Source organism: Thermobia domestica, chromosome 3 (genome assembly GCF_964235325.1).
Source record: "Thermobia domestica chromosome 3, izTheDome1.hap1.1, whole genome shotgun sequence".
NCBI classification, from domain to species: domain Eukaryota; kingdom Metazoa; phylum Arthropoda; class Insecta; order Zygentoma; family Lepismatidae; genus Thermobia; species Thermobia domestica.
In genome coordinates this window covers 27,974,415-28,046,503 of record NC_137456.1, presented here as the reverse complement: position 1 = coordinate 28,046,503, position 72,089 = coordinate 27,974,415, and the positions used below count along the sequence as shown (strand labels likewise).

Genomic DNA, 72,089 nt, shown 5'->3' with positions numbered 1-72,089 from the left:
AAGCCTGAAAATTAAGGCAAAGACTTCAAGTTTGCTAGTTTAATAAGTTTGCAAGTTAGTGCGCTTTGATAAAAAAGAATTAAATATTTTACTGTTCTTTATATATATAATACGAAATTTATTCAAAAAGTATTCGACTTTTATTGATTTAAAAATGTGTATTCAGATGCTACAATCTTACATTAAACTTCTTCAAAGTAGTCCCTTGAGACTTTCATACGCTTCTTCCAGTAGCGTACCCAGGAATTTATTTCGGGGGGGGGGGGTCCAAACTAAATATGAAGGTATTTTCTATTAAAATTCCTAAAATTGCCCCTAAAATTAGGCTAAATTTTTTAAAAGTCCAAATTTCGGGTGGGTCCGGACCCCCAGGACCCCCTCCCCCTGCGTACGTCCCTGGCTTCTTCTATTGGTCCTTCCACTGTTAGAAGTAGCGCTAGAATGCCTCTTTTGGAACTGTTGGCGGCTGGTCCGTAGATTCTGTATGATGTCCTCTCGGGACTGAAATCTGCTTCTTTTCAAAGGCATTTTCAGGTTGAGGAAAAGTCAGAAATCACGTGAAGCCACGTCACATCAGAGTTGGGAACCTGACAAATCATAGGTATGCTGTGTTTATCCAGGAATGTATGTATCAAATGTGAAGATTAGGCGGGTGGTAGTGCCCATTGCTTCGTCCACGAAGGCCTGTCGAATCTTGTGGACGGTTTTCACTTGGGACCCTCCAAAATTAAATACAGAAGCGTCGTTCAAGTTTTTCAGTAATTTTGCCAAAAACTAAATTTCGACGCCACTTCAGGCTGAAAAAATGCTCATTAAGATCGCCTAATACAGCATCAAATCACACCTTCCTAACTACATTTGTGTACTCAAAAAAAAGTAGGATATTTTTGGAGGAAACGTATGTTTTTACAGAAAATCTATGCCAGATACAAGCTTAAATCTAATGTAATAAAATCATAATAGACTATATTTAATAGAACACAGTTATGACTTGTTTTATAAGCAATATACAACATTTTAAGGTTGGATTTTTTCTAAATTTCAGGGGATTAGAGGGATTCTCAAGAGAAAGAACATTTTTTTCTGTTTTCATTTCCTTGAGACCTAAGACGTGTTTATCTAGAATTTTAAAACTTTGTATTTTTTTCCTCCTATTTTACCTAATTGCAATGGACTATAATGAATTACAAAAATGGATTTTCAAATACAACTCATACATACTAAAACTATGCTGTATATTAAGAGGCCCCATCACGGCGAAATTAAAATACCTCTAACTTTTCAGTAATTATGTGATATCTTCAAATAGATAAAAGATAAATTTAAAAGTGGAACAAGAACTCGCTAGACAATATTATTTTACATGAGATACTGTTATCACGATTCGCTTGCTTTCGATTTTCAGCCATTTAGAAAATCGGCATTTACTTTCGCGTTTCTAAATTAATGCAAACGGAAAGATACTAGGTGACTCGTGATAATGGTACTTCATGCAAAATAACATCGTCTAGCGCGCTCTTATTTAGGCCTGCCAGACGTCTTGTAAAAAGCCGGACAGTCCCAATTTTGGACCCGAGTGTCCGCGTCCCAGTAAATTTAGTCAAGACAGGCAAATGTCCCTTATTTTAATCCCGTTCCATTTCTCCTCTCAATATTAGCTTATTGAGAACTGAAAAATTAAAAATTTTAACAATAGTTGGGAAGCCTGTTAGTACAAGATGACCAGAACTTTTACTTTCAAAAACGGGACGCATACGAATCGGCGACGGCGGGGTGTGTGACTTCCACATTGCATTTTGGGACTCAGCAGTGTTTTCAATTTACAAAATACACAAGTAAGAATGATAACACAGCGTTTCTAACATAAGTACTACCCAACAATACTTTTAACTACTTCAACACTCAGAATTCTCACTCAATTCCTATTTGAATCACAGAACACTCAATTCTCATTTGAATATTCAGAAGTTCTAGGCACGGCTGAACCTTCCTAATGCGTGTTGGTACGGAAGAGTGTAGAATTAGAATTGACCATTTATATTTTAAATAATAATTACGGGACACCTGGGTCATGTTTGCTTAAAAACGGGACATTTAGAGTTCCGTGTGAGAATCAGAAAAAACGGGACAACGGTTGAAAATAAGGGACTATCTCGGCTAAAACGGGACGTCTCGTCACCTTGTGTTCGTAGCGAATGAACAATAAGTTGTGGCATGTAACACCTTGGAGCAAGTTATCACACCACCTTCTCTGATTTCATAGCGAACAAGCCAATAAACTCGCAGCGCACAGTCGTCCGCCGGCAGTCAACAGGATTTGAAATCTGATAAAGTGCACCAACTAAGCTATTGTTGATAATAGCCTACATTACAAGTGATGTGTTCCTATTTTGTATCAAGGAGAATGTCTAAACTGAAGTGCACGTTTTCTTCCCATTTGAAGGAGAAGTACCCTTTCCTGAAAGCAGCGAAATTGAACTATCAAGTTGACTGATAAAATTTGCCAAGTTAGTTTTGCCATTGCACACAGTGGAAGATAACATAAATTATAAATAATGGGGTAGGGGCGCAGAATTGTGCTTTAGTTTAGGGCTCAGAAATGTATAAATGAGACCCTTACAGTCACACACGACGCAAGGAGAAAAATCAGCTAAGTTTTCAGGAGTTTAAACTGACAAACGCAATTTGGCAACTACAGCCACGTAAATAAATAAATAATAATAAACGCGTGAAGAATATTGAAGGTAGATTGTAATTATAATTATTACTGTTTAAATAAACGAGATTATTTGCACATTGTTTTCCCGTAAAGCATTTTAACAAGACGTCATCTTAAGATTTTAAGGGGACTCTTTTCTAGTTGCATTGTAAAAATCTTCAATCCGTACAGTTCTCCGGGAACAAAGAGAGAAAAGTAGCTGCAGCTGAGGGAACTTTCACTAATCATACTGTTGTTCATTTCCAGAGCTACACTTCATAGGATTGTGTTCGAAAGTTGGGGGGGTTCGAAGGTGTCCCGTTCTCTCATGAAAAAAGTATAGCAGGCTTATCTTATTCCACATTTCAATTATCGTTAATCTATTTGAAGATAGCATATAATTATTGTAAAATTAGTGGTGTTTTAATTTCGCACTAATTAGGCCTCTTAATAATCAAAGTTATTTAAACTGAAGATTAGAGACATTAGAAGAATATTTTCATTACCCTAGTTAACAAATTTAAACTTTTTGTTTGTTACATGAGAAAAATCACCTGATCTTAAAGGAACCTTTTGCGCTGAATTCGAATATGCACTCGGTTTCTCTCCATCACGTACAGTTTTCCCGTAACAGAGGGATTTTCGGGAAATTCCCTCAAAAATTTCCCTTTTTCAGATATTTTATTTCCCTAGCTCCTGTCCCCTTACATATAGTAACATAGAAATTATACCTAACAAGTAAACCTTACGTTTGGGTGAATCGAGTTGCTGAATGAGACGCATATGAGAAAGTAGTGCTAAATGTGGTCAGTATTTCAGTGAAGTTGTAGGTGCGAAGCTCCAGGGGTTTAGGAGATACAGCTACCAGAACATCACATGGAAGTACAGAATAGTCTTCATACAGTTGGAGGTAAAAGCTCTGTAAGACCTCTTGTAACGACAAAAGATGAATAACAAATATATGGGTACATATTAGGATTAGAGGGAAGTCATGTAGTAAGGGTATACCTGACGGTGGCCATCTTGAAATCCGCCATTTTGAATTAAGGTTAAGTTTTCAAAATAGGAATAGGGTCATGTGATACATGATTTAAGTCGCAAATTTAATCGGAAAAACAATGGTGACGTTAATTTTGATTTACACGCAATTGGTAAAAAGTTACAGGGAAATCAAATATTGTTGCAGCGTATGTATTAGTCCTTTACCCCACCTTGTAAATTTTGTGTTAATGATAATAATTAAATAAAAAGCAGGTGGACAAATATTAGGTCTATGGTAAGAGTTGCCTTGATGGCGGCCATGTTCAAATCCGCCAGTTTGAATCAGCCAAAAGCTTTAAACAAAACGCATAACAGTGACACCTTATTAATAGCAAATTTTACCATAAATCCAACGGTATAACCATTTTTTTAAATCATTAACCAGCACAAAAGTAAATGGGAATAGAGTAATGCAATAGATGACTTCGGGCTAGAAGTTAATCAGAAATACAATGGTGGCGTTACAACTTCAGTCGTTTACAATTTACCAGTTCAGTGCTCCTCGTTTTCGCAATATGATTCGATTCGCTTTCAATCAGGCTGGATATTTGAATGAAGAACCTGGACGTTGGATCGCTCCTTACGACTACTGCTTTGACGGAATTGTTAACGACAAATGTGTCAAATGTAACTCGATTGCCTTTGTCTGGTGTGTTCACTGTGAGCAGAGCATTTGTGCAAGTCATGCACTCTTTTCTGAACTACATATTGATTGTACTTATTGAGGACTTTTCTGGAAGAAAGACCCAAGTTCAATTATGACTCAATTCCACTTTGGTTATTTTTTCTTAAATTAGCAACTTGTTTATGCGATAACAAATGTTGGTTACTGATAAAGCAAAAATGGTTATACCGTTGGATTTATGGTAAAATTTGCAATTAATAAGGTGTCACTGTTATGCGTTTTGTTTAAAACTTTTGTCTTATTCAAAATGGCGGATTTGAACATGGCCGCCATCAAGGCAACTCTTACCATAGACCTAATATTTGTCCACCTGCTTTTTATTTAATTATTATCATTAACACAAAATTTACAAGGTGGGGTAAAGAACTAATACATACGCTGCAACAATATTTGATTTCCCTGTAACTTTTTACCAATTGCGTGTAAATCAAAATTAACGTCACCATTGTTTTTCTGATGAAATTTGCGCCTTAAATCATGTATCACGTGACCCTATTTCTATTTTGAAAACTTAACCTTAATTCAAAATGGCGGATTTCAAGATGGCTGCCGTCAGGTATATCCTTACTATATGACTTCCTTCTAGTCCTAATATGTAGCCATATATTTGTTATTCATCTTTTGTCGTTACAAGAGGTCTTACAGAGCTTTTACTTCCAACTGTATGAAGACTATTCTGTACTTCCATGTGATGTTCTGGTAGCTGTATCTCCTAAACCCCTGGAGCTTCGCACCTACAACTTCACTGAAATACTGACCACATTTAGTTCTACTTTCTCATATGTGTCTCAGTCAGCAACTCGATTCACCCAAACGTAAGGTTTACTTGTAAGTATACCTTGATTTATATTTAATAAACCCTAAAAGTTTCGTAAAAATTGCTTTGTTCTTTCTAGAGAAATAAATATATTTGTATGTATACTGTGTGCACTGTTTATTGCACCTGATAGTAATGCTTTCAGATCTCCTGAGTTGGGGTAAAAACGATTTGCTTTATTACTACAAACACAGACATAAAAGTGAATATTTACAATAGTCAACAACACACTTGTATTGCTGGATCAAGGCTCCAGCAGTGGAACTTATTGGATGTAGAAACGAACATATCAGTGTACAGGAAAAGGCATGTTCAATTTTCAAGCTATTTCTCAATGCAAGATAATGTGTGCGTATGTACGGATATAAATGGGTTGATGGCGGAGCTAGGAATTCCTTACGTTCCAGAAGAATGGAGGTTATTTATCGACGCGTTAAAGGTCAGCCTTAAAACTGTCCTTTTACATAATGGAAATAAAAAACCTTCTATGCCACTTGCGCACTCAGTGAAGATTAAGGAATCCTATGACACCATGTCAACTTTGCTAAATCTTATAAATTACAAGGACCATTGTTGGCAAATATGTTGTGATCTCAAGGTAGTTGGTATTTTATTAGGACTGCAGTGCGGTTACACGAAGTACCAATGTTTTTTATGTTTATGGGATAGCCGAGCTGATGACAAACATTATGAAGTGAAGGAATGGGAACCTAGAGTGAATTACGTACCTGGAGAATGCAACGTCAAATACGCTCCTTTGGTAGATCCTAATAAGATATTACTACCGCCACTTCATATCAAGTTAGGACTTAAGAAAAACTTTGTCAAAGCCATGGACACATCTGGTGAAGGTTTCAAGTATTTGCGACATAAGTTCCCTAACCTGAGTGATGCTAAGATTTCAGCGGGAGTGTTTATTGGTCCCCAAATTAGGAAATTAATGCTTGATGATAGCTTTGACAGCAAGTTAAACAGTGCTGAGCTAGCTGCCTGCACAGCATTTAAGTGTGTTGTGCGCAACTTTCTGGGCAATAACAAAGCTGAGAGTTACACAGAAATCGTACAGGACATGATACAGAAATACAAAGAGTTGGGTTGTAGGATGTCTTTAAAAATCCACTTTTTGCACTCCCACCTCAGCTTCTTTCCTGCTAACCTAGGTGCTCTCAGCGACGAACAGGGGGAAAGATTCCACCAAGATATAATGGCAATGGAGAAAAGGTACCAGGGACGATGGGATCCTTCAATGATGGGGGACTATTGTTGGGGTCTTGTTAGAGAATGCAACATTTCTTACAAAAGAAGGAAGTAGTGTACGTTTTTGTAACCCAATGGAAGTTTCATATATTGTGATAGTTTTGATTGTCTTTTCATGACCTTTTGATACATTTGTATTATTGTTTATTGTAAATTGTCACACTTGTAAATTATATTGTATTATATTTTATATATGTGTTTGTGGTAATAAAGCAAAACGTTTTACCTCAACTTAAGAGATCTGAAAGCATTACTATAAGGCGCAATAAACAGTACACACAGTATACATACAAACATATTTATTTCTCTAGAAAGAATAAAGCGATTATTACGAAACTTGGAGGGTTTGTTAAATATGAATCAAAGTATACTTAGGTATAATTTCTATGTTAGTATATGCAAGGGGACAAGATCTTGGGGTGTAAAATAAACGAAAAGGGAAATTTTTGAGGGATTTTCCCGAAAATCCCTCTGTTACGGGAAAATCGTACGTGATGGAGAAAAACCGAGTGCATATTCGAATTCAGCGCAAAAAGTTCCTTTAAGAACAGGTATTTCCTTTTATGTAACAAAACCTACTATTTAAGGTCATTGTTACTTCATAGTTATCTTTAAACAATCAACAAGCGAAGAGTTGCTAAGCATTAGTTTATCTTATTCATGTGGTTAAACGTGGTGTATTAAATGTAAGTCTTACCCCTACTTTTTCTTTCTAGTGGCGCTGAGGCCAAAAATGTTAGTGGGAACAAGCACAAAGACATGTACAAGAGCTTTTAATCAATATGCTAGTTTGTAACTTGGGTGTTAAGATTACTTAGGGGCAACAGAAAGAAGGGAAACAGCGTCCTGGAATAACTCCCACTATGAAAAGGAAACTTCGATGGTTGTTTACCTTAATGGTACCTTCCTCAGGTTTCTTTTCCCCTTTGTAAATTGCAGGTAATGGGCGCTAAAGGTTCATATACAATCACTTGTCATCTTCTAAGGCCAGGCAAATTCCCGAAAGATGCCTGGATAGTTAATAAATGCAAGAAATGTATCTATGAGCTCTGCTCCTTAAACTACGTAGTTACCTTCACATTTTAAAATACTAATATTTATATAATGTAGTTGCACAAAATGTTAAATTATTATTTATTACTAGCGTTAATTACCTGCTTCGCTAGGTTAAAACAAGGAAACATAGTAATATATTTCGTTAGTCAGTCAGTTTTTACTATTATTGAAGCACTCTCTGATATCGGCCATTTTAGATCATTTTTATATACTTTCCCTCCTTCTCCCCCAAGTTGCGGGGTTGTGTTTGTATTTAAACGGCATCTGAAATGTCACTGTTCATCTTAGAGATCCCGAAAGAAATGGATTCGGCACTAATATCGGTCATTTTCGATCATTTTTATGTATCTCCCTTCCCCTAACCCAAGTTGCTGGGCTGAATTTGGATTTAAACGGTGCATGGGGTCCTGGGTTCGATAACAGCTCACGCCAAGTGAACTTTGTAGTGGACAAAACACTGTGTTCGTGGATTTTCTCGGAGTTCTCCCGTTTCCTTCCACTTTCTTCATTTCGCCATTTTATTCATTTATCATCATCACCGTCTCCTTTGTCCTAGTCGACATAACCCTGGGATGTAAAACTTAAAGATTTCATTTCATTTCATTTGGATTTAAACAACATCGGAAGTGTCCCTGTTGATCTCAGTGATCCCAAAAACTATGAGATCGACATTAATATCGTCATTTTCGATCATTCATATATATATATTGCTGTTATTATTAATAAAGTTTGCTGTTATTATTGTTGCTAGTAATACTGTGCATTGTAGAAAGCGAGCAGCAACCCCCCCTACACACCCGGTATCCGGCCATATATATATATATATATATATATATATATATATATATATATATATATATATAGAGAGAGAGAGAGAGAGAGAGAGAGAGAGAGAGAGAGAGAGAGAGAGAGAGAGAGAGAGATAAATACATAAATAAATTATATCTCCACTAGTCTAGTGTGTACCTTAGCGCCCGTGCACAATGTTTCGGTTACATCCCCAATAGGGAACACTGAACGTACTACAATAGTTATATCGTTTGTACCTATAGCTTTAAAATGTACTCTAGGCATTATCTAACCTGATGTTTAGATACAATAAATATTTAAAGAAACACTTGCATCATTCATTGACTGTAAACTTATTCTTTTTTATAATTTCTTAAAAAGTGAAAAGAAAAACGTTCATCTGCACTCTGATCTTTTGGCACTGTACGCTTTTAAATCATTTTAAAGCTATATCCGTGTGTTAGCTACAGTATACAGTGCTGGAAATTGGTATAAAGGCAGGCGGACATTTGATAATAGAAGGAGGCAAGAATGCCGAGGATGGATAAAGATGATATATTTACAAAGTAACATTGTAGACTGTACAAAATCAAAAGCATATCGTTTGCTAATATGTTACTGGCACGCATAGTTTACACAAAAAGCGAAATGAGACGATTGTCGAGTGGAAATTGGTATAAAGTAGGGATGGCCAATTCCGGAATTTTTACTTTCCGGAATCCGTAAAGTAAAATCGGAAAATTCCGGAATTCGGAAAAATTCCGGATTTCGGAAAAAATCCGGAATTCGGAAAAATTCCGGATTTCGGAAAAAATCCGGAATTCGGAAAAATTCCGGAATTTAGAAAAAATCCGGATTTCGGAAAAATTCCGGAATTTAGAAAAATTCCGGATTTCGAAAAAAAAAATCCGGAATTCGGAAAAAATCCGGATTTCGGAAAAAATCCGGAATTCGGAAAAATTCCGGAATTCGGAAAAATTCCGGAATTCGGAAAAAATCCAGAATTCGGAAAAAATCCGGATTTCGGAAAAAATCCGGATTTCGGAAAAATTCCGGATTTCGGAAAAAATCCGGAATTCGGAAAAATTCCGGAATTTAGAAAAAATCCGGATTTCGGAAAAATTCCGGAATTTAGAAAAATTCCGGATTTCGGAAAAAATCCGGAATTCGGAAAAATTCCGGATTTCGGAAAAAATCCGGAATTCGGAAAAATTCCGGAATTTAGAAAAAATCCGGATTTCGGAAAAATTCCGGAATTTAGAAAAATGCGAAATGAGACGATTGTCGAGTGGAAATTGGTATAAAGTAGGGATGGCCAATTCCGGAATTTTTACTTTCCGGAATCCGGAAAGTAAAATCGGAAAATTCCGGAATTCGGAAAAATTCCGGATTTCGGAAAAAATCCGGAATTCGGAAAAATTCCGGATTTCGGAAAAAATCCGGAATTCGGAAAAATTCCGGAATTTAGAAAAAATCCGGATTTCGGAAAAATTCCGGAATTTAGAAAAATTCCGGATTTCGGAAAAAATCCGGAATTCGGAAAAAATCCGGATTTCGGAAAAAATCCGGAATTCGGAAAAATTCCGGAATTCGGAAAAATTCCGGAATTCGGAAAAATCCGGAATTCGGAAAAAATCCGGATTTCGGAAAAAATCCGGATTTCCGAAAAATTCCGGAATTCGGAAAAATTATTTTTTCTTTTTGTAATCCTAAGAATTTTGTTCAAACGCAAACGAACAAATTTCCTTTTTGTAATCCTAAGAATGTATGATGCAAATTAAGCTGAAACTTACATCCTAAAGTATACACTACTCAATCTTCCCATGGTTAATGAGATGTAGTCCAAAAGTACGATGTACTTCTAATATTTAATTTTTGTTTTACTGTGATATTGTCCAGAGGTAAGACATATATCACACTGAGATAAACAACTTGACATAATGAAGATGTTATCATACGTAGTTTTCCAGAAAATCGTGAGAAACTAATTTTTGTGAAGTTAAAATATGCGTCTCTTGTTGCCAGTGGGATGCAATTGATAACTTTTATGCTGGAATAGTCTTATTATTATTATTATTATTATTATTATTATTATTATTATTATTATTATTATTATTATTATTATTATTATTATTATTATTATTATTATTATTATCAATCGTTTATGTACTGTAAAAGAAAAATGTGAACCGTTAAGTAGTAGATTTTATCTGTTGTTTTTTGATATCTTCTAACAGTAATAACAAACTGCTTGTAAATACGCAATGATTATCAAGGACAATGGCATATTAATGTAAGGACTACTCTGCAGACTAGCAATAAACAATAACAGATAAACAATAGTTGCAAAAAAAAAAAAAAAAAAAAAGTAACTAACTTGGGCACGTCAGAATGTTCGCGAGAATATAGGGACGCATTGAGACTAGCAAAGAGCGTGCTATTATCATTACTCATAGGGCCGTACGATGGAGGCATTAATGTTAATGGCTCTAATGAGCACTTACTTGCTCTAACGGTTAACCTCATTTTTGAGATGATTCTTAGAAGGGGCGTGTTGGCATGCAGTTAGAAGACCTATATCCATTATTTAAAAAGCACACGTTATCTGTGGAGTACTAACGATTTGCGTCACTATCGAACACTAACGTAGCACTAGCGACGTTTAAAGTCGAAATTGGAGTCTGACATAAGTGGCTTGTCAACTTCACGGACATTATATTTTCCTTGACGAGAGAATTTTGCGCCCAGGAAATTTGCGCCCTACCACAAAAATAGGAAAAAATGCGCTCGCAATATATTTGCACTGGGATGTTTGCGCCCTACCCCAAAAAGAGGGGAAAATGCGCCGGCTATATATTTGCACTGGGATGTTAGCGCCCTACAATTCAACTTATTTTTGTATTGTGTAAAGTAACTTCCACTCACACTTGAACTAGGCTTGCCTATCATCGTCTCAGTGAGTTACTCCATCCGTTATAATATTCCGAACAAATGAAAAAAATACAATTTTAGTTCACTAAAGGGCAATCCATACAAATACAATTTTTCATTATACTACAAAATTTACAAAAAAGTATAAATGACTGATATATAATTATTAATATAATCAAAGAGTATAATTTAATCCACAAAAGGTTGTTTGGCTCTACCCAGATATCTCTGTTCACAATCCTTGCGAGTTGTTTGGCTTTTCAGGACACAAAATATAGAAAAGAAAATGTAAAGTGAATGTAAAATCAGTTCAGTAATATTATCAAGAAAACTATGTACAGTGTGTTTACTTGCTGGAATTCAAACACACAATTGCGTTCAGTTGTTCTTTCAGAAAAAAATGTTCCGGGGGGCACACTTAGTATTCCGGAGGGGGGTCACTGCTGGTACTATTCTATTTATTATTATATTATAGACGTATTATTTTGATCTCCTCCGAGGGGGCACTCTGAGAGCTCTGGGGAGGCCAGTGTTCCCCCAAAATCATCTCTGGAAGAAGCAGTGATTGCTTTGATCCGTTGTGTTCTTTTGGCTTATATTGAAGTTTATTCTCCCCTTATATAGCCACAATGAAAATAAATCACAAATGGCATGGTTGTGGGGGAGGATTGTTTATGCTGTAATGTCAGCCCCTCCGAGCAAATGCGTAAGCTCCAATAGGTTCTTTTATTTCGCAGGGCTCAACTTCCCGGTGGAGGTACATCGCAGGCGCAATTTTCCCTGTTCTTGAGGTAGGGCGCAAATTTCCCAGACGCAAAATTCTCGACACCGTTCGAATGACCTCGGAAAACTATATCATTTTCAATACTGTTTTATATTCTTTTACTCGAGATTTCTTCATAGCTTCTAATTAAAATACTTACTAATATATCCTCATTTTATTGTCCTAACCAATCAATATGGGTATGTTGTCAGTAAAATATTTAGATTGATCGAGCCTCTGGTGTGTAACCACAGTATTTCATATCATCCCCCCATTTAGAAATCTTGGCTAAACGAACCAATATATGTTGCCAATAAAATAGTTTAGAATGATTGAGCCCCTGGTAAATAACCACAGTATTTCGTGACAGACCCCCCCCCCTTCCTATTACCATATTCTAGCTACATGCCTGACTCAGCTAATTCTCTACATTCTTTACCAAGCACACATTTTCTAAAGCGGAAAATGCTCTCTAAATACCTAAGCTCATTATTTTCAGCAGATGCACAAATTGGGTAACATTCTATCTACATGAATGTTATATATATGTCGATTACTGGAAACCGCTTCTCGCTATCTATTACCATATTTACTATATAATGATTAACGTTAAAACCGGAAATGGTTGATTTGTACCGCTTCCGGTTTGAATATTACATTCATCAGGGAACTCGATTCTTAACTATTGACTCTGTACATCATGGCCAAAATTGATTGGTAATCCATCAGATAGTTCTTGAGACTGTTTGCTTCACTGACGGACAGAATGAATATATGGCTATAGAGTTTTGATAAACTAAATTCGTTAATGAGTGATGATGGAACAAATATAAGAAAGGTAGGCCTTCCACCGGGAAAATTTTCGAACACAAAATTAGCCATCGAAAACCCACATGTCCTGGGTTAGAATACCATAGATGAAAACTCTACCACTGAGTCATCAATCACCCGCTTATTAGTTTTATTAATTATTATATTAATATAAATTAGTGAATGCCTGCTTATGTTAATTATTGAACAATTACATTGTACACTTCGTAAAGTCAAAAATTATAAATTTGTATTTACTGTACATACAGTGAGCGCAGAAAGTGTTCGTACACCTATGCTATTGAAACGAGAATGCCTGCGAAAAAGAAACAGAAAATTTAAGAAGTGTATTAACACACACAATGTGAATAATGAAAACTAAGCTTTATGAATGTATCAATAAAGAACCACAAAGACAAGTTTAATGGTCAGAAAGTAAATAAATTCCGTAGAAAGTGTATAGAGTAAACGCAAAAAGTGATCGTACACCTGACGTACGAATACGAAACAAAGATACCACAACTGGGGTTCACTAGTATTCACCTGAGTATACACCTCTGTATAGCATGACGAGTAACAGAATGAGTTTAGTTGTGAATAGAAGTGAAAAAACTGCACGTTGGGCTGTCAAAGTGGGAAGCAACCGAACAGAAACAAATGAGGAGACAAGAAAAGTAATTATTAAATTGCATAAGAAGGGTAAGTCTTTGAGAAAGATAGCAAACCTTGCAGACAGGCCTCGTACAACAGTACAAACAATAATTGCGATGTATAATGTTTCTATCACTGTGCAAAAAAAAAAAAAAACTGGAAGACCAAGACTGTTGAGCGAACAAGATAAACGTTACATTATTAGGGAAAGAAAAAAGGTTCCAAAAAATAGTGCTGTGCAATTGGCAACGGATCTGGAAACACGCGGTGTTAAAGTATCAGCCAGTACAGTGCGGAATATTTGCAAGGTATCATGGTTGGATAGCCAGGAAAATGTTCTGGGTGAACAAGACAAATCGTATAAAGAGACTAAAGTTTGAAAAAGAGTATAAAGATAAGGGATCAGGCTTCTTTCTGGAATAGGGTCATATTTTCGGACGAAAGTAAATTTAACTTTATCGAGTCCAATGGGAGGCGTATTGTATGGCGCAAGGTGAATACAGAGATGAATCCTCAAAATCTCGTCCCTAAAGTAAGACACGGAGGAGGGTCCGTGCTCGTCTGGGGTTGTATGAGTACCTCAGGGGTGGGTCGTCTCCACCTTATCGATGGAGTGATGATCCACAAAGTGTATATTAACATATTAAAGGAAAATCTCCATACTAGTGCGCAGAAGATGGTTCTTGAAAACAATTTATTGTTCAGCAAGACAACGACTCCAAACATACAGCGGAAAATACTCGATTGTGGCTACTCTATAATACCTTGAAACAGCTTCGCACACCTCCCCAATCCCCAGACATGAACCCCATAGAACATCTATGGTCTGTTCTGGAGACAACAATCAGAAGGCACAGCTTCTCTACTCAGGGCCGGCGCTAGCAATTTTGCCGCCTTGGGCGGTGCTTTCACATGCCGCCCCTTTAATCCGCAAACCTTATTTTGACAGATAACGTTCAAGTGTCATTTAAAAACATGTATAAAATGGAAAAGTAAAAAAAAAAAAAAAAAAAAAAAAACTACCTTTCTGGAATGTTCACGTAATATTTAAACGACTCTATACTGACACAATATTCAGTATGCTCGATTTCGCTGTATATCTGTAATATAGAGCAGCGCATACAGAAAATAAAATTTTAAAAATATACTTTAATCATGACTAAGAATTTTAATTTTTAGGCTTATTTTATATCAAAAGGCGTTTTCAACAGAGTATGGAGCAAGAAGATAATACAGTAAATCAGATATTATGGTAAATGTAAGTGATTAGCTTAAGCCTTATAATGTACTAAAACACAATAGACATACATAAATTTAACATATCTTAATTGAAAGAAACTTTTCTTGCTTTGATATGAGCAAATTCCTTTATCACATCACGTAGTCCAATGTTTTAGCCAATTTGTGTTCTATTGATATCGTCGCTAGACCACTCAAGCGTGTTTCAGACATAGAAGAGTGTAGATAGTTTCTAATAAACTTAAGTTTCCAAAAACTTCTTTCTCCACTTGCCACTGTTACAGGCAAGATTAACAAAATTCTACGTGCAATACTAACATTGGGAGCAAAGTCATGTTCCTTAATTATTATTATTATTATTATTATTATTATTATTATTATTTTGTGAACTTTCACAGGCTTAATTATAGTGGATAACACTTTCAGTTTGTCTTTCAAATCACTGGGGTTAATATCTTTCAATTCTTCGTGTGTTAAAATGGTGGTAAGTTTAGTACACTTTTCAGACAAAAAGTTCAGGTGGTAGGCTATATCTTTACGATTACTTATATCGCAAAGAAAATTGAAATATTCGCTGTGATGTTTAAGTTGCTCAAATCTTTCTCTTAAAAGCTAACACAATCACTTCTAGAACTTTGTAATAAAAATCGATCTTGTATCTTGTTTGTGGATGTTTTCAGTAGCTTCATCCTCTGCCTCGTACTGAAACTGTCTCTTTTTTCGACTTCGAGCTTGCACTGTATTACGTATCAGTGGATCACCCGTATCTAATGCTGATGCCAAGTCCATCGTATCAACTAAGTAAGATTTAAACTTTGCATAATTTCTGCTCCTCTCAAAGTACCCAGATATATTTTCAAGAAATCCTACTGCATCCAACACATGAGAATCAATGCTTTAAAGTCATATCAGACAACGAGTGAGTAAAGGAAAGAAAAGTAACTCAGCTGGTTTGCTATACACTGAGCATCGTGGACGACCATTCTATCGGTTCTATTGTCATTACTTATTTGAAGTAAGGCATCATAAACTTCCTATATTTGATAACTGAGTCAGAGCATCAATTCGGCTCTCCCACCTTGTGGTGGATTATGATTTTAAAGTGAGACTACTAATATGTTCCTTTAGTATGGCCTAACGTTGAACTGACGCAGAAAAAAAAGTCATAAACTTTTTTTTAGCTATACAAAAAATGAAACATTTCTCAAGAAATAATACGCTGTACGATTTACTATATTCGGAATGAACAATTTGTAAATTGGTCAAAAACTCGCTATTAGAACCTAAATGTCTCTAGATGCTACCAGGGGCGAATCCAGGGGGGGGGGCGATCGGGCGATCTCCCCCCCCAGAAGAGGAAACTTTTTTATTTTATATATAAATAAAATATATAGTTTATTTTTTGACGCTCTTAAAAGTAGCTCTAAGTAGCAGTATTACAACCCACCGCCCCCCAGAAGTCCGTCCTGGATCCGCCCCTGAATGCTACAGGCTAGAACGGCCTGTCTCAAGTGGGAGTGTACCTTTTGCATACTTTGAGCGGAGCGTTAGAACATTATTGAATAGAAAAAAATATAAAAAGACACCGTGATAATCTTATGCACTCTAGCTCAAAATCCTAGCTACACTGCTGCAAGGGAAATATTGAACGAGATACCTGTGGCTAGTAGTTTGATAATTGAAAACGAGGAGGAATGCTCTGAATTTCCTGAGAGAGTATTTCTTGAATGTGAGTGAAGTAAGTTCAATTACATTCTCAGGTTAACACAATCTTATTTTTCCATGTGAGCCTATTACGAAGCATTATATTTTGATAGTATTCTTTTCTTTTTCAAATTTTGCCGCCCATTAGACTTGCCGCTCTGGGCGGTGGCACGGCTCGACCCTCTCTCGCGCCGGCCCTGTCTCTACTAAAGAAGGCCTAAGAAAAGCTATTCAAGAAGAATGGGACATAATCAGTCCCGAAGCTACAGAACTACGAACTACTACAGGTGAAATCAATGCCACGAAGACTACAGACAATCATTAACGCACAGGGTAATCCCACAAAATATTAAATAACGTAATATACTTTATAAGCACTAATTCAAGCATAAGTGTACGGTGACATTTTGCGTTTACAAAAAAGGAATTCTCTCTTTTCTTCTGAACAAAACAGTGATTGTGTTTGTTTGGCCTTTCTCTTGTATATAGAAAAAAATGTATGAATGTGTAGTCTTAATTCTGGTTATATATATATTTTCCACCTCCCGTTCTCATGCTAGCTGTTTTCAATATAAAGTATGCACGGTGTACGAACACTTTCTGCGCTCACTGTAGGTATGTTGACAATAAGCGAATGTTATTAGAATATTTGTTGAGATTTCTTTTCCTCCACTGCCTTTCGCCTGGTTACAAAGTAGTTTGCAGTGCTTTGGAGTAACTGTAGGTGGGAACGCGATAATGTTTGAGACATACCGGCGACTTTTTTGTGTGTGAAAATAAGACCCTTATAAAACAGTAAATAACTGCAGTAGCAATTGTCTACGTAAGTGATAAAGACATATCCAACTACAAGAAACTAATACAGTATATATATTCATTATTGTGTTTCTCTTTTAACAGCTACTAGCTAGGGATGGCCAATTCCAGAATTTTTACTTTCCGGAATCCGGAAAGTAAAATCGGAAAAATTCCTGATTTCGGAAAAATTCCGGATTTTTTCCGAATGTCGGAATTTTTCCGAAATCCGGATTTTTTCCGAATTCCGGATTTTTTCTGAATTCCGGAATTTTTCCGAAATCCGGAATTTTTCCGAATGTCGGAATTTTTCCGAATTCCGGATTTTTTCCGAATTCCGGAATTTTTCCGAATTCCGGAATTTTTCTGGATTCCGGAATTTTTCCGAATTCCGGATTTTTTCCGAAATCCGGAATTTTTCTGAATTCCGGAATTTTTCCGAAATCCGGAATTTTTCTGGATTCCGGATTTTTTCCGAAATCCGGAATTTTTCCGAAATCCGGAATTTTTCCGAATTCCGGAATTTTTCCGAATTCCGGAATTTTTCCGAAATCCGGATTTTTTCCGAATTCCGGAATTTTTCCGAAATCCGGAATTTTTCCGAATTCCGGAATTTTTCCGAATTCCGGAAAGTAAATTTTCCGATTCCGGAAAACAAAATTTCCGGAATCCGGATTCCGGAAAATTTTGGCCATCCCTAGTATAAAGGCACCCACGGTTACTTGTTGTTTGGCGTTCTCTACACGTTCAGCATTACTCCCGATGCCACTTTGAGAATCAGCTGACATAGTGCGATAAGAGAAGTGCGGGTGCGAACGTCTTTGAGCTGTTGTGTGGGCCATGCCTTGTGGAAAATTGTTGTCGAGTGAGGAACAAGCACGTGTCTGTGCGTACAAGGACATGGGCCTGTCAAATCGGCAAATTGCAAAACAGCTAAATCGTTCAAGTTGCGTAATTGATAATTGCGTTCGATTGGGCTCACAATACGGAAAGAACGGGAAGTATGGTAGAACAAGAAAACTTTCGGAGGCTGCGAAACGATTAATTGTGCGCAAGGCAAGGGACGGAAATATGTCATCTTTCCAAATTGTTGCTGCTTGCAACTTACCTGTCACATCCAGAAGAGTGCGTCAAATTTTGAATCAAGATCCACATCTTATATTCAAAAAACGGAAGTGTAAACCCCCCACCCCCCACCCTTAGTGCGACGCACAAGCAAGCGCGACTCCAGTTTGCGGAAACACATATGTCGTGGACATCCGAATGGAATCACGTTGTGTTTAGTGATGAGAAGAAGTTCAATTTAGATGGTCCGGATGGTTTTCAGTACTATTGGCATGACCTTAGGAAAGAGGAGCAAGTGCAAATGAGCAGAAATTTTGGCGGAGGAAGTGTTATGATTGGGGCAGCGTTTTGTGTTAAAGGTACATCCAACATTGCATGACTCAACACCAAAATGAATTCACCTACGTACATAGAGATGTTAGAAATAGAATTGGTGGATGTATGAGGAGTTAGACGATCAGAACCTGATTTTCCAGCAGGACAACGCTGCTATCCACAGAGTAGCAGCAAACCGACTGTGGTTTGAAGGTAAGGGCATCAAAGTTATGGAGTGGCCAGCGAGAAGCCCGGATCTTAACCCGATAGAAAACCTCTGGGGAATCTTTGCGCGCAATGTTTATCGCAATGATCGGCAATTTGGGACGGTTGCTGAGTTGAAAAACGCGATACAAGAAGAGTGGTCAGCTATTCCACTGCAACAACTAACATATCTCAAACACAATGCCGAAGCGTCGTATTCCAACTCATTCAGAAGAAAGGAGGGTCAATCAAGTACTCAACATCTATTTTCCTTTCTGTACCGTACACTGTATTTTTATTTTTGCCAAAGACAATGGGTGCCTTTATACTAATTTCCATCCGAAAATGGTCTAATTTATATTTTTGTATAAACTACGCGTGCCAGTGACGTATTAGCAAACTCTATGCCTTTGATTTTGTGCAGTCTACAATGTTACTTTGTAAATATATCATCTTTATCCATCCTCGGCATTCTTGCCTTCTTCTATTTTCAAATATCCCTCTGCCTTTATATCAATTTCCAGCACTGTATAGTCTATAAAGTATGTTATACACCCATGTTTCATATTGTGGAGTACAAATGGAAGAGCACAGAAGTGTATGCCTATATTTACCAAATACTTCAACAGTAGTGATATATTATTGACACATTGATCATTGTTCTGCAATACCTTAAAATGAGTAATTTAAAGAACAAACAAATTAACAATTAACATCCATCTCTATTCAGTTCCAACCATATTTCCCCATATATTATCTTTCTAATAGGTATTTGTATGTGTGAAACTCAGGGGGACAATTCCTCTCTGCCCCCCTAAATGACGCCCCTGCATTAAACAAGTTAATTAATAAACCTATAACAGATGAATCACATTTGTAAGGCAGGAAATAAATTTGGGGACGGGCTCCGCATTTCACCCACCCACCCTATCTGCACACATATGCGGAAATAACTAATATTTTGTCTTTAAAATGAATAAAAACAAAAATCTTTACACTTCCTGCATGATGGAATTCATTCATAAAATTAAGCATGCGTTTTGCAATTTCTTACAAAGATGCAACAAGAAAACAAATGGAAAGAAGAAGAAGAAGAAGAAGAAGAAGAAGAAGAAGAAGAAGAAGAAGAAGAAGAAAGTATCTTTACCTTGTGTGTTTTACTACGGAACGTGAGGGTTCATTTAGGAGATATTTTTTAATCAAGGTCTTTGCTTGATAATCTTGCTTCTTTTTTGCTTCTTATTTCATTCTATTCTTCTCAACATTTCTTGTTTTCAAAACGTGTTAATCTTAACTCCATTTCGAAAGACAAAAATTTGAAAGAAAAACAATGTCTGGTCTTTTCATTGGCGGTCTTAGCCTCTTCCTTCTTTTTCTTACTTATAAAACCGACCTACACACACACACAAACATTCGTATACACATATGAGATTGCTTTGTTTACGTGTTTCTTTAAGTGTGCTAATACTTCGAGCTATTTACACTGAATTATAATGACGCTTCAATGTTCGTATATACTACAAAACCAACCGCCCAAGACGTTTTTATCATGGTGTGGTTAAACAACTATTTTGTTGTGAATCAAAAATCTTATATACGGGGTGTCGTCTCGGTTACGCATCTCAATTAAAAAAAAAAGCAAATCTTTGTCTCTCATAAGTTAACCAGCTCGGAACTTCTGAAGGATCGCCAAAAAGGTGTTGCTCGTACTTTCAGCTTTTTTTTGTTAGAGTTTATACATGTATATATATAACTAAATGTGACATCGAAAGCAGATCAGTTCCTTCTAAGGTGATCTAGATACTTTCCAGAATGATGCATGGTATTTTCAAGAATTATGCATTTTCACTTAATATATGGATCATAACGTAAGTTCATTTTCCTTCATAAATAACTATATTTTTTTCTTATAGGAAAACAAAGAAGTCCATTTTTAATATAGAGGAGAACAAGATTTTTTGATAGAATTTGGTTTGTAAACTAATACTATTTCCTGTAATTACTCTTGTCTATGTACACTCATGTCCAAAACGAGAGCTCCTCCGTGGCTAAGCGGTTAGCGTACGCGCCTTTGGCGTGGGAGAACCGGGTTCGATTCCCGGTGGGAGCTCATGTGGTTCGGATTCCACGTTAATCAGTAGGTCCACGTCTCATATAGCCTCGCTGCTGAAAGGGACGCTAAACTAAAATCACCTCACCTCACCTCATGTCCAAAACGATTGTCGCATATATATAACTGTCTTCTTGTAAGAATATAATTTGATAATGATTTTGTAGGGTACTTTCAATACTGATACTATATGTATAATCCGGAAATGTATATTTGTGCTAAATTTCATAGGAAAAGAATTATAAATACGAAAATTAGAATGAGTAAAACAAAATGTTGCTAAATGGACAAGAAAGTTTTATTTTCGTTTTATTGTTCTTATTTACTGCTCTTTTGACATAAAATTTGCCACATACGTGTCTTTGCCGATTATACATATACTAACATTATAAGAAATACCGGGCGAATTCATTATCAAATTATATTCCTACATCAACATATTTGAGCTGAGCGAAGCGAAGCTCTTATACTCGGGTTAGCCGTTTTGTTGTCCGCGAACTCCTCCTAGACCGTTTGGCCGATCTCAACCAAACTTAGCACGCTGATAGAGTATGTCGTGCTGAGTGACAACATAGGTCGAAATCAAAAATCCGATGTACCATCGAGGAATAATGACCGAAAAACGCTTCCTCCTAGACCGTTTGGCCTATCTCAAGAAAACTTAGCACGCTGATAGAGTATGTCGTGTTGAGTAACAACATAGGTCGAAATCAAAAATCCGATGTACCATCGAGGAATAATCACCGAAAAACGCTTGCATAGACTTAACATGGGGAAAAAGTTTTCACGCGATTTTTTTGTCAACAATTAAAAATGGCATTTATTATTGCATAATAGCCAGGAATGATTACGTTGTTTAAGCTCGCTCAGCTCATTTCATTGCAATCGGGTACATCCATTGCATTCCTAGTTATAGATATGCGACAATAATTTTGGACATGAGTGTACATGTTTGTCCGGGAAACAATAAGAACAAAAATTAAACATCTACTTGATGGATTACCACCAATTTTGGCCAACATGTAAAAGGCCAAATTCTTTAATGGACGTGATCTAAATTAGTGTTATTCAACCTTTCGCACACAGTTCGCCATCCAATTGTGTACCCCTGAAGCTGTTTAAAAGAAATTAAATCGAAATGAATTTATTAAACTTAATACACAAGCACTGTTGATTAAAAAGGGGGACTAATAGACACCCAACAAAAGGACAACCAGTGTGCCAATCAAAAGACTATTTACAGGAGAATAAAGTGCACATCCGAAAATATTAACATGGGAAATTTCAAAACATATGGAGGACATCCAGTTCTACTGAGGGACAATTTCTCCAACTATGATCATTCAATAAATATTGGAAATTTGGTTATTTTAGGATTACATTCCAGCAGAAACATCTTCGCGTAACCCCGATTGAATAGCACTGATCTAAATAGTACAGATCAATGATTTCCCGTTTTCTGGTTGATCCCTATAGAGGAGAAGCGCACGCATGGTATGGTCCACCGTGTCCAGACCTTCTCCGTCCAAACTTGGTTACTCGACATACATTTCTATGGTTGCTCTAGGAGAAAAATTATTGATGCCTTAAAGATTTGATCTTATATTACCAGCGCCGCAACTTAGATATTTCTGGGGGGAGGGGCAAGCATTCATACACGTATTTGGGGTCCCAAGAAAAAGTGTTTTTTCTAATTCTTGGGCCACTCTTTCCATCTTTCACTTACTTTTTATGGGCCTCCGGAGCCTGTGGGCCCTCCCGCACGGCAAGGTCTGCCGGGCATGGAACCCGTTTCATACATGACAAATTAATTAAGGGGACAATACTGACAAATCTCAAAGCCATAAGAATAAATGTTATTTCTAGAGTCTCTAACAGTAGACATTTTTTTACTGAAATGTTCCCATGAACACGACTCATTTTCATGTTATTTATCTTTTGTATGCTGTTTTGTTTATGTAATGTAGTGAATCTCTTTGATGCTTCATTTATTATTCCATGTTCGTATCTTATGTGGAGTAAGAAAATTTTGTCTTAAAATGGGCCCCCCTCGAACGGAGGAGAGCTTCCCTGGAGGCGGCAGTTTCCCCATGCCCCCACAAGTTGCGGCCCTGCACACTTAGTTTTCTTATAAAAAAACAACTTAGTTTCCCTATTTTTCTGAAAATGTAGATGGCAGTACTTTAAAAATTACTTATCTCTTTATCGGGTGAAGAATAATATCAGTTCAAAACTGCATAAAAGGAAATAACTACTAGTGGTGGATTTTCCTCCCAAACTTCGGATCCTCTCCAATGCAATTTCTGAGAGCGTGCCTGTCATAGATAGCGAGAAGTGGTTTCCAACAATCGATTAAACATTCCAATAATATATTCAATAATCATCTCCATCCTTAAAAGATAAGAAATAATGTTCTGAGAATAGGCTAATCTTCTCTCTTAACAGTGTATTCAGACCGGAAGTAGCAGAAATCAACCATTTCCGTTTTTAACGTTGATCGATGTGGAGTGAAAAGTTTTTTTGCAATCAATAAAGCGTCTCAAGGATACAGTTATTACATGTCCATTCAAATATCTTTACTGAAACCGAAAGTGGTTGAAATCTATTACTCACTTGTGGTTACAATATTAATGAAGAAAATATCATGGCATACAAACCAAACTCCTTCACGTGGTGTACACGTGGCATTGTTACTTGTTCATAAATCAATATTTTATTACATAATTATAAAACATACTACATGTAATTTTTTCGGATAATTTCCCAAAGGGATAATTTATTCTCGGGGATAAGTTGGTTCCGGACAATTTTCTCAAACACGACAGAAGAGAGAATATATTCACATTTCATAAACAAATCTTTAATTAAGGTCCTTACAGCAGAGCATAAATTATTTGTTATGAATAATTCTACATGGGTTAGTTTCTCTTGAAGTTTTTAAGATTTTCCCAAAAATAACCTTTAAAAATTTATCAATAAGGGACTAATTTTGTTCATATTTCATAAAGAAGTGTTTTATTAGTAACCCTGAAACCTATCTATCTGTGTATATGAATAAAAATCAAAGTGACTATGATATATAAAGATGACTGAAAATGACCGATATTAGAGAACGCTTCAGTAATATGTAGTAAAAAGTGACTGACTAACGGAACATAAGTGACTGACTAATTTTTCTTATTTTAATCCAGCGAAGCTGGTAATTGATGTTAGTATGGAATAAATCAAGTTTCATACACACACACAAGTACACAAGTGGTAGTTTACTGTCGAGTGTGAGTTAATTTTCATTAAAAAAAAAAGTGTTTTAAAAAATGTCCGTTACAATTGTGTTCGTATTTTATGAGTAAATTTTTCCATAATAACTGCAGTACATCATGATTCCACTGAAGACTTGGGTGCGGGAATGTTTAGTAGTGCGGTGGCTTATGTCTCTATTTATTTATTTATTTATTTATTTATTTATTTATTTATTTATTTATTTATTTACTTTTGAATGAGTGAATAAGGAGACATGGTACATAGAGTCGTTACTACAGTACAGTTTGAGGAAACCAGGTACAAGAAGCTACCTTCAGAAATTGCGGAAATTGAGTTTTGAAGAGGAATAGAAATATACCTGGGTATGTTATAAGTTTAACGTCCCACGATTATGCTGAGAGGTTAAAAAAATGTGGGATGATGATAATGAAAGGATTGGTGAGATGAGTAAAAGAAACGAGAAAACCCATGGCCACTGTCTTTGTTCACTATTGTGGCAGAGCCTGTATTTTTAGATAACAGAGCTCATAATTTAACGATTAATTTTTGTTTATCTATATCTATCTATCTATATATATAAAAGAGAACGTACAAAATCCTTTGTCCGCTCATCACGCTAATACGGCTGAACCAATTTCTTTCATTTTTGGGGGGTTATTAGGATTTGGACCCTAGATGGTTTTTATCATATCACTTTAATTTTTAATTACCAGTGTCTTGAGATAATTGACCATTCAAGTGTCCATAACGTACAAATCCTTTGTTATTAGTTCATCATAGGTAAAAATAAACGTATTTATATGCAACCCGCATGACCGTGTCACTCGGCGGGTTAACATAAATGACAGGCGATATACAGCGGAAAATAGCTTGAATCTTCTGTTTAAAATTTTTTAATTGATTTGCTTATTTTTACAGACACTTTTACAATATGCCAGCACCGGGATGACCGCAGCGAAGCGGGGCGGGTTAACATAAATGACAGGCGATATAATGTTAAGATTTACTGCAATCTTCTATGGTTTTTATCATATCACTTGAAAGCGAAAAAGTAAAAATTATCTAAGTAACAAAGTTTATTGCGTTCCGGGGTGACCGCAGCGAAGCGGGGTGAACGCTGCTAGTTTTGGAATATTGGATTTATGAAAGATATTAAAATTTTATTTGGTGAAGGAAAAATAACGAATATAATTTATGTCAATGCAAGTTTTATGAAATTCATACAATTTTTTGTCAGCTAATAAAACAAGTAAAAGCACATCATTAGTAGTCTGCGAATGCAGGAAATAAATTTAGAAAATGTGTTGGCAAGAACAATTTGTAAAATCCTTTGAGTTGCATTTGTATAATGATTGTGAACACGAAACACATTCACGGGTATGTAGAAATTGTCTAGAATCATGAGATCAGAGCATTCCAAATATTACGGTTGTTGTTCGCGAAACGAGGAAGAACCTTGTTTTTCCAACGAAAGGAGGACACACGTGCCTGACGTCAGTCGACGCCACCGAATTCCTGTGAGGAGGATTTTCAAACAAAACGAGAGGACAGAAGGTCTCTTGGGGAGAAGTACCGGGATGATTGAGGGAGAAGTTCCGAGCCGATTGAAGCAAGGAGTTCGAATACAACGGAGTCTTTTGCATATGAATTGAAAGTACCAATCCAATTACGAAGTTGAGACTGGAGTCTCAATGCGCTAATATACAACAAACTATCTCCCAACATTAGTTAACTAGAACATTGGTTAGAGAAGTCATTACCAATGTTGACCGTGTCTTAACCAGAGAGACACCTATCAAAGACGATATCAACTTGGCGATATCGACAATCAGTAACCAGCCCAGGAGAGCACCACCAGCGACCATCGACAGAAGACATCATTCAAGGTATGTGTGACCTCGAATTCAGTGATCAAATGCTCAATGCTTGGCATGCGTTGCTCTTCTGGCAATCATTCTAGATATCCGATTTTAAATACAACATTTACACAGCAACACATAATAATCAGAAATATAACTGTCAATTGTCCATTGAATTTATGAGTTGTCATTTTAAATTAATCCCCATAAGAAACATGCTTAAAGTATTAATCTCTCGCATAGAAATCAGTAGCGTACCCACTCATTCTAGATGGTGAGGGGAAGGAGATCTTCTCAGGAGATCTTCAAAGCCCACTTGGCACAATTGGGATCGAACATGGGATCCTGTACCCTAGAGCTGAGCACCGTACCACTGAGTCAACGGTGCCTCAGAGTAAAATGGTGTCAGTGCTACAGTAGTTGTCAATTTTTATAATTCTATGGCATCGACCATGAAACCCGTACAGTGCCGTTTCTAAGGGGGAGAGGGGGCGAGTGGAGCGGCGGCTCCGTGCGCCCAAGTCGTCTTCTTTCTCACCTCAATCATAGGTTGGTGAGCAACATGGGCATTTTTAAACTTTTCTCTCACTTAGGAGAGCTATTTTATACTTTGATAAGGTCTCTTCTTCGTAACTAAGTGTAGATATTCTATCCTTGGCCTTCCTCTTCCTGGTTTTCCTTCTGCCTTTCCCTTTATCAACACGGTGATCCAATCGGAATGCCGAATAAGATGACCAAGCATGTCGTTTCTTCTTTTTTCTATTATCTTCATGATCTGTCGTCCTTCATTAGCTTCCCTTAGTACTTTATTCCTTTACCTTTCGGTCCATGATATGCGCAGAATTCTGCGCCAACACCACATTTCAAATGCTTCCAGCTTGGATATTTCACCCTTTTCAATGTCCACGTCTCTTAATTTGTAAAGCGCCACGCTCCATACCAGGGTCTTAATAAACGTTTTTCGAACGTCCAATGACATATTTCTTGATGTTAGCAGTCCTCTTTTCCTATTGAATGCTTATTCAGCCTGCGTTATTCTTGAAATAAGGGGGCAAAATTTAGAAATAAAAAGAAAAGAAGGAAAGGGGAAAAAGATAGGAAAAAATATTTGGAATATTGCTATCATGTACTTAAATCCTCTTCCTGTTTTAGGAAGTGGTCCTATAATGTTACTCATGTTAGGAAAACGCATGTGTACACCTATAAAATGGAAGGAAAAAAGTAAGAAAAACTGCTCAAAATCAAGGAAAAGCAGAGTTTACTTTTGAAAATTTTCTTACACCGCTTCAACTGTGTGTCGACCTCACTCATATATACGGGCGCTTCGTCGAATGCTCTCGCCCTTGGGCGCTGATTTTCCACGCACGGCACTGAACCAGTAACTCACAAAATTTTGAATATGGAGAAAATTTTACCCTTGCAGTACTAGGATTCCTTCAATCGTTAATGTTGCGCATACAGTAACATAAAAACAACAGAGATGGTACCATAGTCTGGAAATCATTAATAAAGTAAATACCATGCACTTAAACTTGATTTTCTATGAACTTTTTGTGTAAGTTATGGGTTTCATGCACAGTGCCAGAGAACTGTAAGATTGCTAGTTATTGTTAAGGATTATATTAAAATTTGATTTAATTTTCTTCATCTCTCCTATTGTCTGTATGTAAATAGTAGGCTAAATAGAATTACATACGAAGTTGTACCAATATCATTAAATTATGTTGATTATACCATTCAGTGTTGCCAGATTTACTGATTTTGCAGGAGATCTGCTTTTTCTACGTTCTACTGACTTACTGCAAAAGAAAATGAAAAGTAAAAAATCTCCTGCGTTTTCCTTATTTCGAGAAGTTGAAGAAATATATTATTATTAATATTGAATTTTCAATGTTTCCTCACATAAAATGATGAAATTTCTCTGTTATAATACACAAAGCTCTGTAGAGCATATAGATATAGAGCTTTACTGTATATAATATGAATCCAAAGAATACAACTGTACGTCATCTCCTATATGCATTATGGTTAGTGTTTTTATGACTTTCTGTAAGATTTACAAGTAAGTGTTGTTTGGATTGGGCTTTGGGTTGGAAGAATGGCTTAGATCATTTCTCCACGATCGTCAGCAAGAAATCGTCTTACGTCACGATGACGTGTGACTGCACAACACAGTTACGTTATCGCTACGTGCATGAAAAGACATTTTCCCACTCCACTTTGCTCTTTCACTACGATTTACGGTGATACATGTGTGTGTCAAATAATATTAATATAAATCGGGACTTTTCCCTTTCATTTGCTCAACGTAGTTCATCGGAAATGAATTCTGGACTGCTTGTTTTGACTACTGCCCCCTTAATAATGGCAAATTTTATTGCTCCCCCGGACTTACATTCAAATGCCACCACTGTATGTGTCTACTGCTTTCTCCTGTTTTTTATCTTCGAATCTCCTGATTTTCCAACTGACTGGTCTGGCAACACTGATACCATTATGAATTATATATTAATTATAGTTTCAAATTCAGCTCATTTACTTTCAAATCGCTGATTTTACATTTCGCCTTGAAGATTTTTTTTTTTCTGTCAGAGTAATGTACACGTGGTTCCAAATCCACATTAACAACTGTATGCCAGAGATACAAAGTCTCATGCACGTTCAGTACTGATCGAAAATGTTCTCGCCATGATCTTCCACCGAAATTCTGATTTCGTAAGTCAATGTAAGATGTATGTGTTATATATTTTGAAACGTACTGATTAAACTGAAAATTGTGTGGTTTTTTGTCTTAGTTTTGACTCATTAAACCACGTATTCCATAGTTTAATTACCCTCATACCACCAGGGTAATTAAGTGTATTGTGTCTCAGCTACTACGTATTTCCAGCAGTCACCGAACTGAAAGCCCAGATTGACATTTGCTGAGCGAACTGAGCCGATTGTGAAGCATATAGAAACCTGTGATTGTTTGGTAATTCTAAAGCCGTAGGATAAAGGAATAATTATGTTGTTTTGAGGGTTCGTGATTAACGTGTTTAATTGCTTCTGGGCTATAATAAAACTTTGAATAATCATTTCTCTTCATGTAGGTCAATAACTAAGCTTCTATTGTATATGAGACAAAAATAAGCTCTTACTCTTTCTCATAGAATAAATAATGCACTTACTGAGACCTACTATAGCTTAATTTTCTATCGCAGTAAAGTTGGATTTTCTTAAATTGCACAATGCTCATGTAATAATAATAATAATAATAATAATAATAATAATAATAATAATAATAATAATAATAATAATAATAATAATAATAATAATAATAATAATAATAATAATAAAGCGTATCCTACCATAGTTTTTCTCTTCAAAAATCAGTTTACATTACAGCATAACTATCAGCAAATATCCCTATGACGAAAAATTTTAAATACACTAGGCAAGTACATCAATAACTGTATGACAATCGTGAAATTATTCCCTCTTAAAATTGCACAAACGTATACAGTAACGAAGCCGGCTTTTAAAAGGAAAGCAAACAGTATTTTCACAAATCAAGGTCAAATTTTAGGGACCAATTCAGTTACATTGTTGTTTACAGAGAAGTCCTTTTGGTTAATTCTAATGTAAAATTATATTTGTGGAAAGATAACATGATTATATTCGAGACATAGAAAAGTCATTGATAAACAAAATGTGCTATTGTTTTAATAATTATATTTATTTTGGCATATAATAGATGTCGATAACAGTAGAATTTGAACTATACAGGCAATTTCTACAATTTTAGATTAATCAATTTTGTGCATATGTCGTAAATAGCCACGTTATTTTCTAAAACTATGATCCATAAATTTTCCATTGTAATACCATATGATCCATTGTAATACCATAAATAAAGTTAAATTTAACTTTTAAAATATTGTAAAGAGGTCGTTCACAGGGTGCGAATTGGCGGGGGGGATGCCAGGGATTTCCCCCCCTGACAAAAATCTTTCCCCCCTGGAGAAGAAAAATTTTATCCCTGGCAGGGATAACTTTTTCCCCTCTGGAGTATTTTTAAATGGACATGAAGATAGAAAAAGGTAACAATTCTTACTTTGCGTAGCTAATCTAAATATTGCTTGAGTGAAAATTTATGAAACATCTCACATCTCAACTGTTTTGTACTTGTTAGTATATATATATATATATATATATATATATATATATATATATATATATATATATATATATATATATATATATATATATATATATATATATATATATATATATATATGTGTGTGTGTGTGTGTGTGTGTGTGTGTGTGTGTGTGTGTGTGTGAGGACGGTACGTATATGGGTGAAATTCGTCCCCCCCTGGGAAAATTTTTCAATTCGCACACTGGTCGTTCATATTGTAGAACATATAGTTAGCTAATATACATTTATATCCTCATTCTTTCATAAAAATTAGTAAAATATTTTGTTAGAAAAAATTAAATGAAATCTTTGAGTTTTACGTCCCACGTTTATGCCGGTTAGGCTAAAGGAGACAGTGATGATGAGTAATGAATGAAATGGTGGAATGAAGAAAGTGGGAGGAAACGGGATAACCCCGAGAAAACCCACGCACACGGTGTTTGTCCACCACAAAGTTCACTTGGCAGGGAGTGGGCTCGAACCGGGGACCCCAAGCACCAGAGATGAACGCTCTACCACTGAGCCACAGCGGCCCTTTATTTTGTTAGAGATGCAATTCGTTGGTACGGATAAGATCTAATACTGCAAAACCTAAAGAAGCAAAAAAAAAAATGCTTTTGAAAATTGGTGTTCGTGGGTTTTCTCGGGTGCTTTCGTTTCCTCCCACACTATCATTCCATCATTTTCTAAGTAAAAGTATTTGAAATATCTTCTTTAAAGTGAAGTACCATATGTGTATGATATTCTCAATTCTGTCTGTCTCCTGTTAGACGCTCAACAATCAGAACATATGACGTAATATGTTAAAAAAAATGTTAAGAATGGTGACAGTCTCTCCGTCCATCAGAAGTTTCATAAAAGTTAGGTTCGGTTACAAGGGCGCCCATCAGGGGAGGAGTCAAGATGGAGTGCTGGCTCCCCCTAGAGGAAACTGATCATTTTCTAAGTAAAAGTATTTGAAATATCTTCTTTAAAGTGAAGTATCATATGTGTATGATATTCTCAATTCTGTCTGTCTCCTGTTAGACGCTCAACAATCAGAACATATGACGTAATATATTAAAAAAAATGTTAAGAATGGTGACAGTCTCTCCGTTCATCAGAAGTTTCATAAAAGTTAGGTTCGGTTACAAGGGCGCCCATCAGAGGAGGAGTCAAGATGGAGTGCTGGCTCCCCCTAGAGGAAACTGATCATTTTCTAAGTAAAAGTATTTGAAATATCTTCTTTAAAGTGAAGTACCATATGTGTATGATATTCTCAATTCTGTCTGTCTCCTGTTAGACGCTCAACAATCAGAACATATGACGTAATATGTTAAAAAAAATGTTAAGAATGGTGACAGTCTCTTCGTTCATCAGAAGTTTCATAAAAGTTAGGTTCGGTTACAAGGGCGCCCATCAGGGGAGGAGTCAAGATGGAGTGCTGGCTCGCCGTAGAGGAAGCTTCAGAATATCGAAAATCCATATCGATGTTGTACTTCAGAATATCGAAAATCCAATAGAATGTTTACATTAGTTACAGCAAAATTTGAAATTATTTTTGAAACGTCGCTTATACTTGCCCTCCCCCCCTCCCTTGGAAACCACAACATGGGCGCTCTTGTTCGGTTATATTGTAAACAAAAATGATCTGACAGTCTATACACATTCTAGATGATAACTGTATAGAATTTCAATTACCTCTTTATACTCTAATTTTACTTAAGTCCAATTATCATGTATTGTGTCTTTAACAGGACTCGGAAATTTTGTAGAAATTAATACACGAGAAGTTCGAAAATCAACATGAATTTTCGGTGTTTCTTAAGGAATCCTTATTAACTTTATAGACCTAATAAAACAACATTTCCGTCTGTGTGCAAGCTCCTAATAGTTCACAGGCGCTTTAATAGGTGTCTACACCTGCGTTACCTGCCTGTCGTCAATAGGTGGCGCTAGCATGCATGCAACTTGAAAACTGCATAATACCACAAGGCACTATTTTACTCTATAGTGTGCTGCGAGGCGAAGGCTTTGGGGAGTGCATATAGTTTACTTTAAGAAAAGAGTAGTTAAAATTTGTAATTGAGAGAAATGTGCCTAAAATGGTTAGGCACAATGCATATAGATGTTTTTCCAAGAATATAAAAAATATCGAAGAAAATTATTTTAGTATTTAAGTGGAATGACTCAATGACATGCAAACCTGAAATGGCATGAGAGCGAAAGAGCTCACAAAACGCCATCTAGTAGCCAAATTCCACACTGCAAACATGTCAACATACTACAGCCATTATGGTCTGGGTCCTGGCTTGCCTCCCTAGTTTTTACCTTCTAGATCTACCCCTGGTAAAAACATATAAAAGAAGTCCCTAATTCGTCGTAAGAAAAAAAAAATCTTCATTAAAGATTATCAGTAAAACAGTCGCTGGAGTAACTGAGTTACTCCGCTTGCTAGAAGAAGGGGTTAACATGCTGAAGAAAGTCCAACTACAAGTTACAGAAGGCTAATTTTCAATGGCGACTCTTCAGGGACGTAATAACACTTGAAAAAAAAAATCGCTACAATCTAAAGGGAATATCTTATCTAATGTCCTAAATATTGCATATAACAATTACCAATAAAATTTTTCATTTTTAGTGATGCGACTTCCTTCAAGAGACGCCATTGCTGGTATCATAACGCCACTCTTTTATTCTATTTCATTCATCGTTTATCCGATTTGGTTTCTTTATTTGTGTACTAAGATTAGCCCGGACAAATGTTGACCGGAGAACAGGACAGGTGACCCGATGTTCGTACTGTAAGCAATGCATCAAAGCTTTGTACTACATTTTTTATTCACTCGAGCATGAACTACACAAAGGCCTCTCTATCGTGTTGTGTGTGAGACATACAGTCAATTCATTCAGGCTTCCTCATAACAAACTCTAATGCTTTCTTCTTGCTGGGCTTGGCTGATCTTCCTCTGGTTAACCCTTTGGGGATCACATGCTACAATTTTGTACCATACGGGTGTTTCATGGTGCATTGCGTTATAACTCTCCTATTTGAGCTTTTTCGTCCGTTTTTTTTTCAAGTCCAGAGGCATTGTAGAAGACATTACGTATGGTTTCACACCTTCCTGCGTTCAGACATAGTAGGTGATGACGTCATAATTCTAAAATATATATTTTCATTTATTAAGCTTATGTTCATTACTTTTTGGCGGGCTTATTTTTGCACGTAGAAGATTGAAATTTTGCACAAACATTCAGTCCACCGAGTAGTATTTACCAGATTTTTTTTTCAGATTTCTGAGTTAAAACAGGGGAGGATCCAGAGGGGCAAAGCGTTGAAAAAAGGGATATTTTTACCCCAAAAATCCCTTTTTTCGGGATTTTCCCGCCTTAGATACATGATGGAGACATGTGAGTCATACCGTCTGAAAGGCATTTTTATTCTGAAGAGAATGATGGGCGAAACATGACCCTAGGGTAATTAGGGATGTCTCAGAGAATTTTTACGAAATATCCTTCTGTATACGGGAATATGGTACATTGTCGGTATATATATATATATATATTGGCGGGCTTACTTTTGTACCTAGAAGATTGAAATTTTGCATAAACATTCAGCCTACCTAGTAGTATTTATCAGATTTTTTCAGATCTCTGCGTTAAAACAGGGGGGTCCAGAGGGGCTAAAAGTTTAAAAAAAAAGGATATTTAGACCCAAAAAATCCCTTTCTTCGGGATTTTCCCGCCTTAGATACATGATGGAGACACACGAGGGAGACATACCGCCTAAAAGGCAGTTCTATTCTGAAAAGAATGATGGGCGAAAAATGACCCTAGAGTAATTAGGGATGTCTCAGAGAATTTTTATCAAAATATACTTCTGTATAGGGGAATATGGGACATTGTCGGTATATATATATTTTTGGCGGGCTTATTTTTGCACCTAGAAGATTGAAATTGTGCACAAACATTCAGTCCACCGAGTAGTATTTAACAGATTATTTTCAGATTTCTGCGTTAAAACAGAGGGGTCCAGAGGGGCTAAAAGTTGAAAAAAGGGATATTTAGACCAAAAAAGTCCTTTTTTCGGGAATTTCCCGTCTTAGATACATGATGGAGACATGTGAATGGTACCGCCTGAAAGGCAGTTCTATTCTGAAGAGAATAATTGGCGGATTATAGTCCTAGGGTAAACAGAGATGTCTCAGGAATTTTTTTACCTGAGATCATGGTGTTTTGCGGTAATTTGGGGCATTGTGGGAATTCTTGATAAAATTTCTCCCGCCCTTAGTATTCAAGATAGAAACTTGAAATTTGGCACACACATTCAGTATACCAAGTATTATTCATCAGATTTTTTAGATCTCTACGTTCACACAGGGCCGTTCCAGAGGGGCCCAAAGTGTGAAAAAAAATCCCTCCGAAATTTTCCTTTTGACATCATTTTTCCCTCTCCTGGTATATGGTATGAGCATACAAGTGGTACCATTTGAAAGCCGGTTCCATTCTGAAGAGAATGAGGTATGAACCATGATCCTAGGATAAATAGTGACGATGCAGTAGCTGCTTGACTGAAAGTCTAAAAAATATCCCAAAAAGCAGTGATCCCTAAAGAGTTAATAAGCGGCCGGAATTCTTTCGTGGTTAAGTGGTTAGCTTACACCTTTGGTATAGGAGACCTGGGTTCGACGAGAGCTCCTGTGGTTCAGATCCCACATTAAGCTGTAGATCTTTGTCTCATATAGCACTGAACGCTAAACTCAAAATTTAATCTAATCTAATTTAATCTAATCTTACATTAATTTGTACATGGTGTGTGTATATTGCTCCTGTCTACAAGGTCTATAACCGTTCCTATTGTTTGTCCGAGTTCTAAACTAGTCTGCATTGAAAAAGAAAAGCAGGCACCAGCACAAATTAGAGAAACACTATTGGTAAGCAGTAGATATACTGATTCTGAGTGGATACGGCAGAAGCTAGGGCGTGGAAAAAGGAGAACATTCCCCAACACGTTACGGTACTTTTGAAAAACGAAAAGTAAAACTGCTTACCGGAAACACCATTGCTTATGAAAAAAAAATGTATGGGAGATTTGTAGCGTATACTAACAAGGAAAGTACTTGGGCTCGAACGGGTGAATACACACAAAAAGCATAGCATGTGTAATGTTAGCATCCCGAAAGCAAACAGTGATGTCCATTTTTCTGCAAGATTGTGTAAGCGTCCGCAAGAGCAAGGCAAAGTACAGCATGTGTCATAATTACAGGCCATTAGCTCCCATAGGTCGCGCTTCATCAAACTTTGGTATGGTGCCCTGCTTGATTGTCTTTAACTGTAGTGTACGATTTCCTTTGAACGCAGCCGTGTTTTGCCGTTTCTTTGCTACATATTGTAACGCGTATTTAACATTGCTTTTTGTCTTCAGTTTCGGATATCGTTGTAGGAGTTTTTTATATGAGTTGAATCCGCGCAGATGATAATCCTCGAATATGTTCTCTAGTGTGATACCAGTAAACTGTGTGATCACATTGTCAACATTACCCTTTTCGGCGACGGTTTGTTTTCACTTTGGCTACTTTCATTGTCCCTTGCAGGACTTACAGTGTCATTATACGTTCTCACTTTTCCTCTTTATTCTCTACATAATCTTTACCACACCACTGCATTCTAATATTCGGAAACTTTCGGTTTCTAACTGATTTCCATATTTTTGCATAATTAATTCTCCTAGAAAACATGCACATGTCTCATCTCCCAGATCAATTCTTTTCTAATGAGGTACTTTGCATCGCACTTTCTCTCCAACCAATCGCACTAAATTCATTGGATTGATCACCACTCTCCGCGCCATTTGACATCTCACTACACATTCAACCTTTCCTCATGCGAAGAACTAGCGTTTGCAGCTTTACTGTTGGAAGTAGTGTAGTGGTAGACATGGGGTGGGCTCTCTCTGCCCCTGTGTAGCGCCATCTATTGGTGCAAATTTACACCATCTTGCAGACAAACTGACATTATCTATCACTTTAGGGGTACTAACACTATTCATACTCTTATTTCTATGCCTATTTTTTGGTCGAGCTCACATACTTTCCTTGACGGTCAAATACGCACAAATATGAAAGCATGTGCAATGTTAGCACCCCTGAAGCAAACAGTAATGTCCGTTTTTCTGCAATCTAGTGTAAACGTTCGGAAGAGCATACCATGCTGACAGGGCGTCTATAAATTCTGACCCCGAGACATTATTGCAGAAACTTTTGAGTGGATGGAAACATCGGCGCTCACGTATCCCATTATTTTTTGTGGAAAAACATGTTGAATGTAAACGTATTGTCCCCGGGGCCCCGTAGTGTCCCAGGCAGGGTCCATCTCACAATTTTCAAATAGTAAGATGGGTAAGGTATTGCTTGAAAGGTATTGTGGAAAGAAACAATCTGCAGCAAATCCTAAGTCTGCATGAGCACTCTATGCAAAATGGTGGTCATAGACTCTCTCATGATAACTGTGTTGATATTTTGACTATCTACCATTATGTACAGGATGAGCGTAGAGTCTCGAGACTTGCTTCATCTTGTTTCTTTTCACAATACCTTTCCAATGATATGCTACTTAAACCCCGTTACCATCTGAAAATTTTGGTTGGGCCCTGTTTGGAACTCTTCGGGTGACCCTGGGACACAATTTTTTCATTCAAAAAATATGCTTCTAAAAATAATTTGATACGTGTTTCCCTATTTTTCCATTCACCCAACCCTTTTCTGCAGAAAATGGCTCGCAGTCAGACAGTATAGACGCCCTTGCCGTGTATTTATGGCACGTGCTCTACTTTGCCCTGCTCTTGCGGACGTTTACAGCATCTTGCCAAAAAAACGGACATCACTGTTTGCTTCCGGGCTGCTAACATTACTCATGCTTTCCATTTTGTGCGTATTCACCCGTTCGAGCCGAAGTACTTTCCTTGTAAGTCCTTTCATTTCCCAAAATTCAAAAAACGTAGTGGGATTGGATATTTAGTTATAGAGAAATTGTTATCGTGGAATGTTATCCTTTATTTTTGGAATATTCTTTTTCCACTCTCCGATTCATAGTAGCAAGAAAGATTTTGGCCACTTGGCGCATGCTTGCCTTTTGGTTTTCTACGCTTGCACTTGAAATGCGTGCTTCCATACAATCTGCCCTTTATTGTACTTGCAAGCAATGCTTTAGACCCTTCGCAGAACGTTATAGCACCACTGGCCATTCATTGGCTAATGACTTAACTTTGACTTGTAAAACTCTTGCGTCAAGTTTGGATGGAACATTGAATGCAAGGTTGCCCCCATGCAACTTCGTTACTGGAATCCAGCTTACGGCATTGTTACACGTTTTCCAATCAATATGGATGCAAGCTTTGCCGACTTGCAATTCAAGCTTACAGCAAGCGTTTGCGCGTTGTCTTTGCTACCAGGGTAAACTCCGGCAGTGTACGTGCCATATAAGAATAAATTTCTTTCCGTGTGTATTTTTTGATCTTATATTACGCAAGTTGCATATTTCCAATATTTTTTTTCAATCGAACTGTGTATTTACTTATTGCAATTCGTTGTGATGTTTTCTAATTGAATTGTGAAATTCTAACAGAGCTAATTACTGAGAAAAGCTAACTCTGACAAGAAATGGATAAAATGAAATTGCATTTTAACCATGCATGGAAAGAAAATAGCTTTTGTGTACCACCTAAACGAAACTGGATTTTTCGTGCTAGTGTCAGTGAGTTTACCTTATAAAGCCTTAAAATAAAGTGTAAATGGACAAACATTCATCGCAAGCCTTTTCCAAATTTAATTATTCAGTTGCTCTTTATAGATTTCTGATTTTAAAAAACTCTGTTCAAAATTCAGTTTTAGGATGAGCGTGTAGTAGCAAAAATGAAATTTAAACTATTTCCATCCCACGGCTATATTTCCTTTACGGAAAAGTAATAGATGGAAAACGTAAGTAACGTTTCTTACCTGTTTTTCTCCTCTCCGTGAGGTTAGGACGAGAGGAAAAGGGGAAACTGTGACGTCACAGAGCATTCAGCTGAAAATGGCTGTTCAATGGTGCGATGTAACCATATTTAGGTCTTTTTTTTACTAAATCACCAATATTATTAGCGACTAACAAAAAAAATGCCCAAGGATCAGGCATACATAGGAACAATCGACAAATTTTATGAAGGTGCACTAAGTGAAATGCGTGACTGCAAATTCTCGAGTGTAGTTTCCGAGAAAATGGAGGAAACTAATTCCTTTGTAAACCGAAATACTAATATTGTTTATTATCTATTGATGCTGTTGTATAGGATCTTGTCATTTGTTGAACATGAACTGATATTAAAATATACTTTCATTAACCCCTGGCTTATCAGTGATGTCCGTAAGGATGTCATGAAAATATATCCTTATTGAGGGTCGTATTGATCCTGGAGATGATGACATTTTGTTAGTGGATGCAAGGCAAGACTTAGTTCTACTATTTCTCCGTAGGTGGCAGCACCTTACTGACAGAAAAGACAAAAAAATGTGTTGTCTCAGTAGATGGCAGGCGTAAGGGAGCATTCAATTACAACATACATGTGTTTGTTTTGACGGTAAACAATTACCAACTTCGAGATCTATTTCAAGATCGGAAAAGGAAAAACTTTGCCTTTGGTCTTCGGTCAGTGTTGCCAATCTGAAGCAACATAAAATCCCTTCGGAGCATTAGCATTACCCTTTTTGAGTCCGAATGTTCCACAACGCAAATAATTGTTTTTATCAGTAATGTGAATGCTCTCCGTGAATGTGAATGCTATCACTAATGAAACTCAATTCGACATCGAAATCCAAGACGAAGTTGTCGCAGAGGTCTTGACCGCAGTAAAGTATGAACTGATATCTTTCTTGAAGCAGCAATTAACACACTATCACCCCAGAGATGATTACAGAGAACTTTTACAACTTGCTGTCATATTTCTTGACGAAGTTCTTCCAGGAGGTATCATGTTCTTCTACTAAGTTTCTGGAGCCTACCATCGTGCATGATGGATGGCGAAATTGAAATATTGCCTGAAGGTATATCTTTCCCGGTCACAGTTTCACCTTACATCTCGTGAGCTGAACGAACTTCGGAACTTCAACATATTTGTCGTCCCAGTATACTTGAAGGCATAATATTCCTCTCCTCATGTGCTTTCAGCTTCAAAGAATTACCTAAATCTCCTAAGACTCATTCATTCCTACAATAATGATAATAATAATGATCATGATGGAACACATGACGACGTAGAATGAATGCAGCAGAATATTTAGATTAGGTACCTAACTCCCTAAGTCGAAATGGGTACCAGCAATTTAAAATGACCCTTTTATTTTTGACTCTTATAGGCATAGTGATTTCATGAGGATTTCTGAGCAGCATATCCAATAAAATCATTTTTTTTTTTTTAAATTTTTGTCGTCGTAACCAGTGTTTCTTCTAGACATGTTTTTGGGAGGGCACTGGCCCCCGGAGCTCTGAGAGTGCACCCCTCCCCCGGAGGAGACCAAAATAATACGTCAATAATATAGGGTCTAATAATAAATAGAATAGTACCAGCAGTGCTCCCCAGAAATCCTAAGTGTTTCCCCCCCTCCGGAAAATTTTTCTGAAAGAAACACTAGTCGTAACTCGATATTTTGGCCCTATGTGCATTGATTAACGCGAGCTGTATTCAATTGTTGTTAACAGAGGGATGCCAGCCCAGTGAAATTCACAAGAAAATACATGTAATTTACGAGGAAAGGTGCACATTGAAAATAACTTTAAATAATTTGGCACAAATGTTCCGGGAAGGTCGAGAGTACGTGACAGACTCCTTACGTCCAGGCCAGGTACGTGGAGGTTACCACAGTCAACATCAAATATTAACAGCTGGCCTGGCATGCATGCACATTTGTTATTAACTGTTATGCCACTCGCACAAAACTCTTTCCTCGATGCTCAGTAGAGTGTGTAGCGTTGCCGAGCAGCTTTCATTTGGACATGGTCTCTATATCCTTCGCAGTCAATAATAATTATTAGTTTCCCTTTTGCTAGAAGAAATTGTTATTTATTTACTGCATATGTTGCCAAATACGCTGTTAACTAGAAGATTTTATATCTGTTGATGTTTATCTTTTCCTATGACATACAGATTCCTGTATGAACTTAATCCTTGTAATAAACTATTAATTCAAAATTATGTTGCTTCATAGTACTTTTCGGAGCACTGTATTTTGAACTAACAACGTATTCTGTCTTCTAGATCAATTGTCCTTCTACTACAAGAAGTCGAATGTGATAAGAAGTTTCTTCCGTTACCCGACGATTACAACAAAGATGTACCACCTTTACCACTAAATGGTAAGTACCTACGGATTGTACAGCGGCGGACACTTCTAAATGGTACACCTTAGCCGTAAATCTCCATATGGCTGTACCATTTAGAAGTGTCCCCCGCTGTAGTTCTAGTGGCTTTATTACCTACTTAAATACTTTTTCAGAATATGTATATTAAAAGCGGGTTTCATGAATCTTCACTTACGTATATCTGCCGAACTTTTAGATCTTAAAAAATATGGTTTCAATTAGAATAGTCTCGCCAGAGGTGGTTCGTGTGAGAAATCACACCGGTAAAAATTGAAGTTTAGTCCCTTCAAACTAAGGAAAGGAATGTTACTTTATATACAAGACAGAGTCATAAGTCCTGCAATATTCTGGTACACAACAAACCTGTATTTACTACAGTGCAATAAAAGCAGGATTGACATTCCAAATATAACATCTCGTCTTGAACTGTCTGCAGCCACCTCTCTGCCAGTTCCTCGAGTCTACGTCGATGCAACATCTTGTTCTCAGAGACAAAGAAAATCAGTCATACTGTTTCCTTCCACCCCTTGCTAGTTAGTGAAACTTCGTAATTTTAATAAGACCGCGAAATAGGTAGTAATCCAAAGGGACCAGGCCAGAACTATATGCTAGATGTAGCGTCATTTCGACAGACCCCATCAAATTCTTGAATTGTTTGTTTCATTTTTCGAGCCGAGTGTGGTTCAAAACAGCCCTTAGTTCCCTCGTGGCTAAGCGGTTAGCGTACGTCCCATTGGTATTGGGAGGCCCGGGTTCGATTCCCGATCGGAGGTCATGTAATTCGGATACCACGTTAAGCTGTAGGTTCACGTCTCATGTAGCTTCGCTACTAAAAGAGACATTAAATTCGAAATCAAATCAAAGTAACTCTGTTTGAAGATTGGTTCTAGACGTTGAACCTTGTTTAATCACTGGTTTTGTACATACTGATTACGTAAAGACCCTACGATTCTCGTCGCATGTGACAATCCATCTCAGGAAACGTAGATTACGCAAGTTTTGTAGTAGTTGTCGCCACTTAACCGATTCTCTTCTGACCTGAACTGAGGTCAACTGATGTGGCACAAAGCGGCTGTTTCTTATGGTTTTCCCCGAGGTTGTGAAGGTGACGTACTACAGTGAATTGGAACTTTTCGAGTTCGTTTGGCAAACATTGTATACTGGTGGATGGGTTTTCCTCAATACCATGTAGTATGACGACAGAATCTGCTACACTTGGGGCGACCACACTTTGACTGATCTTTGACATTTTTACAACCTGCACGAAATTTCTGGAACCCATGAATTGTTGTATTGTCTCCTTTCGCATGACAAATGTTTTGGATTGTTGCCGCAGCGTTATCCCAGAGTTCGAAATCATACAGTAACAGATCACGTGTCAGACGTTGCTGAGCACTCATCGTAACTATCGCTAAAAGCTAACTAAAGATACTGACGGAATGGTGGTCTCCGTGATAAATAGTCAACTTCCTACACTATCTCTTGAGCCAGTTTCACCTTGTACGTAGTATTTAGGGTCGGCCACAGTGTATATACGTGCCTCTTATTTGGGTTGTGGAAATATTGCAAAATTTATGACTTATCTTTCTATTATAGAACCTCTCGCAAGCAGTTCAAGAAATTATAAAGGAACTAGTACGTGCTCTATCTAAATATCAATGTTTCACAAGTCTCTGGTACTCGTGCACCGAGTACTTAATTAGAACTTAAAAATATATATATTTCCCACAAAAGAACTTAAAAGTAAAATATTCAACTTATTTTATCCAATTCGTTACGCCAGTACCACAAAATTGTGAAACATGAATATTTTAGATAGAGTACATGCTAGTTCTTGTGTAATTCCTTGAACTGCTGAGAAGTCCCATAATTTTCAAGCCAGGGCACTTTAAAACGCGATGTTTCACATTTATGGCACACAGTGAGGCAAAGATTACAAAAAAAAAAAAAAAAAAAAAAAAAAAAAAAAATTAGCTGTTAATATATATTGGTTACCACCTAGAACCATCAAAACTCAAGTTCCAGAAGGCTCTGTTAATAGCAGAGTCGTTGTAGTTGAAAAAAAAGAAGTAGAGGAAAATTCTAAAATATTTAGTCAATTTGCATGCGAAAAACATTATTATTATTATTATTATTATTATTATAATTATTATTACTTTCTTGAGTTGAATTTGAGCAGGAGTGATTTCATGTGGTCAATGTACATTGTGGAGCAGAGGAAACACTTTTTTTTTTTTTTTTTTTTTTTTTTTTTTTTACCGTTGGCAGACAGCTCAGACAATGCCATTTTAGTCACTATGGAGCGTTGGACCATAGAGCGTCGTGTATTCGCGGTCGAGCAGTTCTTTAGAAACACTGATTCTGTTGTTACGGTTCAACGTCTTTTCCGTCGAAAGTTTAATGTTGAACGTCAAGGTACAGTCCAAGATCGGAACACTACTGTATACTCGAATGGGTTGCAGCGCTCAGAAGTAGGGTTACTGGATCTGCGATGAAAAAAGAACCACCTAGTCTTCCCTGTTCAGTTCTAACTCCGGAAAACGCAGACAGAGAGAAAAGGGCAGTTCTTGGTAGTCCGAAATGATCCGCTTGGCGACTGGCTGTATCACCAGTTATGTTACGTCGTTCGCTTCATCGAATCTTAGATGATGATCTCGAATTTTCTTTTCCATCACAGATCCAGTATTTCTGAACACTGCAATCCATTAATAGTATAATATTAGAAGTGAAAAAGGTTTTTGTGAAACATTTAAAATCAAAAGTAGGAAAAGTCAGAACTGAAAAATTGCCGAGATAACGAGTTACAGGCTTTCCGTTCATTCTTTTTTCCCCATTCCTTATGTGTCGTTCATTTCAAGGTTAAGAGGCCTCATCCCAGCGAAATTAAAATACCGCTAATTTTACAGTAATTATGTGATATCTTTAAATAGATAAAAGATAATCAAAATGTGGAACAAGAGCGCCCTAGACAATATAATTTTACATCAGCTACTGTTATCACGACTCCCTTATCTGCTTTCGATTTCTAGCGATTTTGATAATCGGCATTTATTTTCGCGTTTCTAAACGGCTGAAAACGGAAAGCTACTAGGTGACTTGTGATAACGGTACCTCACGCAAAATAATATTGTCTATGGCGCTTTTGTTGCACATTTTAATTATCTTTTATCTATTTGAAGATATCACATAATTACTGTAAAATTAGCGGTATTTTAATTTCGCCGGGATGAAGACTCTTAATTATCACCTTGAGACGTACAAAATGAACCGCCTCCGTAACTAGGTGCATAAACCTGCAAACTTTGAACCCAGAGCCCGAAATATCCTTCAAACATGAGTCAGCTCGTTCGGCAGCCAATTCTCGAATTTTGACGTACCCTTGGATGCGTTACAACAACATCGAAAATGTTAATTTTGAAATAAAAATATAATTCATCCATTTAAAAAAAAAAAAAAATCTTTCCAGACCGTTATTTTAGTTTTTTCAATAATCGTTTTTCAATTTTGAAATCATCGAGTGTGCCAGCCAATTTTTAAGTTTCAAGCTTAATTTTTCCAAAAGTTATGGAGTTGAGTTGGATGTTCCTTTCAGCAGCGAGGCTATATAAGACGGGATCTACTGATTAATGTGGAGTCCAAACCACATGAGCTTCCGCCGGGAATCAACCAGGGTCTCCCACGCCAAAGGTGTAAATGCTAACCGCTTAGTCATGAAGGAGCTCAAAAGTTATTTAGTTTCGAGCACCTTTTTTCCTTACTGTGCAGCGGTTTACAACTCTGAAAGAAGGCATTTCCTGACTCATGTTTACTAGAACATTTTTCCCCCCTCAGTTGATATAATAATTCGCCTCCTAAAAATTTATGACGTGGAGTTCATTAACACCCTATTGCATTACAACTGTATCTTTTTATATTACTATAGAAATACATCATTTTAGATGAAACTGATTAGTGGTTTGGATTAGGGATGCGCACGAGACAAGATTTGTGGCTGTCTCGCCTCGAAAATGTGCTGTAAAAGTGATGTCTCGACTCGAAAAATGTATATTTCTCTATTGGAAGAGCCGTGTCTCGACTCGAACTTTGTCAGGAAAATCTTGTCTCGACTCGTCTCGTGCGCATCCCTAGTTTGGATCGTACTTAAAGTGTACATCACGTTCTCAATAACAAAGATGTTGCATAAAGAACTTGTAAAAAAAATCGTAAATAACAAAATAATTCTAACAAACATATTGTCAGGTTACAAAATCAGAAATTTTTGTTATGCACGTTCAAATGTTTTCTGCATCCCCCTCTCTATGTATTTAGAACAATATGTTACGTTCAGGCTTTGTTCAAGAAACTTTACAGAGACGGGGGTGGAGAGGGCTAAAATAAAAATGTGAGAAGACTACACTTGGGCACTAGTTTTGGACATTAGCAATTCTAATTTATTTTTCCTTAGCTCAGCGGAGGAATGGGAGTTGGATAATTTCGTGGGGGCAAAGCTCAGGGAAAATATGTCTTTAAAAAAAACAGTACTAGTTCGCCCTTCGAAAGAAATCCTCCAGTTCAGTGTGTAGCCTACCACATACAGTGATGATTTTAGGGGGTGTCCTCGGGGGCGATTTCTACCATGGAGTTACAAAATCCTGCCGAGCATGCCTCCGATCGTTCTTAATATGGGCTACCAGTTTGTTTTTCTTAATAGTACTTTCAACCCCATATGAATCGAAAGTCCCTCTCCTCCCGGGCAAAATCTTCTGAAATTATCATTAACTACATATTTTAACCCAAAATGCTATTGGGCATAGGCGTTACTTAGGGGGGTCAAATGTCCCCCCCCCTGCAAATTTCTGAAGCTTATTAGGATAGACATCCAGTGTTATTTGTGAACTGAGCTGCAGCGAATACAACACTGTTTTGCTTAATTTTATGCTTTTTTTCACTGTATTGAGGTCTTTAGGCCAAGAGAAGGGAGGGGCAAGGAAGTGAAAGACAGCGACCCTGGTCTGACAAAAGGTACCAGGTTAAATCTCAGTCACTCAGTCAGGATGGCCGGTCGGAACAGAGTTTGTGCCCATGCTCTACCTTTCCAATGCTGTTCGTTAGGCATACACACTGTCCAGGGCTTAAAATGGCTTCAGTGAATAGCCGCCTCGCCAGAATGCTTATCCACAGTGATTTGCCAGAACGCAGTCAATAATGAAAGTAAATAATCCCTGATCCATGTTCCTGATCTGTTTCGATAAATCATATTAATAGTCGTTTCATAGACCGAACCAAAATATTAATTAAAAATTCCGACAGGAGTCTGATTTCCCGGTATGCAGTGCCCGCGCGTTCCGGCTCACTTTAAGCCCTGCTGGGTAATTGTCACTCACTTTCGATGCATGTGATCTGAATTGGTTCACACCTCACTGTATTGCTTTTTTCGTTTTCAGACATTACATGTTCCTTTAAGATGGTGATAATAAATTATAAATTGTAGTGTCAAATTCAGGATTTCTTTATTTTCTGTTACATCAGAAATGCTTGTAATTTGAATAAAGACAGGACTTATTCTGAGCATGTTTTTTGTTGGGGAGGGGGCATGTATATCTAAAAATAATTTTCTCATGTTCAGAGATGTTTATATACCTTCTCCCTTACTGATTCCAGCTGTTTCCTAGACAACAAACAGTTATTAAAAAATTTGTCTTATCTATGCTGATATTATTATAAAATGTTCGACTGTAAACTGTCTTTAAGTTTGAAAGAAGTTCTAGAATAACAACGGGAATTGAACTCTGATTTTAACTGCATCTGGGAATGTCTTGCAATAAATGTTTTGCTACATCCATCTTAATACAGGTCAGTGAACTGTGAGCATGCTATTGTGCTGCCAAAATGTCTTGAGCCGTGGCAGAATGCGAACTAAAGCTCACACACCCATGCGTTGAGCCAATAAGGGTTCAGCTGTTGCTAAGCGAGAGAAAGCGAATGGAGTTCCTTCAGCCGATAGCAGCGCTTGCAACGGAAGACTAAGAGAAAGAGGATGCGGTGTACGTTGATGGTAAAAAGAAGTACAGGTCCTTCTGTTGTCTGGGATACAGGATGTGTTTTATAAGGGTAAGCAGAGACATACAGAACTCGGCTCTTTGTCGGAAATCTTGTTGTCCTAAGTACAAAAGAAATTTTATTGCTTTCCCTGTAAGTAACAAAAATAGTCACAAAATAGCATCAATAGCAATAGCAGCATCGCTGTGAAGGGGAAAGGGAGAACTGTACGGTTAAAACAACGAGTTATTGTTACCAATAGCCACCCTGGCACCCAAACCAAAAAATAACATACTTGAGTTATCCTGAAGGTTGTGTTTGCAGTGAGCAGTTCGTTTGAAGTTTTTTTCTGTGTATATATATCCTTCACGTGTATCGGTGTATAGTGGTTTCATTTTTTTATATTTTATCTGTGGTACTTGAACATTTCTTACGTTTCACAGGAAGTTGTTGTGACTAATATGCAATGCTTCAAAAATACAAAATTGAAAACTTTGTTGGAATATTTTAGTAACAAGCCGAAACTTAGCAATATTGACAGGACAGCGGAGATAATGAAGTAGTGACTAAACAATCTCCTTCTTGCGTTTCAGCAGATAAGAATTCAAGTGCGTGTGACAATAGTGTCAGAAGATGAAGTCTCAGAAGATAAGAATTCAAATGCCGGTACTACTGTGGAAACAGTGTCACAAGATTAAGTTTCAGAAGATCCTGATCCAGTCAAAGGTTATGAAAAGGCAAAGACATTTCTGGCAGTAGGTCTAAGTCCCTTTCAATCGCAATTGAAAACGTACCCCATTTAAAGTGGCCGCCGGTTCCGATCTGAGTGGTATAGGCAATTTAGTTGGTTAGATATAGCGTTGCTCGAGATAGTGCTTTTTTGCTTTTATTGTCGCACATTCTCTGAAAATATTCCGAAATATGAAGACACCTTTACTAAGGAAGGTTTCCGTAACTCGAAGAAGGCCGCAGATAAATTCGGTATTCATGAGGCAAGTAACGCTCATAAGACTTGTATTTCAAAGGCTGCGGAATTCCGAAACGCACTATTGCACAGAGGAAAAAAGACGAAAGTAAAAATAAAGATAATTTACTAGAACTCTTATCGCTAAGATCCAAAGACAATGGCGTGATACACGTATTTCGGTATTATGTTAACAAAGAGAAAACTTTTAGATACGTTGGTCCCGAATAACAAAATCAATTTCTAGGTTTAATGTGTGAGTTTGTGCTGGGAAAAATAATTGATCGTGTGAAGACTTCAGGTATATATAGTGTCATCATGGATGAAACTCAAGATTTGAAGCGACATGAACAAGTATCAATTGTTTTACGATACTGTGATGAAACTTTAAACGTTCGCGAAAGTTTTATCGGGTTTTACAAGACAGAAAAATACAGATGGCGAAAATTTGTCCAAATTGTTAACAAATGATTTAATATCTCTGGGTCTAAGCGTAGAGAACATCCGAGGACAATGTTACGATGGTGCAGCCGCTATGCTTGGTCGGTCAGTACTCAGATGTTGCAAAGAGGATCACGGACGTGAACGTTTTAGACATCCCGTAACGCTAGAACTCGGGATCTAAAGTTACGCTACCCACTAGATCCCGAGGGAGGAGCAAATAAAAATCTCTGGTTTTACGTTCTACGAATTTTTTTAGGCTAAAGGATGCTGATGACTAATGAAAGCTAATGATTATGAAACAAACCGTGGAGTGATAGTGTGGAAGGAAATGGAAGAACGCAAGAAGTCCGACGTACCCGATGTTAACCGCCACAAACTCACTGCATGACCTGTGATTGAACCTGGGACCCTTCCGCACTAGAATTGAGCGCTGTAGCATTGAGTATCGTGTCTTAGCTTAAAATTCAAATAATTATATTCCGAATTATGGATTCTTCGAATATTCGAACGAAAGTAGAAAATATGTGAAATTACAAATATTTCGAATATTAATCTAATAATTTTAACATCACTTATCAAGACTTGTATTATGCATCTATGAATAACCAAGTTATGAAAGACTCCGTCAAACTTACTATTACAGTGAAAACTGAAACAGTATTTAGGTTTGCGTTGGAGGAGCTATACTCGAGGCAAAGTTTGAACTAGCTAAGATGAGCATCAAAAATGAACAAACGAACTATGAGCTTTGGTAGAGTTTTTCATTAGTTCAACCCTCACCGCTCTATAAACTCTCCTCCAATCACGCAGCACTACGCTTGTCATTGGTTGCTGCTGATTTTATGTCTTGGAAACACTCGCTTGTTGCCATGTCACACCAATAAATAAAAGCCGTATACCTGGGAAAGTTCAGAGGTGTGTGCTGAATTGCAGCACAACATTAACTACACGTGCTTTGACGTCAGCGAGGGTAAAATCAATGAGTATTTTTCATGCGCTACCCTAGCCAACGATTGTAAATAGGTCAGACTAGATTTAAAGGAAAGTTTCACCACCCGAGTACGTGAATGTCACGTGCTATTATCATGGAGTTCAAGGTGGAACAAAATGAACCCAATAGGCCTTCTAACCCCTTCGCTCGCTCAGCTACGTTTCGTATGGTGAGTAAATCACTTTTTATACATTATATATTACGTACAAGGTCAAATGACTGTTATTTTTATCTGTACAGATTTTAATGATTTAAATGTGTTATGAAAATTAAAGAATCTTTCCTTGGATAGGGTTTGAACCAACGCCAAAAGAGACTTTCATTACTAACGCGTGCACTAACATGCTCGGCCACGAGGACCGACAGCAGCTGCCGTTTGATTTGCTATATGATGCTACGTGGTAAGAAACAGATAACTTCAACCAATCAGAACCGTGTATTTAGCTCCTATTGCTAGGGTCAAGCATGATGTAAAAAAAAATATGCTGGCGGGATTAACAGTGGCTGAACTGTAAGAACTACTGTTAAAACATATTTATACGCGCCCTTGGCGTCGGAGATTAGGATTCGACTCCAAACAAGAACACATCTGATTCAGATCGCACGTTAAGCTGTAAATTCAAGTCTCGCACAGTTTCGCTGCTGAAAGACACTATAAACACAATTTCAATCAAATCAAAAAATATATGTACTTTTTATATTTTGCAGGAAATCCTGTAGATGTCAACGTTGATATCATTCTATTGAAACTTGGAAAAATAGACGAAGCACATGGGGTACGTATTGACGTTTTACAATAAAATAACACGAATAACCATTATTTCCATTTCTATTTTAATTTGATCAGTGTGTTATTCATTCTAATTAGTCTGTATTAAATCTTCTAAAATTCCCAAGAAGAAGGTGACTTTCGTAGTGTTTATTCCAGATTAAAGTATTATCTACAATATAACGTCACCATATCGATTTGTTTATAGTTGACGATATCTATATCGATGTTTCAAATCAAAAGATTCGTCGGTCTAATTACTTTATCGGAAATAAGGATCAATCTTTAATGACTTGAAGTGGTTAACCCTTAAGCGTACGCTTAATTAAAGTTGCGTAATATTAGTGGGCGTGAGAGGAATGTCATACCTCACATGTTTATTTTTGTATAGGTTAGCAATTGCATGCATACAATCGTTTATAAACTACTAATGCAGTCATAGTATATCATACATATATTATACTTTAGGTTACCAACTATAGTAGAGTCCCGAAAACTCTGCCTAATGTCGGCAGAAAGGTGACCGAGTTTGTAAAAATGCCAGGTTCTTCAGAAAATACAGTACTGCACTTCTATTATTGGTTGCTTGAGAAAACAGCAGAGAAATAAACTGCCCAAATATCCTTAAGAAATCAACTAATCCTGGAAAAGGTTGCAGGTAGACTGAACGCGTAGGCGCACGCCGGCGCCAGACACGTGGTGGAGGAGTGGAAGTGTAACGCGAGAAAAAAGGAATGCCGGAAGAAGGGACACACAGGGAAAAAGCTTAACCGGAGATAAGACATATACGAGGGGCGTTCCATAAGTTATCTACCTGGACAGAAAGGAATACAGATAGACTCACCTGAGCATCACTGATTTTCTATGTAGTCCTCATGGATGTTTGCACGCCCGCCACTTTGTGGGCAGTGAAGAAATCCTAGAGAAAAAAATAGTGTTTGTCATGGTCTGCAAACCGTTCGGAAACAGCCTGTTGGACCTCGTTGTCTGACGAAAAACTTTCTCCCCGCAGGTGTTACTTCAGGCCTCGGAAGAAGAAATAGTCACTAATGAGAAATTTGATGATAGAGCGGTGCTCCAACTTCTGCAAATAAATTGTTCGCGATGTCACACAAACATTCTACTCACGATCACTGCATTCCTCCGACTGACCCTAAATTGTGCAGCAGGGTTCCCCATAGTGGCATTGAAGTGCGTGTGAGGCGTCAGTATGCTCCGTTCTCCCTTCCTGTCTAGGCACATAACTTATTGGATGCTGCTCGTACTTATCAAGCGATAGATCTACTGAGCTGAACAGTTGATATGAAAGCTCATGAGTAGTGAGAGGAAAAGCTCATGAGTAGTGAGAGGAAATGCTCATGAGTAGTTTTTTGAAAAAATGGTGGAAACCAAAGGCGTCATTTCAGAGTTTGCTTGAGGGGGACAAGAGCTCCATCGACATAAGACTTTCACGTTTTCTACTAATATATCAGTAGAGTGTTGATTAAAGTATATGTATTCTTCAAAGTCTTGGGGGGCAATTGCCCCCTCCTGCCCCCCCTAAATGACACCCCTGGTGGAAACGAATTAATTTGTAAACCTCAAAATTGATGAACTATATCGCACTTATTGAAATGCAACTAATACTGAAATAAAGTACGAAATTTATTACTCATTGTACAACATTTTACGTACTGTTTCCCTCAAAGTAGTTCCCTCTACTGGCAATATTATTCAATATCATAATGTACTCACGCAACAATTTTTGTACAGGCAGTTTGGTTACGGGCATATAATCTGAAGTACTCACTAACTACCTCTATAAAAAACTGTTGCGGAAGTACTGCAGGATTCTGAAGCATATATTTTTAGATAGAGAGCATATTAGTTCCTATGTAAAATCTTGACTCGATTACGGTAGGCCCCATAGTTTAGGAGCTATGGACCTTTAAAGTTCATTTTCTTTTCACGTTTTCGGCAGCCTATAACTCCGAAATAAAGCATTTGTGCACCCAGGTTGGTCTACACTTTTTGTCTTATCTTGGTGTCAGGAATCACCTCCCAAACGTTGTCGGTGTTGTCTTGAAACACCCTGTATCAGGATCAACCTAAAATTATTAAAGTACTGAGGGACACTATCACATACTGTATAAGGTGCATACAATTTATCGATCACCGAGCTTTATTTTGAGTGTTCGCAAACTTGTGCTCTTCAAGCAAAGATTTACTGTAGTTTAGTGGTTCTACGTGTCTCTTTGCTGCACACACAAATGAACTTAGCTAAAGTGGGGCTAAACTGCAATTTTCTCTTATTCCCTTTAGAAATTCGAAAAATTCAGATATTTCTCAATAAAAGTGCTAAATCTTACATTAATAGTGTGAAAACTTCTTCTCCTCCATATATATAACTCAAGAAGTCAATTAATCACCTGTACACCGTATTTGTAAAGCTTATATTTTAGAACAAGTATTCTGTCCTATCTACGTTTCTTAGTAGGCTTCAACTATGTTTGAATATACTGTCAAACGAAATATTTGTAAAGAAGGAACTTAGATATTCTGAAGTTATGTTGACTCCTTTATTATAATCCTATCACATAGTACTATTTTGCTTCTCTATTAAATGTATCTTTTTGTTTAATAGTAATTCTATTACGTAATGTATTTTTTGTTTAAATCTTTTTTTCTTTTTAATTTCAGGAAATAGAATTAATTGGTTACTTAAGGAAAACGTGGATTGAAAATCGTTTCACTGATAACATAACACTTTATAAAGATATAAAGCTTTTGGATACCAAAGAAATGGAGAATATTTGGATTCCCGATATCAATATTCAACCAATGAGAGGGCTTTCAGTCATGAGTGACGTCAGAGATATTACGGGACTCTTTATCAATGAAACCAGACACGTGACGCATTGGGTTGGGTGAGTCATGTCTCTTTTTTTTCTGACACAGCTTATTCATAGATTATACTAGGGCTGTTATAAAGTCCTTGCTACAAAAGAAATGCTTATAACTTTTTTAAAGGGTCTATATAAAATAATGATATTGCAGTGAAATAAATGTTAAGATCTTTATTAATACTTATATTTTTTATCACTATCCATGGATACACCGTCGCATCATCGCCACACATCCAGCTGCAGAAGTTCAGTGTCATCATCCAAGTCATGTTAGCATCAGTGACATCATCCAAGTCATCTCAGCATCAGTTCACAGAACTCCAGTCTTTGTCTGGATCTTCTCTGTCAGTTCATGTACAAATTTAATCTTGTACGGTTTGGCTTTCAAATGTTTACGCATTACTTTGCGCATTGTTGCCTCACAGATTCCCAACTCCAGCGACTATATTGGAATCGATTTTCTTGGACTTCTCTCCAGGCTGTTAGCAACCCTTGGCACCGTGTTTCTACTCACTGGCTGCCGACCACTTCTTTGCATATCACAAACACTTCCGGTAGCCAGAAACTTGCTGTGTCAACTCGTTACACTCCTGTTATCAGGAAGTACTTTTTTGTATTGTCGTCTGAAGTTTCGCTGCACCAACACACCTAATTTCAGTTCTGCATACCAACACATACGCTGTACTTTCTCTCGTACCGTCACCATTTTTTATGACCTTTCTTGTCACCAGTATTGCCAACCAAAAATTATCATCAAACAATTTAAAATGTATTTCAATGCAATATATTTTTTAAAAAAAAAAAAATTATAATCATTTGTTTTATAGTAAGGACTTTATAATAAATCTGTACATTTGTGAACCAACTAATAACGAACACGTAATTTTTTTTAATATTACATTAGAACAACTATAAATTTAATAATATTCTAAATCTACTAAGTTCAAGTTATAGGAGGGCTATTTTTTCAACTTCTGCTAAACCATCGGAGGAGAACCATGTGTGATGACAAAACAAGGATAAGACACCCTATTCATGAGAAAGGTTTTCCATCTGATATCTAATCGTTGCATCTAATTGTGTAGTTTACTAACAAGTAACAGTTCGTTCCTTTGAATTCGGAATTACAGAATGCGATACATATTCTGAAAGAGCCAGTCTTAATGAAGATGCATATGGATTTCCAGCATTAGCCAGCAATAGGTTTGGGAGTTATGGTCTTGCAAAGTTAACATAAGAATCAATAGGAAATATCTTCCCTCTCAACCAACTGACCGACAGAATGGAAAAACAAGGGCCACCAAAACCAAGGATGATGATTAAAGTTACGTCGCACTAACATTGAACCACTACCGAATTGTGATTCTTTATCCTGGCTCCGGTTGCCACTTCTAGGAAATATGGTCGGCACATGTAATGCATCACGAAGCTGGATTTCTAAGCATTGTACTTTCGTTTCACATCTGTATAATATCCAAAAGTTCAAATGTGGGATCAGTCGGATTACTTCTTCCTGGTATTGTACATTTAACGTCCAGAATATAGTTCCAAATAAATTAATTTTGCAAATGAAACAACGAATAAATTATTTAAGACAAACATTATGTCAATTCTAATGAATTAGTAGAATCGTTACATTTAGCACTCCTTATGAAACATTATCCTAAAGGTATCATGTTAGGTACTCTGAAAGTTTCCTCCTCTACACTGGCTTAGTTGCAAATACGCGCATCTTTGGAGTACGAGGTCCTGGATTCCATTCTAGGAAAGTCTTGAAATTTGAGTGCGGTATGGTGGTTGGGGTTCCACATTAAACTGTAGGTCTCACTTTATTTTCATATTGCCTCGATGCAGAAAGAGGTATAAAAACTACATGAAATTAATAAACCAATCTGAAAGGCCACATTCTATTTCATCATGCAAGATATTTATCCTGTTGCAAAGAAAAAGATAACTGTATAAAAACTACATAAGAAAGGGATTCAAATAGGGTCACACTATATGAAAAAGAGTTGGAATTAAGCATTACGAACAGAGAGACAGACGAAGAAACATCAGAGACCAGATAGGTCTTGAATTCAGCCGAGGAAAGGAAAAAAAATATTCTCTATATTGAAGACTGAAACTAACATGAGAACTGACAAACGACATTTCTCTCAAAGATTTTACTCTCATCAAACTCTTGCGAATCCACAATTGAACTTGCGGTTGGTGAGCCTGGCTGTACAAAGAAGAAGAATTATGCTTTGTCTGTGAGGGAAGATTTTCAGATAATTGTGAAATGCATGCACCTGTATAGCGTCTTTGTATATAGGTAATGAGAGTGCAAGGATAAAAAGAGTGTGCAGAACTTCGTGTAGATAGACAAGGAAACAATTAGTACAGTGTGTTTCAGTTAGTGACGGATCTAGAAGGTTAAAAACTGGGGCGGGGAGAAGACAGCCAGAACCCAGATTATAATAGGTATATCGTTAGTTTACAATTTTTCATGGGTCATGCAGAAATTTCAAATTTAACAATCTCCCGATGAATGTAGTGGTTACATTGAACGTCGACATTGTGGACCTCAAGTATTATTTTACACATTTACATAACAGAAAAACTGAAACTGAAGCTATATCTAATGTTCCAATTTTTTTTTTTTTTTTTAATAGAGAATAAGACGCAACGCTTACTACAAACTTTCAAAAATTTGTAAATAATAGCTCCAATTATTTTTGTTTCTCAATAAACTGGGGGGGGGGAGGGCTAGGGCCCCCGGCCTTAGGCTAGATCCGCCTCTGGTTTCAGTGAAATATCCCAATTTTTAAATAGGAATATGTTTCGAACGACTAACTATATATTAACATAAACAAGTGTGAACCAGAAGAAATCTCTGGGGAAATAATTTAATTTAATTATAAAATCTACTAGAAATGCCCCCCCCCATTTCTCGGAAAAGCAATCTTCCATGTTTTACAGTGTTATCTGAACGTGTCTCCAGCATTGTTGCTTCTAGTTTTCCAGCTTACTTCTGAATCGTCTGTCGACAGCGCCCTAACTTAGATCATTTTCTGGGGGAGTGCAAGAATTAATATGCGTATTTGGGCCCCCTAGAAAAAGTTCTTTTCTAATTCTTGGGACCCTTCTATCCATCTTTCTCTTACTCTTTATGGCCCCTCCGAGCCTGTAGGTTCTCCCTCAACGCGAGGTGTGCGGGGCCGTTATTACGCCCCAGGGACCGTTCCTATATGACAAATTAATTAAGGAGATAATATTGACAAATCTCAAAGCCATACGAATAAATATTATTTCCAGGGCCCCTATTAAGACCTTTGTTTTAATGTAATGACCCAGGACTCATTTTTGTTTTGTTTACTTTTTGTGTATTGTTTGTTTATGTAATGTAGTAAACCTGTTTGATGTTTCATTTATAATTTCATATTCGTATCGTATATGGAGCAGGAAAATTTTGTCTTAAACTGGGCCCCCTCCAAACGGCGAGGAGCTTCCCTGTGGGACAGTTGCCCTCCCTGCCATCCCCTACAAGTTACGGCCCTGTCTATCGATCAGGAATATTACGAAAACATACTCGGTTGATAAGCTCTTCGTGTATCCGTAACATGTAACAGAATTGCAAAGTCAACAATTCTTCAGAGTAAAGACAGGAAATATGCTCCATTTTAATGGTTATGTGACAAACGAACAACAATGGTCGATATATCGAGAGTGCAAGATCGGTAAATTTTGAAATTGAAAATTCTGATTTTCCTGCATCAATTTCTGTGTATACATATTTCACATGAGAACTATTAAGACAGTTGTAAATATTTAAGAAAAAAGTGTGGCATCCAACTAAAGCAGTCTGTATATTCTTTTATACGTTTGTTACTATTTATGTAGATAAATTTGTCATCATAGAAACCTTCCTTAATTAGAATCTTTTTTTTATTATTTCAAGTGTGCCCCTACTGGTGTTGCTGTCGAGATAGGCATATTTTTCATGTACCTCCCTTGAAACTGCAGGGACAAGTTGCTGGAACCGACAGTCTTCAATAGATGGATACAGATAGAATTGTCACACTGACTTATTTTATTAACTTCGCTGTGTCGTGTCTTGTTAGCTATTCAAGTGGCCTACGATCTTCAGTCGCCAAGACAACATGACTGAATGACAAATTGGCAACACAGCCGAGCTCCAAAGCAACGGGAAGATTTTTCTCCGTAAGAGGGAAGAAGGGGAAGGGCCGAAGTTTGTTTCACATATTTTCTGAGGGCACACTTGAAATAGAAATTCTCTTATCGTATGATTATTACAGTTTTAACTGTTCATCCTTGGTTAAAATTCAATTTACAGTTTCATAATGACCTGAACATTTCTGGATATAACCAGCCCATTTTAATAAAGTATCATTTTCGAACACATATTATATTGTATTTTCTTTATAGACAAGCGGCAATTTAAATTAGGCATAAATGGGCAATCGAACCTTAAAACGAATTCATTTTGCATTCGATAATAATTTTTTCTCTATAAAAACCTATTTTGAAAATTATTGTATTTCGTGAAGTTGAAAATGCCGTTAGTAAATATTTGTTGAGGCCGCGGTGACTCAATGGTAGAACGCTCACCTCTGGCACGTTAAGTCTTTAGTTCGATCCCAGCTTCAGCCAATCGGCTTTGTGGTGGACAAACACTGTGCACGTGGGTTTTTTCAGGGTTCTTCCGTTTCCTTTAACTTTTATCATTCTATCATTATCATGTATCTCATCATCACCGTCTCTTTATTTTAGCCTCGGCGCATAATTGTGGGGCGTTAAACTTGAAAAAGAATGTTTTCTTAAAACTTTTCTCTATTTTAATTTTTTACAGGTTTTCTCCTTTAACATTGATGTGTTCCATGGATTTTACGCTTTTCCCAATGGACGTTCATGAATGCGAATGGTCAATAACTTCATGTAAGTAAACGTAAGACTTACCACATTTTTGAATTACAATAAGAAAATCACATTCTTTAATTTGTGTATGTAAAATAAGGAATCCTGGAGGTATTTATTATATCGTATCTCTATGAGGAGGGATGGCAGGGGATAGTCATTATATTGTATTTTTATGAGGAAGGATGATACCGGAAAATCTAATTAGATTATTAAGATAAGTTTAAATGAATAACAAAGTAAAGTCCGGGTAGAAAAATTTTTGTCCACGAGCTTTCACGTCGAAAATGGCCTGAAACAAGGAGATAACGTTGTCGCCATTATTATTTAATTTTGTCCTGGAGTACGCTGCAAGGAAGATCAAAGATAGCAACCAGGGCCTAGAGTTTGAATGGTGTTCACCAGGTTATTGCGTATGCTGATGATGTAAATTTAATAGGAGATGATAGAACAACAATAGAAAAAATGCAGAAGTCTTAGTAAACGCTTACAGGGACATGGGTTTAGAAGTAAATACAGAAAATTAATTGCATGGAAGTTTCTCAAGATCGTAATACTGCAAATTATGGATGCATTAAAATATCAAGTAATACTTTCGACAAACTGAATATCTTCAAATATCTAGGATGAATATTAACAGATGAAAAAGATTGTTAGGATCATCAAATCTAGGAGAATTAGGTGGGCTTGTCATGTAGCCAGAATGGAACAAATTAGAAACGCTTTCAAAGTCTTAACTGGAAGACCAACAGGAAAACGACCATTTGGAAGACCTAGGCGCAGATAGGAGGACAATACTAAGATGGGTCTCGCAGAGATAGGAATACAAAGTAGAAACTGGATCCAGTTGGCTGAGGATAGAAGTCAGCGGAGAGCTTTTGTGAACGCGGCATTGAACCTCCGGATTCCATAGGAAATAAAGTTAGTTAGTTAGTTAGTTATGAGGAAGGATGGCAGGGGATATTCATCTTCAATGTAAAATGATGGCAGGGATATTCATGCAATCATATTTCAGAAGTAAAACATAAGGCGCAGACCTTCTTTATCTGCGACGTCGTTTAGACTTCCTATGAATTTGATTTAATATCTTTACATTTCGTTGCACATCTATGTGATACACTAGGCAGTATTTTAAGATTAGGATAAATCTTAGAAATCAAAATATACCTCAGAAAAATTTTTGAAAATTTCTATCTGATAATTTATTTATTTTATAGTTCGTTATCCTAAATCAGAAGTGGTTGTTTCTTGGCTGGCAGGGGATTCTTTTCACCTTGCACATGGAAGTAGTAAACGAAGGGTTATAGAACTTGCTAAATTCACCATTGAAATTCTTATTCCACCACCAAACTTCACAACAGAGGTACGCTCACTACAAGGTAAGGATTCTTTCTGTATAGAATAAATGAAAGTTATACATTACATTTGATTTTTAGTTTACAAATACCAGGGATTTTCAACTGAAGCTCTGAATTATATAAAGCCAAAGTACAGGATATTACTTCAGTTTTCCCAAGGAAGTATATTAAGTGTGGTGAATATGTCTACTATCTTCGTTTTCACTCCATTAATTTCTTTATAAGGGGAAGTATTATGTTATTCACTTTGAAATAAACTTGAATAGTCATGATTTGATATTAGTGATGTTTTTTTAACACCATTTAAATATCTCTGATGAAAACTAAATTCAGTGTTACAAAGGGTGAGTCATAAAGAACACAACTTTTGAAATGCCCGCAATTTCTGTTCTAGTAAGTTGGCAGCACTGAACGTTACATGATTTTCATCTGTTGCCTTTGTGGTTAATAGTCACGGAGTTGCCGAATAGCGCGCATGATCGTCATCGCAAACTATTCACCCGTCTCCGCACAACACTCATTACACTTGAAATAAGTTTTCACAATGAGAAACATGCTGTTTCGTTGTGGAGAGTCCCACTCGTTCCCGCACAGAAAACAGGTGACGATCATGAGCTATTACAATATATATACTGTATACATTACTTCGAATGAAGAAATATTAATGTTACCCCAAAGCCAAACTTGAAGTGACGTCTCGCCCGTTATCGTCAAACGTAAAGAGCGAAAAATGCATTTTGTAATAATATGAACAAACAAGAATTTTAGGAATGATTTTTAAAAAATGGCCAAAAGATCGCAATCTTGGCCAAAAATTTTAGGAATGATTCAAAAATGCATCAAAAGATTCAGTGGCGGATCCAGGATATGATCAAGGGAGCGGCAAAACCATGGTTTCCCTCTTTATCCAGTGTAAAACAGGATTGAAGTCTATTTTATCCAGTGTATACCTGAGGGTCAAGGAGGGGACCATAGCCCATATAGCCCCCCTTGGATCCGCCCTTGAAAAGATTGCAATCTTGGTCAAGAATTTTAGGAATGATCCAAAAAATGCATCAAAAGATTGCAATCTTGGCCAAGAATTTTAGGAATGATCCAAAAAAGCATTTAAAAATTTCAATCTTGGCCAAGAATTTTTAGGAATGATCCAAAAATGCATTTAAAAATTGCAATCTTGGCCAAGAATTTTTAGGAATGATCCAAAAAATGCATCAAAAGATTGCAATCTTGGCCAAGAATTTTAGGAATGATCCAAAAAAGCATTAAAAAATTTCAATCTTGGCCAAGAATTTTTAGAATGATCCAAAAATGCATTTAAAAATGGCAATCTTGGCCAAGAATTTTTGAGAATGATCCAAAAATGCATCAAAAGGTTGCGATCTTCGCCGATAATTACTCTTTGGATCATAGGCCATAAAAATTTTGAATGGCCCCTAAATCGAGTATTCGTATTTTTTACGGAATAAGCACATCGTATTGAGTTAAGTGATAGTTTGGGTTTGATTACACTATATGTAATTCTCCAGATATAAGGCATACAAGAAAATTTTTGTCTGAATTGTATTGCATCTTTTGATCCAAAAAGTCACTTTGAAGTTAGTACATTGGTTTTAGACGATGTTAACTGGTTATATGTGTACAAGCACAGGCGCGGCATAGCGTTTTTGTCAAAGAATCTTAAAAGGGTTAATTACTGTTACTTAGTGAATTAATTTACTTACTGACTGATTATATTTCTGCCCAGGATACTCAATGGGAACTCGCTTACGTTTTATAATATATCGAAAAGTGACCACATACATTTGGAATCTGTACTTTCCAACGGCTATCCTTGTGATGATGTCTTGGGGAAGTTTCTTCGTAGTTCCAGAGGTCGTTCCAGGTAGAATGGTGCTTCTGGTTACCAATGTTCTTACTTTGGTACATGTCTTCATGTCCTTGAGGTAAGAATAAATTTTTAGACTCCTAGGATAAAATTAGTTCTCAGATTCCGAAAAGTAAGAATACGTTTTAATATACTTAAGATGTATCCTAAAGCCTATAAGGTAAGAAAGAATGTGTGTTCATAAGACTTGAACATTAATAATTTGTGTCTGTGAGAGGACAATGTTTCTTCATATCCACATCATCATCATAGGTATTCTGCCATTATTGGCAGGTCACTTGCTGCAACTGTCAAACTTCCATGCTCTATGGTCTTCCGCTAACCTCTTCATCTTCACGTACGATTTTTCTGTTTTGGTATCGTCCATTAATTGTAGTCTTCTTCGGCTTCTCCCTCTATTTCCTGCCACCATATTCTCTAATACGCCCCTTGTGATATCGTTCCTTTTTATTCAATGTCCCAACCAGTTTCTCTTCCTCTTCTTAATAATATCTAATATTGTTCTTTTCTCTCCTACCATTTCTAACACCATTTCATTAGTTTTCCGCTCGACCCAACTCATTCGCTCCTATCTTCTCCACACCCATCATATCCACAAGGTTGAAATATGTATTAATTTTCTTGACTTCAAATTCACAGACCTAAATAACGAATACATAGTGTTCAAACCTCTTTCCGACCGCGACTTCCTGATGGGGTGGGTAAGTCTATTAAAAGCAAAGCTTATATAATGGACAATATTACTAATTCTAGTACATGTTTTTTTTTTAATTTTTCTTTAATTTACAATATCAAATAAGGGCTTATATAAGCAAACGCAAGAAATTGATATAATATTAGGGCCATACATATGTTAGGTAGAAAATCCCACAACGTTATAAATGAAAATACAAAACTTTTAAGTTGACACTTCTGGTTCGTTACAGATCTGATGCTCCTGGAACAACAAGTATAAAAGCTGCAGAATATTGGCTACTCTCCTGCATATTGTTTGTAAGCTGTGCTTTGGCTGAGTACTGTTTGGTCCTCTGTTACATTCGTTACAACCAAGTGTGGAAAAAGAAAGACAAAGCAGAAGCTGCTAATAAAAAATATTATAGCCAAGCTGGTTCCAGAAATTTCCTTAGTCTACCATGGAATCAAAAGAGAGCGGCACTTAGAACCACATCGTCTGTGAGTATTTTTTTCTTATAATGGTAACACCTAATAATAAAGAGTGTTCCATACTGAACGCAACTTTCGAAATGCCCGCCATTTCTGTTCTAGGAAATTATCAGCACTGAACCAGTGTGACCACCCAGCAAAAATATTTCGTACTAACCTATGCAGAAAAAAAAGTATGACAAATAAAGAGGATGTCAGAAGAAAACAAGAAATATCATAAGCTAGGCTTATTGAGAAAATCGAGTTTTAATTCCTTAATAGCCTACTGTTTAAACGGATCACCAAATAGGTAATGTTTACTGGGGTCATTTACAGTACGACGTCGATAATTCGAACGTCAGAATTCCGAAACGTCAAAAATTCGAACGCCGTTTGTCGTACATATTTTATTTTTATTTTCCCTTAGGCCTATATAAGTTAAGTTTTAAGTATGAGTTACAAGAACAGCGTAATTTAGTGTACGAGCAGGTTCTTCAGAAACACTAAACGTAAGTAGCCTAACGTAAGGTATTGCCATTACTGTATGTATTGTATAATCACTGTATCGATAAAAGAGCATGCCGTACAGTATATTTAAGCCTAAATGGCATTTTCTTGGTCAAAACAATTTGAAAATCCGAACTATTTACGGTCCCAATTAATTCGGACTTTCGACTTCCTACTGTATTAGTTGTAGGAGGCGACCGAACGGGACCTATATCCCAGTTCCGCTGTTGTAAATATCACTGGTGAAAGAAAACAGACAGAAAAAGTTACCAAGAACAAAGAAATTTTCGTGCCTTGCCAAATTTTCATGAGATTTCTTTTTATCTCCCAAATGTATTTATGAGAAAAGAAGAGGAGGAAAAAAGTACTAGATATGTTGGTGAACGTACAACAACACTAAAATATTATAAAATGGTACTAGATCTAGTGCAAAAGTACTAGTGGTGTTCACACTGCTCACTCAAAACTCCACTGAACGTTACACAATTTTCATTTGTTGTCTTTGTGGTTAGTAGTCGCGGAGCGCCCAATAGCGCATGACCGTCATCTGTTTTTTTGTACGGGTAGGAAAAGAACGCTTCACGACGGAACACCCTGTTCTCATAGGTGAAAATTTGTTACAAATGTGGAGAATGTGGTACAGAGACCGATCGCAAACTCCGTGGAACTGATGCGCTCCGTCACCACTAAGCACAAAGACAACAGATGAAAATCGTGTAACATTCAATGTTGCCAACTTAGTAGAACAGAAATGACGGTATTGCAAAAGTTGCGTTTTTTATGGGACACCCTATATAAATTCAAGTTTGCTGAGTTTTTAAACATTTTTGTTCTTGAAAGTATTAATAATTCAGCTTAACAAGTAACCAATATCAGTGACGCACCCACAGACGTGGCTAATGAATCTTAAGCATCTAAACAACTAAGCAAACAAAAGAAATATTTTGCAATAAAAACAATAATTTTGATGATAAAATTAACACATTTTCAAATCTTTATCTTATGAGAGTGGAATTATTTTAACCACATTACAACTAAAATTTATTTAAAATATTATACTTTATTTAAGAAAATTTTGTTTTAACCAAGGTTGTGCCTAGGGAGGTAATATTGCAGTCAAAATTGTCTGCTAATTTCTAGCTATATGTGTATACGCCATGCACTACGGAGGGACATGAATCTCTCGATATTGTTCTCCTGAACTTGTAATATTTGTTTAAAGAACATTTTAACCGTTCCTTTAATATCACGGGAAAAGCTCAATAGCGTGCTCTATACCGAAATTTTCACCGCTTTCGCCATCTCGAACTAATATCGGCATACAAGAAGCGTTCTTTCGCTACCTTTGGGGATTCCAAGTAATGACAATCGAATTTTTAAGAAATGCAGTCCTTCAACAGATGCTAAGCTACAAGTCCCACAGTTCAAATATTCGTTGAATTCCAACTCGATTCAACTAAGAAGAATTTAATGTGCTTTTAACTTTTTTCTTTCAACTCGCCCAGTTATTTAAATACGAAATTGCAACAATGATAACAATTACAAAATATGATAAACAATCTTTCGCTTGCTATCAATCGACAGTAGCGACACCATACAGCGGAATTGCACTCTAATTGACCCTGCCACTGCTTTGAAAGTAGCTTTTATATGGAAGTGTAGATGGAAGGAGTGTACTACTACTTGTGGCGCCGTTGTGACAAAGGTAAGAATTACGAGTGCAATGAGGAAAAAAAAATCCGCCGTTTGGTTACCAATGACATACACTCGTTGGTACAGAACTGTTATCATACACATTAGTAAAGTACAACATTACATTACTTTTCAACATATTCACCTATTCAAATTGAAGCACTTCTCATAACGTTTTACAAGGTTTAAAATTCCTTCTGCAAAAGAATCTCCCGCCTAGGAATGAAGCCATCTGTTAAAAGCATTGTGAAACACATTGTTATTGTCGAAACGGTGCGACAAAAGACACAGTTTCATTGGCCTGAAAAGGTGGTAGTCTCCAAATCTGGGCTACGGGAAGGACAATCAAGAATATGACAGCGAACTGTTTCAAAAGTATTTGAGTACGTCCAGCTAGTGTTTCTCCAGATATGTTTTTGGGGGGCACTGCCCCCCGGAGAAACCAAAACAATACGTCTATAATATAATAATAAATAGAATAGTACCAGCAGTGCCCCCCGGAGTACTAACTGTGCCCCCCTGAAAGAACGACTTCGTCCACCGATGTGCGGGTGAGCATTATCATGAATCAACAACGCACCGGAAGTCAACATGCCAAGACGCATGCTCTGGATGGGTTGTCTAAGTTGTCGTAACGTTCCACAGTAGACTTCTGAATTGATGGTCGAGAACACCTTTGGCGGGGGTTTCTATTGGAGCGTTCATTTTCAATTCTTATAGCAGATGAGTGAACTGCATATTTTTCCTTCCTCTGTTCAATGTCTACTGAACTAGTGCACACAGCGCCCTTCCGTTCATTTCTCGCACATCGCAAAAGGAGTTTTTTTTTTCGAATGCTTTCGTACAAAGATATAGTGCTTAGTGGGCGGCAACATAAGGAGCACATATACCATCTATAATGTATTATAGCTTCTACCGTATCATTCTATTTACACGATGCAATAAGAAGTTGCAGTATTATTATAAGCGTTGCTTTCTTTACATTCTTTCAGCAAACTTCTATAGACATCGACGTGAAGTCAGAGAGCAGCATTGAGGAGAATGGACAGAAAAAGGACGATCTTCCAAAGGATGGAAAGAAACCAGCAATGGCTAACCTAGATATGGAATATCCACCACACAAACCGTGTTGTGGGAAAGGAATATCTCTAAGAAATAAACTCTTTTTCCTGGACAGAATACACAATTTGAAACATGGCCGACTGGATCTTATCTCTTTGCTTGTTTTCCCGCTAAGCTTTGTTATTTTCAATTTCTTCTATTGGATTTGTTACACGTCGAAACGAAACAACCTCATATGGGAGATGCATGCGAAATATGGTAGTGAGATATGGTAGAGTTTGATTATTGTAATCTTATTATTTTTGTTATTTTGAATTGAATGATTCAAAGTGAATAACCCTGATCTCAGTACAATGATAGATTTAGATCTTTAAAAGGTACTAATAACAATTTTGAACAGTATTCATTTAAAATTTTAAGAAATTTTGTAATAATTTCCATTACATTAACTTGTAAGTTCAAAAATAGAGTAAGCTGAGAAATATGTTGTATTATTTTACCAAAACCACCTACAATAACGAAATGATTACGGGTAAAAGCTATTATGGTAATTTTGAGGGGTCCTAAGATGTTGTACATTGTGAGCTTACCCTATGTATGAAATTACTCAAGAAAATATAATAACACACAAATAAAAACTACCTTAATTAGCATTCAATTTAACGCTATGTATTCATACTCAAAATGAGATTCTTTTTAATAGAAACATTTGGCATCTCAGTCCAAATCAAGTTTTTGTTGATTACATTACTTGGATATTCTCAGAAATGAATGTTTGTATATTCCATTCAAGTTTCGTAAATCAAGATACTAGTCCTACGGAAACAAATAAGGTGAGTTTGGTCTGTATTCATTAGGTTAAGGTACCGTATCTTGCGAAATCTTAATTCCTTGAAAGATATCTCCTAACTTGTCTGAATGGTTAAACAAATCTGTAAGTTGCATGATTTATGGTACAATATTATAAGTGAATTCTTTCTCAAGTAGTTATGAGAATTGTTGTACTTTAATGTATTGTTTCATGCAAAATCAAAATAAATATGATAAATTAATGTATAATCAAGTGTAATTATTGACATATTATAAGTTTTTACACTGTTGACAATTTAAAATAAAAATGAAGAAGGAAGTAATGTAGAGACATCGTATTTACGCAGGTTACTACTAGAGTGTTGTATCTGCGATGATCAACAATAGCGCATTAAGGACGCCGTAGGAAGCGAGTTCCGGCTGTGGAAACTTCGAACTCTTAGCAGCAGTTAGGAATGTGCTAAAGAAGTAGTAAAATATTTTTCGCACCGTACTTTGTCTCAAATGGGCTGTAAACGTTGAAAATTTATCACAATGCTGTAAGCAAATTTGGTTTCTATAGTTAAGAAAATTTAAGCTAGGGCGTAAAATGTCCCTGCTTGAGGTTGATTGTTTCACCGAATTGCATGGAAATCTCCGCTGTGTACAATTGGTTCGAGAGGTGTGCAAACTTAAGTTAGCCCTGTTCTGGATGCATCCTTAGACAACCACTTCAGAGGATTTAACATTATGGACCGCAAGGAGATGGCGTCATAGATTTGGATCAATCTCGCACCCGGGGTATGAGCTATGGCTATGTGAACCCTTTACTGAACGCGGAACTGCCATCAGAAATGCTACTTCGCTACCGTGCAACCTACATTCAAGATGTAATAAAAGAAGCAATTGGAGAAATGAAAGTTGCGTCAATGATTCTGCTTTGGCGCTAGTGATGACCATTAGGAAGTGTGTCATTGGCTATTAAGCAGCACATTCCACACTGTATACAGCAGAGGCACACATGACCAATGCTAAGCATTATGTCGTGAGAAGTCATAATCCAATGATGATGTTCGCGTTCATACAGAGATTATGGATCTGTGCAACATACCAAGGTATATACAGAATATCATCTAAGCCTTTCTATTTGTTTTCCTGTACCATCAGGACAAGGTTCTGTTTCTACAAAAATGTCTTGTTAGACACTACTGGTGTTACCCGACGCGCCCTCCAAAGTTTACGTCCTTCGCTGGGCAATATTATCTCCAGATCTAATCTCATTCTTCACGTATGGGATTCTATTGTGTGGCATTTGGTGCTCTTTACAGTCCTGGAAATAAACCTTCACAAACTGCATCAACAGGTGCGAGAAACTTCAAATGCCATTTTCCACAATGACATCCGGTACTCCTACGATAGTTCCACAATGCACACCTTTATTGAAGTTGTAGAAGTAAAGAGGCATTGCCTTTTAACACACCCTCTACATTATACTAACAACTATAGTATAAGGGTCTATGCATTTGCTCGTGCATAATATACGTCCATGAGGACAGATGCATAAAATTTGATTCATGTTGAACTATAATCTCTAGCTGTAGCTCTATTTACGCTCGCTGTAGAATTGAAGTGACTCAATGATGCTACGAGGGGGCCACGGTGGCTCAGTGGTAGAGCGTTCACCTCTGGTGCTTGGGGCCCCGGGTTCGATTCCAGCCCCCGCCAAGTGAACTTTGTGGTGGACAAACACCGTGTGCGTGGGTTTCCTCGGAGTTCTCCTGTTTCCTCCCACTTTATTCATTCCACCATTTCATTCATTTCTCATCATCACCGTCTCCTTTAGCCTAACCGGCATAACCGTGGGACGTAAAACTCAAATATTTCAATGAAGCTAGGAATCTGAAGCTTCAATCAAAGCTAGAACTTTGTCATGAATCTAGCGTGTCAATAATATTTAAAATATTGTGATAAATATATGCTGTCGATCATCGCCGCAACTTGATTACCCATCTCGATTGTCCGCAGAACGAGGCCTCGCTTTGAGAAGGATATTAAGTTTTATTTGCCCAGATAGATTTCGTCACGGAAAAAGAATCGATTTATCATCAGCTTCATCATAGCCCTGATCCATCATTTCTTATTGATAGTTTGCTTTCACAGGTCTGAAGATATCACCATCAAAGCTTCTTCATTGATCTGAGAAATCAATCAACATATTCGATTATATTTGGACCTTTATTCTAAACCTGAAATCTTACCACTATCATCGAATCTTTGTCAAGATCGATCTGAAAGATCAATCATCGTGGAAATTTCATCACCGATCTGAAGATTCAATTGTCATAGAAGCATTAGCACAATATATAACAGTGCACTTATAAATTAGTTTTGCACTGACGATGAAAATATAATTATATAACGTTTGAAATTCCATAAAATAATTAGTTACGGAAAATCAAGAGACTATAAAATGAGAGAAGTCAGGTTCCATTTCACGCTCTTGTTATACCTCATCCCATGGTCTTATAAAGTGGAATGTTGTTCAGAGGAAGGTGCAGAGAGGGTCCAATATATCTGAAACATACAAGTGACACTTGAACATTGTCATGTACTCCCATGCGCAAAAAATATTGCGCGTATACTGTAACTCACATTTTTTCGCAATTATTCCATTTTCCATATGTTTATTGGTAAAATTCAGTTATTAGTACGTGGAGATAATAGAAAGCAATCCATCTAAGGAAATATTTCCAAAAATATAATAAAATAATAAAAATATAAGCAAAAAACAAAATTATGTTCGGTTTTGTGTATACTGGCAATAATGTTTTCGAGGGAATTTTTGGAGTAGCACAGCACGATTGCAGAGGGAATAACAAGATTAGTAGGAGAAGACCTGAACCAAGGAATGGAAATTGGAGTAAAATATTGCATTTATTGGCTTAAATCTGGGGTGTAAATTGTCTGCCAAATATAAATTAGCTTCTGTAAGCAAGATGTTATGCGAAAATATATAAACAAAGAGAAAAACTGTTGTCTTAAGTTTGGAAATGACATGCTCTATAGCCATGAGCATTTATTTCTTAAGAAAAAGATCGGCAACAAAAGAAAATCTGTGTGGTCAAGTGGGTAGAGTGACGAACCAGTAATTCTTATACTTTTTTGACACCAGATCGAATCCCATCCGGTCCTGTTCAATTTTTTTCTTTACAAAACATTGTAGAAAGTGTATAATTTTTATGTTAATAAGAAACGAAATAATATAATAATGAAATAACTTTTTGTTTTTCTGATGACGTATTTTTTCAGAATTAGCTTACTATTTATTACTAATAGCGATTGTTTTTAGTTTATGGTATGGTATGCTTAACCGTTCCCTCTCCGTTTTTACACAGCTTCAACTTACTGCGAGTGTCTGTGAGTCAGGAACAGAAAAAAACAAAACAAGAGCAACCTGCAGCTTACACACAGCGTGAGGAACACAGTCACAGCGATAGCTCGTTGTCATGAAGAAAAAAAACTGTTCTAGTGTTTCTGTGTGTGTGTTTCTTTTTAAAGTATTGACTCTCTCTCTCTCTCCTTTTGTTTCATATCCACAAGTGCAACAAATGCAAGTCTGTGTGAAAAAAAAATCAAGAGTGCTTTCTTTAAACAAAAGTAAATTTTACAGCTCTGTTTGTGAGGAACGCGAATGCTTCCAAAAGATGCCATGAATATTAACTATAATCGTACCAAATTATACAGTAGCATGAAAAACTGATAATAAAATGATGTAACATGCATAAGCTTTTTTTTCTAGAGTAACCACACATTAAACATAACAAATTAAATTTTTGAGATTACAAATTATCACAGTACGTGTCGGTGTAGGCCTATTCGTTTTCACATTCGAGCGACGAAAGAAGAAAGTGTGGTGATAGTTATAAAAACCGAATACTAGATTTCAATAAATTCAAGTTACATGGCTCCTACATATCGAAAAAAATGATTTTTCGATGTCTGTCCATCTATTTGTCTCTCGGTTCGTCACGCTTTTACACGCACTCAAATAGAGGCCATACTGTTCAACTTATCTGCACCGAATTCTAGACATAACGTTTTAATAACATAATATCTTTCGAATTTTATGTCCTTCGACACCTAAAAGCAAGGGTAATTTACTGAAGGATTAAAATTTAAAATAATTCAATTTTCTCAAATAAAAAAAAGCTGTGACGATTTTATTTACTTTTGATAAATATATATTTTATTAACAAATCTCCACCACATATGAATAATTTTTCTGAAAAAATATATATGGTGTAATTTACTGTATGGTATGCGTTCTTTTTGCACAATTTTCTCAACCACATTTCATAAATAAATGTATCATTAATTACCTAACAATATGACAACTCGTTCGAAGGAGTAGCTTAATCTTAGGGTGAGCTTTCCCCCGATGGTTTTCCCATTAACGCCTCAGGCAATTTTGTTCATATTTCGTAAAGAAATATTTCATTAATAAACTAACATAGAGCATAAATAGTTTATTCCGATAACATACAGAAGAAGTGGTTTTCTCAAGGGTTGATTTTTTTTGGACAATTGTCTCAGTAATAACTGAGACAAATTTGTTCTAATTTCAGTAAAAATATTTTCTGTAATAATCTTACAATATGGTATAACTCGCTTGTTCCGAAAAGAAAAATCCAAAAGAGAGAGTTTACTTTGACAGTGAAATTTTTCCCGACGATTTGCTTAAAAATTACTCGATATACTTTCAAAAGTACAGATAGAAGAGTTTACCTTTGGGGGTAAGCTTTTCCCGATGACCTTCCTAAAAACAACTTAGGAGATGTTTGTTGTTCATATTTTATAAATACGTGTTACATAAATAACCTAGCTATATGGTATAATTCCCTCATCCGGAAAATCTAGAAATGGTATATTACTTTTGACAGTAAGTTTTACCCTGCGATATTCTCAAGAACGACTCAGGCGATTGTGTTTGTATTTCATAAATAAATGTTTTATGAAAACACTAACAATATAGCATAGCTCGTTTGTACTGAAAAGATCCACAAGGGATAATTTATTCTTGGGGATGACTTTTTGCATAATTTTCTCAGAAATTACTCAGACGCTTTTGCTTATAGTTCACATACAATTATATCCTTTATAATTCTAATATATGGATCAAGTTATTTCTAACGGAAATATGATCAATGGGTACTTTACTTTTGGGCCTGAAGTTTCTTCTAGCAAAGTTTTCCAAAACATTATTTTATTCGCAATTTCCCAAATAAATGTTTCAATAACAGTTGCAGCCTAACATAAGTCAGTGTAAAAAATTCGAGCGAGAAAGTACAGTGCGTTTACTCCGTACCCTTTCTTAAATATATTTTTAAATGTTACACCTAATCGCAATTTTCCGAACAAAATCGAAACTTCTTTTTAAATGTGCCTTGTTGTGGTCAAATGGTTCAAGTGCATTGGTTCTGGATTAGATTTCCAGTGAGAGCTAGTGTATCTTCATCCAAGAGATGTAACACGTCGGTGCAAAGAAGCAAGTGTTTAAATAAGCCTAACCAAGCTAATCAACAAAAGAAATAATACAAGTTACGAAATTATCGTAGAAACGTTGTTAATATTAGGTAGGTTCGACTGGAATGTCCAAACAATTGTCAATTCCAAAGGTCTTTGTTTTCGTCCGGCGGGAGCTCATGTGGTTCGGATTTCACGTTAATCAGTAGGTCCACGTCTCATATAGCCTCGCTGCTGAAAGGGACGATAAACTCAAAATCACATCACACATCTTTGTTTTCGCCTTTGTTTTAGCTCATAAATGTCTCAGTCATAAGCTCTTTAGTGGCTAGCGTACGCGCCTTTGGCGTGGAAGACCCGGCTTCGATTCCTGGCGAGAGCTCACGTGGTTCGGAGTCCACGTTAATCAGTAGGCCGACGTCTCATATAGCTTCGTCGCTGAACGAGACGTTAAACTCAAACTCAATGTCTTTGTTCATAAATGTCTTTGTGTATGGTTTTGCATATACGTGGCATGGACATTAAATTTTGATTTCTAC

At 36.8% G+C, this 72,089-nt stretch overlaps 1 protein-coding gene across 1 annotated transcript; it reads left to right on the top strand.

The window, feature by feature from the left end:
* The first annotated feature begins 18,738 nt into the window (after nucleotides 1–18,738).
* LOC145681711 (glycine receptor subunit alpha-2-like) lies at nucleotides 18,739–65,572 on the top strand. Its single transcript, XM_081753325.1, has 8 exons — nucleotides 18,739–18,829; nucleotides 49,729–49,796; nucleotides 52,469–52,695; nucleotides 57,527–57,612; nucleotides 58,809–58,970; nucleotides 60,694–60,892; nucleotides 61,761–62,007; nucleotides 65,169–65,572. The coding sequence occupies exons 1-8, from the start codon at nucleotides 18,739–18,741 to the stop codon at nucleotides 65,511–65,513; spliced, it is 1,425 nt and encodes a 474-aa protein (XP_081609451.1). The 3' UTR covers nucleotides 65,514–65,572.
* Nucleotides 65,573–72,089: the final 6,517 nt, after the last annotated feature.

Excerpts from the sequence above, each read along its gene's own strand:
- LOC145681711 (XM_081753325.1), top strand. The coding sequence starts at position 18,739 with ATGTATGAGGAGTTAGACGATCAGAACCTGATTTTCCAGCAGGACAAC. Across the intron at positions 49,797-52,468 it reads AAATAGACGAAGCACATGGG|GAAATAGAATTAATTGGTTA; the intron begins GTACGTATTGAC and ends TTTTAATTTCAG. Across the intron at positions 58,971-60,693 it reads AGAGGTACGCTCACTACAAG|GATACTCAATGGGAACTCGC; the intron begins GTAAGGATTCTT and ends ATTTCTGCCCAG.